This window comes from Oncorhynchus kisutch, linkage group LG2 (assembly GCF_002021735.2).
Source record: "Oncorhynchus kisutch isolate 150728-3 linkage group LG2, Okis_V2, whole genome shotgun sequence".
Classification (NCBI taxonomy): domain Eukaryota; kingdom Metazoa; phylum Chordata; class Actinopteri; order Salmoniformes; family Salmonidae; genus Oncorhynchus; species Oncorhynchus kisutch.
Window position 1 is genome coordinate 23244438 of NC_034175.2, and position 72089 is coordinate 23316526.

Here is a 72089-nt window from a genome sequence, read left to right on the forward strand (position 1 = left end):
TTGATTGTGATTGGCTACAATGTTTTCAGGAGAGACGGGATTGAAGGAAGAGGAGGGGGTGTGATGATTTACATTAAAGAACATATCCGATGTAAACAAATTGAGTGGTCATGTGATAATGAACTAGAATGTATTGGCCTGAACGTTACACTGTCTCCTCAAATGTCTTTTACCCTTATTGGAATGTATAGGCCACCTTCCACCAAAAGTGTGTTTTTTGATCAGTTTAATAACATGCTTAGGGAATGTGACTTTGGGAAAGAGGTCATCTTAATGGGAGATTTTAACATGAATTATGAAGACAAGTTTTGTAGGAAAACCCTCAAACGGATCACTAATACCTTTGACCTTGCACAGCTAGTTAAAGGGCCAACCAGGATGACTTGTTGCTCTAAAACACAGATTGATTTGGTGTTCAGTAATAAACCAGAGAGAGTGACTAAATCATTCAATATGGTTACTGGGCTATCTGATCATAATCTGACACTTATAGCCAGAAAGCTGTCTAAGAGCAGGTTTAACCTCTCTACTGTTAGAAAGCTGGATCAACTAAGAATACCTAAGAGTGAATTAAGATATTTTGAAAACGCAATTAAGGGAATTAACTGGAATGATCTCGTCCTATACAGACGTGGAAGCTGATAGTCAGGGTTTTCTATCCACAATCCAGACTACAATAAATGGTTTCATAAAGAAAATCTAATCCAAACCTGGCCAAAAGAGCACTCTTCCTTGGCTAAATGGAGAAATCTGGAAATTGATGAAAGAATGAGATTTATGCACTAAAAATAGCCCTAAAAATCCAAATTAGAGCATGACAGACGTAGGTTTAAAAACTGCAAAAAGACTAGAAATCATGGTGAATAACAATCTAACACAGGATGCAGTCGAAATAGCAATAGCCTTCAATTCCTACTTTATTGACTGTCAGGGTACTGACACAGAACCCCTCCACTGGTTTATTGGGCTCAGCGCTAGTAAATGATGCTCAACCGGTCTTCATCATAAGGGAGGTTTCTGAGTCAAAGGTGAACAAGGTGATTAGCTTACTAAAGAACTCTAAAGCCAAAGATGTGTTTGGGCTGGACTCTACCTTTCTTAAAAACTACAAAGAGTCACTCATTGGTCCCATTACTAAGGTCACCAACACATCAATTGGTCTCGCGGTGTTTCCAAGGGTATGGAAGTCAGCAATAATAACAGCCATCTTTAAATCAGGCGACCCTGCTGACGTGAGTAACTACAGGCCCATTAGTATACTACCTGTGGTGTCAAAGGTTATTGAAAAGTGTGTAGCAGAACAACTGTTTGCCCACCTCAACAGCCCCTTCACATTACACTCCATGCAGTTTGGCTTCAGAGCGAAACACTCCACAGAAACGGCCAACTGCTTTCTTCTGGAAAATGTGAAGTCCAAGATGGACAAAGGGGGCGTTGTTGGGGCTGTGTTTCTGGACCTAAGGAAGGCTTTTGATACTGTTAACCATGAGATTCTCACCACAAAATTGTCCAAGTTCAACTTTTCCCCTGATGCCTTGAGATGGATGAAATCATACCTTGAAGGCAGAACTCAGTGTGTCAGAGTGAGCAATGAGCTGTGGCCCACTCTTAGCTATGATGTGGGCGTGCCCCAAGGGCCAATACTGGGGCCCCTCCTGTTCAGCCTGTACATTAATGATCTGCCTTCTGTATGTACTGGGTCTGAAGTTCAAATGTATGCAGATGATACAGTAATATATGTGAATGGAAAGAGCAAACAAGCTGCACAAGAACTCACTACTGTAATGGTCCAGGTTACAAAGTGGCTCAGTGACTTGTGTTTGCATCTCAATGTGAAAAAAAACTGTTAGCATGTTCTTCACAAAGAGGGCAACAGATGCTACTGAGCCAGATGTCTGTGTCAGGGGAGAAGTTCCAGGTGGTATCTGATTTTAAGTACCTTGGCATCATACTTGATTCCAACCTCTCTTTTAAAAAGCATGTGAAAAAGGTAATTCAAATAACCAAATTCAACCTAGCTAATTTCCGATTTATACGAAATTGTTTGACTAGAGGTAGCAAAACTGTACTTCAAATCTATGATACTCCCCCACTTAACATACTGCTTGACTAGTTGGGCCCAAGCTTGCTGTACAACATTAAAACCTATTCAGTCTGTCTACAAACAGGCTCTCAAAGTGCTTGATAGGAAGCCCAATAGCCATCATCACTGTTACATCCTCAGAAAGCATGAGCTCCTCTGAGTTGGGAAAATCTTGTGCAATACAACGACGCATGTCTTGTATTCAAGATCCTAAATGGCCTGGCTCCCCCTCCACTCAGTATTTTTGTTAAACAGAAAGCCCAAACATATGGCAGCAGATCCACAAGGTCTGCCATGAGGTGACTGTATAGTTCACCTAAGGAAAAGCACCTTTAGTAAATCCGTTTTCTCTGTGAGAGCTTCCCATGTCTGGAATACACTGCCATCAGACACACATAACTGCACCACATATCACACTTTCACAAAATGCTTGAAGACATGGCTAAAGGTCAATCAGATTTGTGAATATGGTCTCCAGCTGTGTGTCGCCGCTTTCCATGTCTGTAGTTACAGCGGCAACACTGCTGCTTTTATGAATTTTGTCTTGCTGCTTTTTGTTCTATGTTGCTCTGTCTGTATGCTACGTCTTGCTTGTCCTGTTTGCTCTGTCTGTATGCTATGTCTTGCTTGTCTGATGTTGCTATTGTCTATATTGTAATTGTTTTTAATAACCTGCCCGGGGACTGCGGTTGAAAATTAGCCGGCTGGCTAAAACTGGCACTTTTACTGAAACGTTGATTAATGTGCACTGACCCTGTAAAAATCAAATAAACTCAAACACCTTCAGTACATCCCGTCATAGATTCTACAAGAGCCTGGAATTCTATTGGAGGGATGCGACACCATTCTTCAACAAAGATTTCTATAATTTTGTGTTTTGGTGATGGTAGTGTAGAGCACAGTCTCAGGTGCCGCGACAGAATCTCCCATAAGTGTTCAATTGGGTTGAGAACGGGTGACAGCCGGCCATGACATATGGGTTACATAGTGTTCATGTTCTTCAAACCATTCAGTGACCACTTGTGCACGGGGGCATTGTCATCCTATGGCGGGATAGCCATGGTAGCCAAAATAATGCCCAGAATAATGGCGTGCCAAATATTTCTATACACGACCTTAAGAATGATGGGATGTTAATTGCTTAATAAAAATCAGGAACCACACCTGTGTGTAAGCACCAGCTTTCGATATACTTCGTATCCTTTATATTTACTCAAGTGTTTCCATTATTTTGGCAGTTATCTGTACATTGATGAAGTACACTAGTGCCATCTACTGGTAGTATAACTGAACAGCATGAGATTGATAAATGCTCATATGAACCTATAAAAAAGAAATTTGGCATAGACATATACAAGATTGAGGCTTAGAAATTGGTCTCAAAACAATTTATTCATACAAAAATCTAACTTATATCCTTTGATAAATATGTACAAAAACTCTGCATTCCTGCAACCATAGAGATCAATCTATGCCTCCAACAACAATTAAGAGGGTATTCCCTGACCATTTCACTAGTCCATATCCATGAATTGTAATAGGAAAACCAAAGTTCACATTACTGTCCGATGGAGACCGACTGGTGATTGTATAACAGGCCACAGAACTGTCTGGTTGATGATGCGTTTCCTGTTCAAAGAGGTTTACCTTTCTCATCACTTCCTCTTAGCTTCAAACCTGTAGGTGGCAGAGGTATTGACCGTCTCTTTGCTCACCTTCACCTTCTCGTTCTTATCCTGGACAGAGAGGAGACACCATAGAGATGGTAATACTGTTGAACATTCTACGGTTTAGTGTGTCATCGTATTCTGTGGGAGGCACACACAAGCACAACGAGGATCAAAGAAACCTCCTTTATAGTTAACAAGCAGGCTGTTCTTTCTAGAAGTAGATGCACCCTTTGGGACAGTGGATAGAATCAGATGAATTAGAACAGAACCCAATTGAAAAGCCTAGAATTAAGCACAACTTGTCCACCAGAGGGGGGAAATGTACCTTTGGCTTTGCTAACATGTGACACGCCTAGAAAAAACCCATCAATACAATTATCATGGGGAAATCCATGTCTTCCCCAACCACCGTCTTAAGCATTCCGACTCATTAAGCTTCTATGGCTTGTAGTCATCCCCTACTCACGTGTAGGTCTTTGCAGGTCTGGATCTTCTGACCAATGACAAACATCTTCTTCTCCCGGTCAATCCGCTGGGACAAGATATTATACTGGTGCTTCCTGTCTGGCCAACTTCTGCAGAGAGGAAAACAAACAAAAACATCAATACATGTAACAGAGAAATACACTGTAGAGAGTTGAATAACCACACATCATCATTTATGCTAACAAAGGCCTTAAATGAAAGACTGGAATGGTCTAAAATGTGCAAACTCTACCCACCCCGGTGCCCTGGGTGAGCTAAAATGAGCTACAAATATACCCATTGCTGAGGAACAGTGTGGCTGTCAGGCTATACAGGGACAGTCCTGACTGACCTTTATACTGAGAGGCTCCACGGCGCCCTGGATGGTCTTGCTCTCCGGCGTATGGAGGGTGGGCCAGTTGTACACTCTGTCCACCAGCTCAGGGGCTGTATCCAGATGGCTGGCCAGGTCAAAGTCTGCTACTGTAGTGGAACACAAAACCAGGAGAAATCAGGGCTCTGTCAGTTTCAGATGGTCTTTAGAAAAAAAGTCTTCAGTTAAAAGATTCACCCATTTTGAACGTTCTATCATATTTGTGCATCTCTGAGCGATATTTTATCGATTCCCGGGGTCATTTCATGTTTTCATGTGTATCTGAGCTATTTGCCATTCAAGCAGGCAGAGATACAGCCGCTGGATCAGACATTTTTCCTTTAACTATTCATAATGAGTCTCAGATTGAGAGTGCTGATCTAGGATCAGTTTTGCTTTTTACATTGTAATGAATTACATTATATTACAAGGACAGGGGGACCTGATCCTAGATCGTCTCTCCTATTCTTAGACGCTTTATGAATATGGGCCCTAATTCCTTGGTGTACAAGAATGTCTGTATGTATGACAAAAGTGGGAGTTAATGGCCTTCTGTATGACATATCCAATGCAATACTACAAAATAACACTGCGCAGTGTGTATATACTTTGGTGTTTGTATTAATGTATTCCTCTACCTTTTTGCTTCGAGCCCACGTAGAAGGCGTGCCCGTTTGCCGTCAGCATCCAGGAGATGGAGTTCCGATTTCAACCTCTCAATTTTCTGAAGGCAATTCAAAACACTTAAGCCTGCACTTTCACCACTGTATACCACCATTGACAACTTCAGTGACTGAACTGAGTGAGTAGAAGAAAGCAACAGTCTGCACGTTGCACCCCACAGGATAAATTGGTGTTCAATTGCTTTTCATAGGCTCTTAAAAAGGTGCCGACTGGCATACATTCCCCTCACAATTTCACACTGTACATATTCACAGCCCATTCATTTATCTATTCATACAGCTAAAAGGAAATGAGGTCATTCAAGAACATAAGGAACCGTTTATTCCAGTTTACAGGGCACCACAGTGAGCTCTTACCTTGCCCTCAGCCACTCTCTTCATCTCCACGTATCTGATATCCTGCGTCCTCATCAACTTCCTCTGTTCCTCTGTATTCTCCTCCTCTGTTCCTTTAGCCTTATTCGACGCATGCACTCCGTCCTTTCAAAACACAAGAGGACCAGAGATGAGAGGGGATTTTATTATCAGACTGCAGAAATGGCACAACCATTAATATATCATGTTTTGGATGAAAGCAAAGCTGACATATGGACATGGTAAAACATGAAATGATCATATATAGGCTAGCTATTGTATTAGCCCGAGTGTCAGGCTGTTTGTGCCATCATGCCAACTGATTATTACGCTTGACAATGAGCAATAGAGTTGGCAAGTGCACAAAAAGATCTGGGAACCTGGCTACTCTTGTATAACCTGGTCCCAGACCTGTGCGGTCTTACTCCACTGTGTTTAGCTTGACAATGACCAGAGGAGTTGACAAGACAGCACAGACCTGGGACCAGACCAACATGATGACTTACCTTAAGCTGAGAGCTGACCATCTTGAAATAGAACTCATAAGGGTTCTTGTCCAAGGCTTTTTTTACGCAAAGCAGCAAGGGTGTTCGGTTTCTTGTGGTAGTCACTGAAAATGTCCAAACAAATGGGTATAAGATCAGCAACCAAATCAAATCTGTACATGGACCACACATAGTTAGCTGTGTAGCACATGTGACAGTTCAGCAAAGGTGAATAAGGGGTGGGTATAATTTGTGGGAACGTTCCATCAGGAATCTGTTCCAAAAACTTAGTAAATAACAAAGTTGCCAACAAGCAACACATATAAAGTAGTATAGCGGCCGAATAAGATACCGAGTAAGGAGCGGGCTATTTCATTATTTTTTTCACTCACCACGTTTATACCGAAAAATGTCTGTCCACACTCTGGTAGCCTATGGACAAACATTAAGAATAAACTACGTGGTGAGTTGATGCCTATTCGGCAGCTAGTTAGCTAGATGAATTGATCGTGCTACTTTGTACGCGTTGTTTGTTAGCAACCTTGTACTTTACGAAGTTTTTGGAACAGATTCCAGTTGGAACGTTCCACAAATTATACCCACCCGTGAATAAGTGTTAATAGAATATCCATGAATTAGATTGACTTACTCTACACGAAGTTTGTAATCCTTCTTCTTTTCAAGATGTCCCAGATGTTTTCGAAAACCAGGCTGTGGCACAAAATGAAACAGATAAATTAGTTAACGTTAGTTATTACAGTAGGCAACAGGAACCAAATGCACAATGCCGTTAGCAACATAATGCTACATGTCAACAACCACCAATCACACCAGCTGAACAAACAACAATAACATTGATTCCTGGAAAATTTTAATTTTCAAAGTAAAAAAAAAAAAAAAATCTATCAACAAAGCCAAGATGCAAATGCCACATTAGTAAAACACGCGGGTATACAGGAAGCGCTACCTCACTTCTCACTTAAGAAGATTCGTTAGTTCTTCTCTCCGCCGGCTACCATATGTTTGTTTAACCTTTATTTAACCAGGCAAGTCAGTTAAGAACACATTCTTATTTTCAATGACGGCCTGGGAACAGTGGGTTAACTGCCTGTTCAGGGGCAGAACGACAGATTTGTACCTTGTCAGCTCGGGGGTTTGAACTCACAACCTTCCGGTTACTAGACCAACACTGTAACCACTAGGCTACCCTGCCGCCCCATATGGAGCACAAATCAAACCATGATGATATCATGGTGAGCTCTCTTGATGTTATGGTGGGTGAAATTAGTGATGACGAAATATTAATATATGTTTAGAATGTCCTTATTCATATCAACAAAATACACAACATCAAACTTTTGTTGACATTATCAGATGTGGTTGTTGCAATATTCGCAATTAAACAGCAGGTGACAATGTTGCACACATTTTGACAATTACCCAGGCACTCCTGCCCTGATGTTGAAGGTACTATGTGATAGGTATTTGGGTATGGTGATGAGTCAGGCTCCTGTAAGTGTCACCTTTCTGGTGCTGAATGTCCTAACAGAGAAGATATAACGGACCCCTTGGTCCTAAGGCCTACATTCTAGAATTCAGCAGAATATGCACACTACACTGAGGGGCTTAAAATATATACAGTATTATAATGCTATTATGTGTGTACATTGTTATTAATGTCAATTTTCAGGGTGAATTTAAAAAGCCCAGTAAATCCTTAAAGTTTTATTGTGTTGAAAGTTTTACATAAAATGTTTTACTGTGGCTTTAAAATATAAACTTTGGCAATCTTTCTTCAAACAGACCAAGGCAGATGCCAATATCCTGCTACAGAGACACTAAGCACACATCACCACGTTAGCTTTATATGGACTTTTTAAGCATCCAACACTGGGATTGTCCTGTCTGGTCTGTTCTGTCTCATGCTGCACAATGCCAGGCTTGGAACAAGGAAGAGATCCATAACAAACCCAGATCACTGCACTAGTCAGTTTATATGTCTTGGCCGCAGTTTTGATGCTCCAAATTACTTTGGTCACTGTAATGAAGGCCTGCCTTTGCCAAAGAAGTTGTTTAACACTAACATATAATATGTTTGTGTTTTTCCAACATGAGTTCTTTATGTTTCCTGCTGGCGACCAGACCCCCATTATGGTTCATATCCAAGTCAATGGTTTCAAATAACCTCAGTGATAAACATCAGTGACAAATGCCTTTGTTGATGGACACCTGAGTGGATCTGTCTCCTCTCATTTTTACTCTCACATTCCTCTGTTTATGATGTGGGAAACATGGGAAAATAGGTAATATACAGTACCAGTCAAAAGTTTGGCCACACCTACTCATTCAAGCGTTTTTCTTTATTTTTACTATTCCTACATTGTGGAATAATAGTACTGACATCTTTGCACACTCTTGGCATTCTCTCAACCAATCATGAGGAATGCTTTTCCAACACTCTTGAAGGAGATCCCACATATGATGAGCACTTGTTGGCTGCCTTTCCTTCACTCTGTGGTCCAACTCATCCCAAACAATCTCAATTGGGTTGAGGTCGGGTGATTGTGTAGGCCAGGTAATCTGATGCAGCACCATCATTCTCCTTCTTGGTCAGGTAGTCCTTACACATCCTGGAGGTGTGTTGGGTCATTGTCCTGTTGAAAAACAAATGATAATCCCACTAAACTAAACCAGATGGGATGGCATATCGCTGCAGAATGCTGTGGTAGCCATGCTGGTTAAGTGTGCCTTGAATTCTAAATAAATCACTGACAGTGTCACCAGCAAAGCACCCCCCACACCATTGCACCTCCTCCTCCATGCATCACGGTGGGAACCACACATGCGGAGGTCATCCATTCACCTACTCTGCGTCTCACAAAGACACAGCGGTTGGAACCAAAAATCTCAAATTTGAACTCATCAGACCAAAGGACAGATTTCCACCAGTCTAATGTCGATTGCTCGTGTCTCTTGGCTCAAACAAGTCTCTTCTTGATAGTTGTATTTTAGTAATGAATTATTTGCAGAAATTCAACCATTAAGGCCTGATTTACACAGTCTCCTCTGAACAGTTGATTTTGAGATGTGTCTGTTACTTGAACTCTGTGAAGCATTTATTTGGGCTGCAATCTGAGGTGCATTTAACTCTAATGAACTTATCTTCTGCAGCAGAGGTAACTCTGGGTCTTCCTTTCCTGTGGTGGTCCTTTTCCGGATTGACTGACTTTCATGTCTTAAAGTAATGATCGACTGTCATTTTTCTTTGCTTATTTGAGCTGTTCCTGCTGTAATATGGACTTGGTCTTTTACCAAATAGGGATATCTTCTGTATATTACCCCTACCTTGTCACAACACCAGTGATTGGCTCAAAAGAAATTCCACAAATTAACGTTTAAGGCACACCTGTTAATTAAAATGCATTCCAGGTGACTACCTCATGAAGCCGGTTGAGAGAATGCCAAGAGTGTGCAAAGCTGTCATCAAGACAAAGGGTGACTACTTGAAGAATCTCAAACATAAAATATATTTTGATTTGTTTAACACTTATTTGGTTACTACATGACTCCATATGTGTTATTTGATTGTTTTGATGTCTTCACTATTATTCTTCAATGTAGAAAATAGTACAAATAAAGAAAAACCCTTGAATGAGTAGGTTTGTCCAAACTTTTGACTACTTTATGTCAAAACATGTGGGGCCACAGTGCATGAACCAGAATCATGTCGGAAATTACACACTCCCCATCTCTCTAGCACAAAAATAGTTATTTTTCATACATTCCATATACTGTCACGTGCAACGAAAGCATGCTCTTCTCCTCAGTGACATGGTTTCATGACCACAGCATTCCATGGAGAGGATAAGGGGGTCACAACACCTCCTTGGGGAACACCGCTCTCTCTCGCTCCACTTCCTGATACAGTAATCCAAGGAGAGACCAGGCAAAGCCACAGTTTCCCCAGGTCCCTAATCCCTAATCTCACGTAAACTCTCGCTTTGGGAATGTTGTGGAAAAAGCTCAAGAAGGAAGAGGGATATTGCACTATTCCACAAACCATTTTTTTTCTGGGTTGCACTCTCTGTGCTCTATCCCCAATGACCACAGAAAATGTGTTTAATATGTGTAAGATTTGCCCAGGGAGCAGAATATTCTGCGGGTGATGAAGAAACCTCTGAATTGGTTCAGTGTTTCCACATTATGTCACCCACTTGTTTTTCATTTTCATCTCTAATGACCCTACTGTTAGGGGCCCGCCTCGGGGCCGCTGTGATATACTAGCCCACTAACATGAGTCTAATTACCAAAACACAGACAGCACTTCAGGATTTACGGGTTAAATAATGTCTGCGTAGATTCTGACTAATCAGCACTTATTGTAAGGGGTAAATAGTAGAATGAAGATTGTGAGTCATAACAAGTCGATCCTAGAGTGGGAGGATAAGAGCATTCGCCAAGGGTCAGGGATTTTGGAATACACTTATGGTGGCAGATCTATGTCCTGTTTGGTTTTTAATATGACCCTGTAAACATAACAGCAGTGACATAAGCATGCTAGACAGTGGCTGAGTTCAGGACTCTGGTCCTGTTTCCGCTGACCCTGACCATTGCAGGAACTTTTTTACAGCAGGCCGACCCCGTCAGTTAGGTCATTGAAAGGAGTTCCTTAGTGTGGTTCCAGATCTGTTTGTGCTGTCTTGCGGGCTCCTATGGTCATTGGCGTGACAATGGCCATAGAATTTGGCAAACAACCCAAACAGATCTGGGACCAGGTTAGGAGTTTAACATTTTTGTCCCCCAACCAAGACCACAGTATTTTCCCAGTGCAATTACATTAAGTTTCTACGAGGAGACCCAGCCTCTAAGACATAATACTGCGAGACGTAGCATTCTTCCTGTCTTTTCTGCCCTTCTCCCCCTCTGTTCCTCGAGAGCCAGCAACAGAGAGTGCACCCCTGGACGTGATTCCCTCTCCGACCGCAAAATTCCTATAAAACGTAAATCGTCTACAATTAACTGTTAAGTCTGCTGCTGAATTGCTCTGCTTGAGGTTGTGGTCTATGTTAGTGGATTACCTGTTTTATTATGGAGCCTCAGAGTGAGGTAGAGTGGGTGGTGGATGTTGTAAGTCTCCAAAATATGTCTGCAATCCTGAGGTTAAGACAGTTCATCTCAGGCTTGCTGTGAGCTCTAGGCCTGGGGTTCACTTATTGTCTTCTAGGTATGCATAGCCCTACATTTAATTTTTGGACAAGCAACCAATTGGATATTGCGTTTGGACAAGCAACCACCACTTCTTAGACGTGGTCAAATACATGTGGTCTTAGACGTGGTGTATAGATAGCTACTCTAGCCTATGGTGACCCATTATGGCTAACTCGCTTGGCAGATGCGACAACACCCTTCAGAAATGAACATTTTATTTTTCGTGACGTTTTATTTGGCACATTACATGACAGTCACCTGGCTAAACTCATAACAGGTCATACCAGGTCGGCATTTCGAACCGCATCCAAATCTGATTCTAAATTGAATCTAAGACTCTAAATCTACATCAAAGGTCAAAATGTGTCCTGACAGTACTGGACTCTGGTGGAAAATTGGCACTCGTGTTATTTTTGCTGTGACGGTTCTCAACCCGACACCCCCCACACACACAAACACGACAGGCTGGGTGCAGAGCGGGGTCAGCCGCAAAGCAACATCCCTGGAGCAGTTTGGGGGATAATACCTTGCTCAAGGGCACAATGGCGGTACAATTGGTGGTACCTGAGATAAATGCCAGACTCCGATTACCAACTTACTCCATATTTTCCCCATCAGCACTGGCAACCCCCCCCCCCCTCCCCGCCATCAGGAAATGTATCATACTTATATCTCTAGTCATAGGGCTTCAATTAACCTCTGTGCTTGTTTTCCAAAATTGAGACAGAGAGTTGTTCTCTGTTGGGGTATAATATGGATCTCAACATCTCTAGGAAGAAGATCACTTTTTCCCTGTGTGAATAGAGCGGCTTCTATTCTCTAATTTGTTGTGCAGGACTGATGTGTTAAATAAGATTTTATAATTAGGGGAATGAGGTGTTGAGAGGTCCTGACAGTATCAGGCACCACACTCTTCCAATTGTCTTGCCTTTGAACCGTGGAGACTGAGGAGTCTCACATGTCGTAGGAAACGTGAAGAATCCTTGTTTGTCAACCCTCATCCCTTTAAGAAATGAGACACAATAGTTCTCTCCATAACGTTTTGCAACCCATGACGCAGGTTGCAAAATATGAATAGGATTTCTGATATGGTTTACATCACATGCGTGTCTTCTTTACCACATTAAATATATTACACTGAATCTAACAGTAACATAATCAAATCTAATCTAATCTAATCAAATCAAATCAAATTGTATTAGTCACATGCGCTGAATACAACAGGTGTAGACTTTACAGTGAAATGCTTACGAGCCCCTAACCGACAGCAGTTCCAAAACATATGGATAAGAATAAGAGATAACAGTAACAAGTAATTAAAGAGGAGCAGTAAAAAATAACAACATATACAGGGGGGTGCCGGTACAGAGTCAATGTGCAGGGCACCGGTTAGTTGAGGTAGTATGTACGTGTAGCTAGTGTTAATTAAAGTGACTATGCATAGATTACAACAGTGAGTGGCAGTGGTGTGGAGAGGGGAGGAAGGGGGGGCAATGTGAATAGTCTGGGTTGACATTTGACTAGATGTTCGGAAGTCTTATGGGTTGGGAGGTAGAAGCTGTTTAGAAGCCCCTTGGACCTAGACTTGGCGCTCCGGTACCGCTTGCCATGTGGTAGCAGAGAGAACAGTCTATGACTAGGGTGGCTGGGTTCTTTGACAATTTTCATTGCCTTTCTCTGACACCACCTGGTATAGAGGTCCTGGATGGCAGGAAGCCTGGCCCAAGTGATGTACTGGGCCATTCACACTACCCTCTGTAGTGCCTTGCGGTCGGAGGCCTGAGCAGTTGCCATACCAGGCAGTGATGCAACCAGTATCATGCTCGATGGTGCAGCTGTTGAACCTTTTGCGGATCTGAGGACCCATGCCAAATCTTTTCAGTCACCTGAGCGGGAATATGTTTTGTCGTTCCCGCTTCGCAACTGTCATGGTGTGCTTGGACCATGTTAGTTGGTTGGTGATGTGGACACCAAGGAACTTGAAGCTCTCAACCTGCTCCACTGCAGCCCCGTCGATGAGAATGGGGACATGCTCAGTCCTCTTTTTCCTGTAGTCCACAATCATACACACTCTTGCTTCAATGTCAAGACCAAATCCACCCAGTTACTTTTCCCAACTAACAATCTTGTTCTCCATTTATGTACTTTGATGATTGCGAGGCAGCACTCAACCCTTTCTTTTAAAAGTTGCTTTTAAGAATAATCAAAGCAGTGCTCCAAACTATTTCCTTATTCCTTTTTTTATTATTATTTGAAAACATAGATTTATTTTATCACGTCCATCTTTTTCTTGTCCTCAGTGAACTGGTACTGTTGGCACCCAGTTGGCACTCATGCCTAGTTATGTAAAGGGGGTTTGGGCTGAGTGCAGAACCACATGAAATGGTGATCTGCTAGCACTAGCCTAGGCACTTGTCTCCGTGTAGTCTAAATAAAATGTGACGATCAAAACACGCCTGTTCAGACCAGAACAATACCATGGCGTAGGGGGATGCATGTGTCAACATCATGTTCTATAACACTTGGATTAACCTCTCCACTGTTCTAGGGAGTGTATAGAAAAAGCTTCTAGACGTGCTGATCTTAGGATCAGGTACCTTCATGTCCTTATAATCGTATTCATTATTATCTAAAAGGCCAAACTGATCCTAGAGCAGCACTTCTACTCAGGTGAGTATTTAAGGTGAGTATTTCATTTCTAACCCAAGGACATAATGTACAGCTGTTGACATTTATATCGAGAACGCTCCCTCTTGTTGACTCATATCGTCAAGATGAGACAAATGAGAAAAGAGGAGAACAGAAGACGAAGCGAAACAGGAAGTGAGATAATTACCCATATTGTGGCAAAGTGCGCCAGATAGATCATGCCTGAGTTAAGAGAAAGAACAGCTGTGCAGTTTTGGGAAAATAAGAGAAAGTACTGATACTGGTCACAAAAATACATCCACACATATAGGTTTCAGTTTAACACGTGTAAAATCTATCAATAAATTTACAACAACAGAAAACGTAATGAAAGAATGACCAAAGGATATGAAAGCAATACCAATCCCAGAGGGCCTATTATGCACTTGTTGACAACATTGGATGAACTCTACGCTATGGCAATTCAAGTCCATAACACCAACACAATACAGCAGTAGGCTTATTGTCCATATTGTTGTGCAAGTTTGATTGTCAGTGTTGTGCATAACCCAGGCCTACCTGTTGTCTGTTATCCCCACCTATCTGTCATGTATGTCTAGCAAAATAATGATATCAGCTCAAGCCTAGATTTCAATCAAATCACCATTTACATGAAGTTTTTTTTGGGAGAACTTGCATCTGTGTAAGGTGTGAATATATTTTGTTATCAGCAAAAACAACTTTATCACTGTCAATCAACTCCTTTGCTCAATAGTTGCCTAAAATACATATGTATGCAAATGTAGGCAAATCCATCAACACTACATGTCTATTCATGTAGTGTCAGGTGACATTAGAGCAAACAGTCTGGAGTTCAAATTTGATGTAAACTAGGCCTATGCTGGGGGAGTAGGCCCCACTGAAGAAGGGCTACTATAATATGGCCTACATAATGGATGGGCAACCTGGATGCGGGTGGGGGCCACAAAACATCTACATTTATCAGGAGGGGCAGCAGCGGCTCTGTGTACCCACATTTAATATATCTGAGTGAGAGTGACAAAGCAGATCAATGGAGGTCCCGGTCAGCAATTCAACCGTTATTAATACACGTTTGGATAGCTGTCTAGACTATGGGCTACTTGAGTGACTGTCAGTGACTGACATAACAATAGAAAAAGGAATTGCACCTTGTTTATTCTACTATTCTTACTCTCCCCGATTTATTTTGGGGGTCCGCCATTTCCCATCCCTGGCCCACAGTACATGACCAAAACGCAGCACAGTCCGAAGGTTCGAAGTCAGAAGGAGGAGATTTTTCTCCAATATCGGGGCGGGGTCTTGTGACTCAACACTAACTTCCTCATAGACAGTAGAGCCGGTGAACTCTGTCACTCTTCAGCATTGTACAGTTAGAGGTCTGAGTAGGCTGTAGTGGAAAAGGAACGGGAAAAGTTGTACAGTATAATAATCTGCCCACTGGAGTAGCGACCGGTATACCGGCTGCAATTCTCATCATTTGAATGTCTGGTGACACAGCGCGAGAGGTGGGCTTCGATTGTCAAGTCGCAAAGGTGCATTCAACAGCAGATATAACGTCGGGTAAGCGCAATCACCCATTCTACCTTCAAGAATGAATTGCAAACTTTTCGCCATCCTATCGCCACTATTCTTGGGTAGACCTACGTAAAATCTAGAGTAGGCCTACACACGTTTCTTATTCTTTGGTTTTCATCAATGAATCCATGTGCATTCTTTCTTTTTAATCATTCGTTTGTGCTATTTTGAATCCCATTCATTACGCATTTTAGCCGGGCGTCAGTAATGTAGGCCTAATGTGCATTTATTGAAGTAAATACTTTTTAATTTTAATTTTTCAGTTTTGAACTTTTAATTTGCAAGGTGAGGCTAATGAAAATAAATTCAGCAGTGCTCCGGGCATATGAATGAATGAATGAATGAATGATAGATACAGTAATGCGTATAATCCATGTCAGGACAGGAAGAAAGGATCATCAGACAATTTAGAAATAGCCTACTTTGTAGCAGTTTTGTTCATATTATACTACTGGCATTAAGTAACCTGAGAACAACTGGAAATTGAGACTAGACTATACTTAAATGTTAGCTTTCTGCTGGGCAATGCAACAAAGGGAGTTATAAAGTAATGCCATAACAGCATGTACGCTTTTGTTTTCACGTGTCAAGCATAAGAGCCTCATAGAATGGGATCTTTTGACTAATGATCTGTCAATTTCAATATGAAATTTCTACTTTTCACATTTCTAAAGCAACAACCGGTCAATAGCTCCCACCTAAACGACTACAAGCATCTCCTTTTATAAGTATAGTAGGAAATGTGACCTAGTAGTGCATGTGGTGCACTATGTAGGGAATAGGGTGCCATTTGAGACGGAGCCATGGAATACTTATCACCACTATTCCCTCTGTTTTCACTGGCTTTCGTGCTACCTGTTGAACCTTGAGGCTGTCATCAAGACTAGCATGCCTGGGGCATCCTAGCACTGATACAGGTAGGTAGCTGAGTAGTTCCCTCCTCATTGACTCGGTGGTCAGCTGAGCAGTTCTCAGTGGCACGAGGAAATGGGATTTGGCCATGTGTTTGGGATGGGTATGTCGCTGTGTTTTGAGTTATGTTCATTTTCATAGTTGCATAGTACTGTAAATGCTAGCCATATTTAGGGTTGAACTTTCCCCAAATTCCCTGGTTTTTCCTGAAATCCTGGTTAGAAAACATCTGGAATCAGTATGGAATAAGCAGGAAAACCTGGGAATTTTGCATCCCTAGTCATGTTGCTGTCTCATCTGTTGCCGTTTCACACATGTTACATTGGGCGAGAAAGGGAAGATAAATCATACCCATAAAATAGCTGTGTTACCACGCTTACTGTGGGTTCCAGACCGACTAGGTAAGGCGCCTGCCTGTGCAGTTGGTTCTCCCTTCCATGCTTCCTGCCTCCTGCCCCACCTGGGACATCTTTAGAGATCCCTGTTTTTCTACACTCAAAAGACTACAATAGCCACAAGGCTGTTGACAACCAAAGCAACCATTATTGCAGTTGTTTAGCAGTTAACACACTTCTTGTAGTTTGTTTCAAGTAATAATTTTATTTTCAATTTCTACTTCAAGTGGAGCACACTGTTAATAACATATAAAATAATGTCATTCAAATAAGTTGACTCACAAACATAAGTATACCTGGATGCGTATGTATCAACTTTAAAATAGGGTGTGCTTTGTTTGGGCTAATGGCTAGGTTCCAAGATGGTGTAGCAGTCGGACGTCTGTTTTGTCTTGTCCCGTGTATATATCGTTTTCTTCGTATGTATTTTTATTCTCAATATCCATCTACGGATTGAAAGAGGTTGGTGACTCTAATTCCATCGGCGGCATCATTTAGGTTGGCCCCTAGGTATACTTAGGGACCAACCTAAGTTTGGCTATGAACCGAGCGTGAACCAGCAAAGTTCCCCCATTGGTTGTTGCGTCACCTCGCCTTAGCTGAGGAACGCACCCTTAACCTCTCTCACTAAAGTGTCAGAGGTCTGACAAACTACAGTGTTCTTTAAAGGAGCTCCTCTTCTGGGTGTGATGGTACAGTATAACAGATGCCCAATCTAATTTATAAATCTGCACCATTCCAATTACACTATATATACAAAAGTATGTGGACACCACTTCAAATGAGTGGATTTGGCTATTTCAGCCACACCCATTGCTGACAGGTGTATAAAATCAAGCACACAGCCATGCAATCTCCATAGACAAACATTGGCAGTAGAATGGCCTTACTGTAGAGCTCATTGACTTTCAATGTGGCGCTGTCATAGAATGCCCCCTTTCCAACAAGTCAGTTGGTCAAATTTCTGCCCTGCTAGTGCAGCCCCGGTCAACTGTAAGTGCTGTTATTGTGAAGTGGAAACGTCTAGGTGCAACAACGGCTCTTCTGCGATGTGGTAAGCCATACAAGCTCACAGAACGGGACCACCGAGTGCTGAAGCGCTTAATGCATAAGAATCTCCTGTCCTCAGTTGTAACACTCACTACAGAGTTCCACACTGCCTCTGGGAGCAAAGCCAGCACAATAACTGTTCGTCGGGAGCTTCATGAAATGGGTTTCCATGGTCGAGCAGCCTCACACTAGCCTAAGATCACCATGCGCAATGCCAAGCGTCAGCTGGAGTGGTGTAAAGCTCGCCGCCATTGGACTCAGGAGCTGTGTAAACGCGTTCTCTGGAGTGATGAATCACACTTCACCATCTACCAGAAGTACGCTACCTGTCCCAATGCAGATGTTTACTGTAAAGTTAAGTGGGAGAGGAGTAATGGTCTGCGGCTGTTTTTCATGGTTCGGGCTTGGCTGCTTAGTTCCAATGAAGGGAAATCTTAAGGCTACAGTATACAACGGCATTCTAGATGATTCTGTACTTCCAACTATGTGGCAACAGTTTGGGGAAGGCCCTTTCCGGTTTCAGCATGACAATGCCTCCGTTCACAAAGCGAGGTCCATACAGAAATGGTTTGTTGAGATTGGTGTGGAAAAACTTGACTGGCCTGCACAGAGCCCTGACCTATACCCATCAAACACCTTTGGGATGAATTGGAATGCTGATTGCGAGCCAGGCCTCATCGCCCAACATCAATGCCCAACCTCACTAATGATCTTAAGGTTGAATGGAAGCAAGTCCCCCCCCAGCAATGTTCCAAATGCTAGTGGAAAGCCTTCCCAGAAGAGTGGAGGTTGTAATAGCAGCAAAAGGGGGGCCAGCTCCATATTAATGCCCATGGTTTTGGAATGAGATGTTTGAATAGCATGTGTCCACATACCTTTTGGTATTGTAGTGTATGTCTTCATAAATGATTTTAAATACGACAATAAGCTTGATTCATAAACAAGGATGGAAGTAAGTGTCTTACCACTAAATCTTACGCAAAAACCTTAGATTTAATAGATCAAATACAAAGCTTGTTTCATAAACATGGATAGAAATAATAGTACTCATTGATCTATATTAAATTACATTTGATTTATGAAATTAGATTGGATGGGAATTGGATTACTTTCGACATTGATGCTCTTCGTTTTTCCGTAGCATCACATTGTCACTTATGAAAGTCAGAAGGTCAAAGATCATACCCCCAAAGGCATGCTTACCTCTCAACGTTACCAATATGGGGATATGATCTTTGACCCCCCTCTAGGGCCTTATTAATTCAGTGCTGCGGAGAACACGGACGGAATCACAGAATCAAGACATTAAAACGCAACTCAACAATATTAAAGCATTTATTGAACATAGGATATCAACTAAGTGTATTGAATGGACGTATTAGAAAATGCGTTAATATGCCAAAGATTATCATAAGACCTGAACAAAATGCATCAGTAATTAATATTCTCCCGTGAACTTTCTGAAGCGGCAACGGCACAGGAATCCCCTTATCTGAATTTGCGCATTTGTCTACCACTTTGTGTAGCCATTAGCCATGATGCTAATGTAAGACAACCTCTTCTGGTAGATGGAAAGGTTCCCAAAAACCTTCTCAATTAAATGTTAACTACAAAGTAGCCTATGCCTACCTGGCAGAATGATGATTGTTTGTATCAATCCAGTGGCCATTTTGTTTTGCGAAATCCACAACCGCATCATGAGCGTTACAGTAACATCACTAACCAAATGGTCTCAGGATGGTGCACAGTTAAATTAAAGGGTAACTACACCCACAGTGTCTTTAGATTTTTCCAGACCTCAAAACTGGTCTCCTGATGTGGTTTAAGCATGGGTGTGGACTTAGAACAACCAAACCTGAAAAAGCAGGGAAAAACAGAAACATGGGGGGGGGGGGGCGGGGGGGCACCTAAGAATTTGTGGTGGAAAACTAACAGAATCAGGCATAAGATTTGACTGATTTGTAACTCCAAAATAACACTACATGATTTACCATTCATTTCTCTTGGGCACCAAAACCAAAACAAACTGCAAATGCATCCAACAAGTTTGTAGTCACAAGCTTGATGTAATCATTGCATGCTAGGAAAATGGGACCAAAAACAAAACCTTTGACTACTTTATTTATAAGAATCTTTAGTAATGATTGCAAGTTCGTCTCTTTTTACTGACTCAGATCTTTTCGACTCCTTCAGTCAAAAGAACATATTTTGACTCATTTTTGTTAAGGTGATTGGCACCATTATCGTTCGCGAACTGCAGCACCCCAACGATTCGTTCTCGAGTTCGAATTTGTTGCGCAAAGGCTGTGTGTATGTTTTGGTTCTGCAAATCTGTGTCCATCATAACATTCCATAATAAATTAATTGCATACATTTTTCCACCATGTGATCAATTATCAGTTCTATAAATGTATTACTTTCTTTGTGTGTATTTCACCCCCCTTTTCTCCCCTATTTTGTCATATCCAATTACGATCTCGTCTCATCACTGCAGCTCCCCAACAGGCTCGGGAGAGGCAAAGGTCGAGTCATGCGTCCTCCGTAACATGACCTGCCAAACCGCACTTCTTAACATGCGCCCGCTTAACCCGGAAGCCAGCTGCACCAATGTGTCGGAGGAAACACCGTTCAACTGATGACCGAAGTCAGCCTGCAGGCGCCCAGCCCGCCACAAGGAGTTGCTAGAGCGCGATGAGCCAAGTAAAGTCCCCCCCCCCCCCTCCCCTAACCCAGACGACGCTGGGTCAATTGTGCGCCACCCCATGGGACTCTCGGTCACGACAGCCTGGGATCGAACCCGGTCTGTCGCGACACTCAGGAGGCCCATGTATTTTCTTCTTTATGCGACAATCTTTTTCCCTGCGCACATATATGACAGACAGCTGTTGGTCGGAGCACGGCCACTGAGTCGAAGGAGTGCGTATTAAGTCATTCAAAAATAAGGAATTGTTTGCGAACTGCACATCACTAATCAATGTCAGTGTCAATCATTTTGATTTAAAAAAGGATTACTTGTTAAACAAAATCTCTTTCTTTGAGCTATTTTATCCGTGTAAAATAAACCATTTTTTTGCATACAATATAGCTCATTATTTGAATGATTTATTTTAGAAATATATTGCTCATCTTTATCAAGGGTGTCAATCATTTCTGACCCTATATGGACAGTGGTAGTTCAGCTCAAAGCCATGTACCGCTGTCAACTTTGAAATAAAACCGCTCTTCCTCTCACTTGTACACCACAACTGGGGTGGCAGGTAGCCTAGTGGTTAGAGTGTTGGGCCAGTAACCGAAAGGTTGCTGGATCGAATCCCTGAGGTAAACATCTGTCGTTCTGCCCCTGAACAAGGCAGTTAATCCACTGTTCCCCGGTAGGCCGTGATTATAAATAAGAATTTGTTCTTGACTGACATGTCTAGTTAAATAAAGGTTGAGTAAAAAATAAACTCAACTTCCTCCTATGAAGAGCTGTGTGATCTGTAGTGTCCTGCTGTGCCAACAAGGCCAGTCTGTTGGTTTTACAGTCACTTTTTATTTTCAGAGGGCAATAAAAGCCAACATCCTTTATGCAATATGTAGTGTCTGGCATTCCTGCCTTGACCCAGCTTATGGAGTATATCATGTGTTTTGCCTCTCTCGCTCTTCTTTTCTCTCTATGGCATTTTAAGCGACCACGGTCACATTCTTTGGAGGTCTCTGTGTTTTGCTGAAGGTTAGTAGTGCTTTGTTTTGGAGTGGTGTCATGTTTAAACTTCAGTGGGACCATAATGACTTGTAATCAAATGTATTGGTCACATACACATATTTTGCAGACGTTATTGCGGGTGTAGTGAATTGCTAGTGGATGGGTTTGGGGGCTGACTGTTTCTAGCCCATAGTACAATGATGACGGACAACCCACAGTCAAGTGCTTGCAGGTCGCTAAAGACTACAATGTTGAATTGTTTCTCCAACTCTGTTGAGGAAGGTTCCAGTCGTTGTTACTTTTTGCGGTCTGCTTGCTGTCTATTTGCTGACTCTCAAACACTCTAAGGGGAATTGTTATTGTGGTCTGTGAGATATTGGTTAAGCTACCGAGGCAATAAGAAAACAACTAGTTTTACAGAGAAAAAAAAACATCATAAAGGTATTGAGCACACAAGTGGTCCTGAAATGGACATGTCAAGCATTACCTACAAAGCAGGCTTTTCTTTCTGTATCCTATATCCTCAACCCCCATTTCCCTCTTCCTCCTGCCTTCCTCTGGTAGCCAGACTAGCCACTAACCAGGCACCCTTCAATTGAGTGTGGGGCTGCGTGGCAGGCAGCTGGAGTGTGTTTGGCCTGTCTGTGAATGGGGGGGTGACCTCATGTTTCCTGCGTGAGTGGGGGTGGGTGTCCAGGTGCTGCAGTGTTATTGTGAGGGGGCACGGCTTCCTCCAGCGGCTGCTTTGTTGGTAAATGACTGAAATACGATCCTGAGAGTTTGACCCTCTGCGGGAGGCAGCGTAGGTGCACCCTGTTCTGCTGTCTCTTCTCCTCTCTTGTCTCTCTCTCTCTGCTATAAAGGTTATTTATGTCATATGTCGTTTTCTTCCATATGTTGTTGTTCACTTCTCCCCTCACCTCTTTCTATCATAAATGTTTATTTTGTCCCTCCTATGAATGACATCAAGTAATCCTTCATCTCTACCCGATCTTGTCAATGCATGTTGTTAAAGAGTTTGGCTATTCCAATAACATTTTGTGAGAAAGCCCTGTCCACTCTCCTAGCTGCGGTTGGAACTGCATGACGTCAGCTCCAGCTCCATAGTTCTCGTGACGAAGCAGATGTTTAGGTGCACGATTCCTGTCGGGTCATCACCCCCCCCCAGTCATGTATCCGGCTCTTGTGAGTCAGCCATGACTGGTTCCCTGGCCGCGCCCAGGCCTCTCCGGTAGGAGGATGTTGTCTACTGCAAGACTATGAGAAGTATAGCTATTGAGATATTGAAAGGCGTGTAATCATAATTAGTCCCCTCCTTCCACAAAACAATCATGTGACATAGCAAGATTTGATCCTGTATTTTAAGCCTCATCCAAAAATAAGAATTAGACAAATGAAAGCAATTGGCTGAGGATGATGCTGGACCATCTGACCCACAAACAAAAAAATCCGGGCATATCACATGACTGCGCAAAACACATGGCCCTAGTCATGACGTGAGATTCGCTGTCTAGATAGTATCAACACCTTCCCTCGTGATTTAATGTTATCCTGTTCGAAATTGTTCATCATTTTAATGGCACGTCTATAGTGTGGTAACCTGCCATCTCAGTTGAACTGTTGTGAAACAACGTGAGGACAGTGTTCAGTCTGGCTTAGGCAGTCTGATGGTTGATTTCATCTTCTGGCATGCATGACAATCCCCCTCGCCTAAACTTGCAACACTGTTAGATAATGTGCCCTAGAACACTGGCAGGGCACACCACAGTGCCTAGTCAGTTATAAACATCACTCTCATTCCCCATTTTCCAATAAATGGAGGCCATGAATATACCTGTATTTATATATTTTTCCTACAGCAAACATGCCTCCAAAACCAACAAGCAAAGTCACATCAAGCCGTAAATCATTAGGATGGGCCTATATGATTAACAGAGGCACTTGGGGGGGGTAATGTCATCCAATAATCTATACAGCGTGGTAGGGTGTGTAATTTTGTCTTGCAACACACCTGAGAGAGACACCATGTGTACAGGCCTCTTTGCAACTGTTTACTCTGCAGCCCTATGTCCTCCATTGACGTGGGAGTGTATATGTTACACAGATATATTCCCCATGCAGTAACTTAAACGTCCCTTTCGTAGCTGTCCCCTGTTACTTTGTCAACTCCCAAAAGCATTTATTTCGAGGACCGTGACCTGCCAGAAACCTACTGGCTGACAACAATGAAATGAATAACAATGAGGAGGAAGGGTGACGTTTTAGCGAGAAATCCATTGATCAATCAAACGCATCAGCCCAAACCTTTTTCTGTTTGCTTTCTTCTAATGGTAGTAATACATGGGTTATGTATAGCGTCTTTCAAGACCCAAGACGCTTCTGCTCCGTGAACTTAAAGGCGGCTGCCAAAAAACCCACATCTGTGGGACAGACTGTCCTGAAGGATCACCCGCCCGTGATAAGCATGTTGTTTCTCTTGTCGTTTTTCAGTAATCATATTCTCTGCTAGATTTACACCTATGTGACAGAAGTCATTGTTCATCTGGAGTGTCATGGATTTTTGTCTTCTCCTTTTTTGGGTTGCTCTCACTCACCAAGCACATGGCCTAATTGGCCATCACTTTGAGGCATTGTGGCTTGCTCTGATCCCCACCACAGAGTGATTCTCAACAGCCCTGAACAAGGCCCAGCACTGTTGCTAATGCTAACGATACAACCAGAGAGCATTAGAGGGCCTGACATCTTTCCACCACAGCATGCTCACAAGGCTTTCTCATAACAGTGATGTCCTGGCGTAGCAATCCTTGTTTGTTCCAACATGCCATCAACACCACTGCAGTGGCTTTGTCTTTTATATGGCTCGGCTACCCACCTCGCCCCAGCACTCGCGCGCTCACACACTGAGCTAAGTGCCAAGGCCGGTGTATTAGGCTTGATTGCCTCCCACCACAAATTAAACCAAATGACTGTGACATCGCCACAGATGTGGAATAATCGGAGGTGTGTTTGTGTGTGCGTGCATTTCCTTGAATTTGTGTGTGTGTTTGGATGTATGTGGAGTGGACCCCTTTTTGTTCAGATACTGAACCCTGTACCATAAGTTGTTACTCGTCTTTTCTGAAGACGCTGTGTGAAGTGTGTACGTGCGCAAATTCCTCAACCCAAGTTATGGATTGGCTCACCCTAGCCGACCCTGGACGGACCCGTCTTGCATGGATGTTACTTGTACAGATTAGATATGTGTTTTCTCCTCTGTTAAATTCATATGGCTATTTTGTTTATTTGGAGCACAGCTGCGAGTGAGTGTGTTCCCCTCTCTGAGTAAACACAGGCAAATCTCTGCTCCGCCTGATGGAACTGGTGGGCCATCAAGAATGTGACTCCTTATCCGGGTATCTTCAGTAGCCGCCTCTCTCCTTTTCTCCCGCGCTCCCTCTTTTCTCTTCCCATCTCCGTCGTCGAATAGACAGTGGAGTTCTCTCTCCAGAGGAGGCAGGCTTAGACTAGGCCAGACCGACCTGCCACATTCACACATTCCGATAAAGGTGTGAGTGCATGTCACTCCGTGGACCATAAATCCAAGTGGATATGATAAGTTGCCCAAGTCCAACATAAACATAGGGGAGTGTTTACTTGGCAGCACCATGGGTACATGATGGCGCTAATGTGCAAGAGTCAAAGGCAGAGTAGGAGGGGGGAGGTTGTTCCCATCACAATGCCTTGTACTTGCAGGAGCCATAAATGGGAGAAAGTGTCCTTGGCTTGGATATAAAAGAACACCAGCTCCTGGTTGATGAGGAGAGGAAGACGGAGGTGATTTACGACAGGACGAGCAATGGCGAGCCACTGCCAGGGATGTTGAATGAAGGGCTGCAGAGAGGAGATGGAGAGAGGAGTGGCCCAAGAGGAACACCGTTAATGCTCGAAGGAACATCTGTCAGTGGCCTGTCACAGCTTGGCTTAAGTCCCTACTGTTTAGATGGCGTTCAGTCCATACTAATGCTATTTACTCTCGCTTGTAATGAATGGCTTGTGTTAGGCACTAGGCCGGAGATATTCCACTCCCTTTTTTTCTGCATGTTAAAGGTAGACTCAGTAATATGGTGTAGATGCAGAAAATAAACAGCGTAGTGGGTACATTTCTGCAAGTCTTGCATCTCTCATCTCTATCTGCAGTGCTGCACATGGTGATGTAATTTAGCGGCGTCTACCTTTTTAATTCAACAGAGCGGAAGAGAACATTGTAATTTTATCAGACACACTTGATTAAACTGTTTACCTTTTACTTTTAAGGTCTTTTGTCAAACAGTCGGCTCTATGAGATCATCTCGCAGAACCAAAGGGTGGATTAAGCCCAGGATGTTTGTGGATAGTTGAATATACACTGTAAAAAAACAAAAAAATAGTTTCAACTAATTATTATTAAGTAACAGCCTTTTTTACTTTACTGAACTTTTCTATTAGTGTTAGCTGAATTTAACCTTTTTAGTTGGCCCAAATTTGGCACCAATTTGAGAAGTCAGACAAAAATTCTGTCAACATTAAATGTGTTTGCTCAACTTGTCTCGTGTTCATTCACCTATTATTTTGGGCATCTTAACTTAAAAAAATGTTTTAAAAGTCTGTGGAACCAGTTACTTAATAATAATTCTATTTAACAAAAATATAAACGCAACATGCAACAATTTCAAACATTTTCCTGTGTTTCAGCTCATATTAGGAAATCAATCAATTGAAATAAATAAATTAGGTCCTAATCTATTGATTTCACCATCCATGCACGTTGCCATCTCCATTCAGACTAATTTAACGGGGGTTGCCAGATTACCTCTCTACTCTCCACTGAGACGGAGTCAAAGCTACACATTCTCAACGCATTTCCCCCATTCCTCTCGAGCAACGTCTGGCAAACATTATTAGTTGTTTGGTCTCTACTTTTTGATATACTTTAGCAATTTTTGCACTTCAAGTTGAGTAGGAGACCTAGGCATCAAACATAACCACATCCAAGGCAAGTGCAAAGGAAATGAAATCAATGAGTAGAACGGGAGAGCGCCAGACTGCTTGGAAAGCAGTACAGCATAGGGCCAATGACACCAACACCATGACTAAACCCCGAAAATATTTCACCCCCCCCCCCCTTGGCTGCCCTCATCCCCCCCCCCCCCCCCCCCCCCCCTTGGCTGCCCTCATTCCCCCCCCCCCCCCCCCCCCCTGCCTGCTTCCTTGAAGAAGCTGGTAGATGGAAACCCGTATTCAAATTTTGTGATCGCCGAAAACAGTGGCACAAAACTGGTTGAATCAACGTGGTTTCCACATTTCAACCCCCCAGAACATCCATGTGATGTCGTTGAATCGACATGGACAAGTGATTGAATTTTGAAAAAAGTCATCAACGTACGGGCGTTTCATCTTCTTTCACCCATTTAAAAAATAATAATATCTAAATCCAATGACAAGTTTACAACTCAACCAAATGTAAAATCAAAGCTAGACGTTGAACTGACATCTGTGCCCAGTGGCACTATGATGTTAGAGGGCTTTCGGTCTTCTTATGTCTGCATATAGATGATAAGGATCATAGGTCAGACCACGTCATACTTCTCTGTTGAACGCAGAGATAATTTGTGTATGCTGTATATGTGTGGTCCTACACGTTCTTGTGTTTTGTGTGTGTGTGTGTGGGTGGGTGCCAGCTTTTTAACCTTTACAGTGTAGCCAGATTGAATGGTGTTTACTGTAGAGTGCCGTGGTGTGCCCTTTTATGTCACCATCTGTGGTTGACTGTGATGCTGTGCAAGCTAGCATCCCACTAATCAGGGCTGTGCAGTAGATCTCGTTAATTTACACCTTGTGTGACAAACATGTACTTTTAGTTGATCGATGGAGACGCCAGGTTTAGTCAGAGCAGTGGCTAAACCTGGAGCCTTTGCCTACACACTACAGGTTTAGTCAGAATTGTGACTAAACCTGGAGCCTTTGCCTACACACTACAGGTTTAGTCACAGCCGTGACTAAACCTGGAGCCTTTGCCTACACACTACAGGTTTAGTCAGAGCCGTGACTAAACCTGGAGCCTTTGTCTACACACTACAGGTTTAGTCAGAGCCGTGACTAAACCTGGAGCCTTTGCCTACACACTACAGGTTTAGTCAGAGCCGTGACTAAACCTGGTGCCTTTACCTACACACTACAGGTTTAGTCAGAGCCGTGACTAAACCTGGTGCCTTTGCCTACACACTACAGGTTTAGTCAGAGCCGTGACTAAACCTGGTGTCTTTGCCTACACACTACAGGTTTAGTCAGAGCCGTGACTAAACCTGGTGCCTTTGCCTACACACTACAGGTTTAGTCAGAGCCGTGACTAAACCTGGAGCCTTTGCCTACACACTACAGGTTTAGTCAGAGCCGTGACTAAACCTGGAGCCTTTGCCTACACACTACAGGTTTAGTCAGAGCTGTGACTAAACCTGGTGCCTTTGCCTACACACTCAGTCTGTCTGCCAGGTTTCTGTCTTTTACCGTTTCACTGCTAAAGTCATTTTCCTGTTCTTACTAGTGTTGCACGGTATACCGAAACTTCGGGACTTTTTCGTACTAGAACATGAAAAACGGTTCGGTACTAGAACTTGTTACTTTCGGGTACTTGTGTGAAATCTCACGTCGTCTACTGATTGGGAGAGGATCAAGTCTGTCCTACGGCGCAGCCGATGTCCCCTCATAGCGCGAGCGCACCGTTCCTGCTCCACTACTCATTGCTAGCTCTAGCCTGTCCTGAGGAACCACTGCACTTACTGGGAGTCTTGGCTACATCGTGTTAGCGCCACACTTAGGCTGCCCAGAAGTTAACACACTTGAATAATGCAACATTGCATGTAGAAATGTTGAAACTGTTAATTACTGTTCCCAAAACAAGTTCATTACAGGCTAGAACACTTTACAATGAAAGATATCGGTAGCTTCCAGCTTTGTAGGCTAACTTTCCTTGCTAGCTCACAGCTGACGCTAACATCAATACACTACCGTAGTACCTCAAAACATAACGAAATAATAAAAACATATTGTTGAAATCCAAAGCTGATAGTCACCAAAAACTTTATTCATTCCCTTCGTCTCCCCTGACTCGCATATCTCCCAGTCAAGATCATCCTTTCCCCATCCTTGAACTGACTGTGTGTGAATAAGCACTCACCTTTGTAAAATAACATACTGCTTCTTCTATGAAAATGTTGTTTATCAGTATAATAAACTCCGTCCCAAATGGAAAGGAAACTGTTTTTCATCTGTAGCCCCATGAAATCAGTCAATACAAGCTCAATAACACAATGCATGCACACACTTCTATTGAATATTCATTCACCGGTATTGTGAATAGGCCTAGGTTACATCTTGATTTACCCTGTTCATCAGTAGATTTACCATACGAATAAATCAATACCGTAGTTGGATTGGTAAAAAGAAAGTCAAATTGATTGTATGAATGATTCATTATAATGCCTACATTTCGAAATTCAAACATTTTCTTCAAATGTAATGACATTGAAGTAAAAAGATCTGTCTGGATCAAGTGCTATTCTGTGACGTTAGGTAATACGTCTTGTTTTTTGCCGTTGTATCGCTTTGGTATCAAATATTGTCATGTTATCGCGTATCGTGATACCAACCTGGTACTGGTATCGAAGTAAAAATTCTGGTATCATGTCAACACTACTTCCTACTCTTTTTAATCTGTTCTTAAGTCCTAGTCTTGAGGTTTCACCTATACTGTTTCCTATAGCCTACCGTCTCCTAAAGAAGAGACATGTATAGGACCAGAGTAAAAGAGGGAGTTGAGAAAGAGCGGTGGAGATTGTGGATGATAGATTGAGAGAGATTAGACATGTCTGATTGGGACTCAACGTAATTCAACTCCACTATCTGTGTTTACCGAAACACCTGTGCTTGCTTACGGTGTCTCTTTATTTAACCAAAGTGCTGGGTGGACTTTGCAGTTTATCACTTTGCAGTGAATTAGGCGGAGAAGACGAATAGTGTTTTGCATGGCTGCATGATAAAGAGATCCCATGTGACACAGCGAGATAAGGGAGCGTGACGGATTGTGGCTCTCCTCTGGTAAAGTCGAAACTGGATTTCTTAGATTGGGCTCTCCTTCAAGCGCTATTGAACACTACAATAGTCAAGTCCAAGAAAAACTCCCTGCCCATTCGCACCAAGGTATATCGGCTATTTTTGATAATGATTATGATAATTAAGAGGTGTCTACTGAGCATCTACTTATAACAACCTGCCACTCCCCAAATATCTTCTATGACAAGGAAGCAATGACCTGCCCTTGACCTGGCTACTACTAGTTCTGACTCCTTTTCATCAGCAGTGGAGGGAGAAGAAGTGTGCGACCAGAGTGAATGAGCATGGAGAATGTGCCTGCATTGCAAAGTCCAGCAGATAGTGCACCTTTATAGAATAAGGAGTTTCATCTCTGGGCCCATGAGCTACCATCTTTCATGCACAACTATGAACGTGGTCCAGGTTCTCAGGTTGGAGAAGGGCAGAGAGATGGAGAGGTAAGGGGAAGGGTAGCGGAGGGGCACGGAGTGGAGTCCTTGGCATGGCAGCTTGATTTATGGACACCTTTGAAGTGTGCTCATTCCAGCCGGTGTGTGTGTGTGAGCCGGGGCGTTCTCCTCACGGTACGGAGAGGGGGAAATATGACCCAAGGGTGGCTGACCCCAACTGGCTGCACCACTCACATATGCACTTCCTGATTTTGTGGCAATTCATCAGCATGCATTTGGCCTCCGACGCTAAAATGAGCAACGCAGTCTTCTCTCAACAGACACGTGACATTATCTTCTCTCGGGTCCTATGTGAAGGTCAAAGAAAATGAGAGAAGGAGGGGGGGGGGGGGAGAGAGAGAGAAAGGAGGTGGTCCTTTTTGATGGGTCTGCTGGGGATCATAAAATTGGGTCAGGAGAGGTGTGTTTCAGCACAAGCCAGCAGTCTTTCCTCTTTCTTCCCTCATGCCGGACTCTGGAAGGATGTTTAGTAACTGTGTGGTTGTGTAAGTTTTGTATCATTATTCCCTAGTGGCCTAATGCTGAGATGTTTTTATTTTTTATCCCCCCCCCCCCATGGCCGGTGTGTAAAACTTGTCACTTTCCCTGTTATGACAGCTTCAGTGTTTGAATGAGCACAGCTGTCATTGGTCTCTTATACCAGTGAGGAGGGTAATTTGGCAGGATTATGCCTATTAAACCCTAGTGCTTCTTATCCCAGTCTAGTCCACTCTCTGTCTGGACTGGTTATCCACTCAGTGTGCTTTGATGACTGACCAGGATCTGCCCACTTTGTTTTTAGAGCTCATTTCCTAAATATATCAAGTTGTTTGATCATATCGGGTTCAATTATGAGTGGAAGAGTCGGAATTGTGAATATAAGCAATAATTACACTCAATGGGAAGTCCCCCAAAAAAGAGACTTTGTTTTCATCCTTGTTCCCTATATATGGTGCCCTACGTTTGACCAGAGCGTGAACTATAGAGAATAGGTTGCCATTTGGGACTCAGTTTAAACAAACTGCTGGTGTGTGTATACAGCTGCTCGCCGTGTCTGGTCTTCCTGCACAAGTCACCCATTGTCCCCCGATTTTGTATTTTTGTCTTTGAGCCCTCGATCTTCCCATTTAGCTTTTCAGTGTAAAGAAGTTGTGTGTGTGTGTGTGTGTGTGTGTGTGTGTGTGAACTTTTGCATGTGCTGTATATGTTTGTATGTGTACACAGTGGCCTGTGTGTGTTTCTTTGTCTAGTTGCTTGTCTCTGTGTCAGGCGTGTTTATACAGTACATGTCTGTTTTTCTTTGTGACCGTGTGTGCATGCCTGTGTCGGTGTGTTTGTGTGCACATATAGTACTCGTGTGTACTGGGTTGGGATCTCTGAGATATCCCAGAGCTCTCTGTTTGGGGGGACAGGAAGGAGCAACTGGCCCCCGCGTTGTCGTTGACCCCATGCTAGTCATAGGGGTCGCCGTCCAGCAGGAAAGGAACCCACTTCTGGCGCCTCCTACAAATTCCGGAATTAAAGAAATGGTCATTACGTTTTTATGAGTGGAAAATGTACATTTGAGATGGGGGGGGGGGGGGGGGGGGGGTACTCTCGACATACATAGAAATGCCTGCCTGTCGCTCCACCATTATCACACCCAGTTATTAGGTCTATTATTCTATTTTTTACTGCAGATATTTAGTACGCTGCTTTTAATATGCTTCTGTTACACTGGCCCTTACTGTACTGACATGGATTGACCTGATCTTCAGGTTCTGGAGGCTTTTGGCCAACTTTTCCAGCGTTGCATCAGTTTTGTATATTAATTTTATTTTGGGCACCTCGGATCCAGCTGCCAGCTCCTCCGCCAAAGACATAATGTGGTTTTATCGGGGCAAAAGTAATGAAGTCAGCCCACAAGTCATGTACAGTATCCCCTGAGAGTGCAAAAATGTATCATGCGCTACATTGAGTGAGAGAGTCAACATATTTCGCATTGCCACAGCATCACCTCCAGAACGCTGGTTGCTGCCCTCAGTGAACTCCGGGAGGACAAGAAGCAAGGGAACACTTCACTGCCAAACGTTTTATGGTGCCAGGGAATGAGGGCACTGTTTACACGTCTCCAAGGAGACCTTACTCTGTGAAGAAAAAAAGGGCCTCTGCATATTACTGGAAATGACTTATAACGGTGATTCATCCCAGTCGTTTCCCATTTGGCAGGTTCCCTCAGCATTTTCTGGACATACGTGATGTTTTTTCCCCACAAATAAACCCATCTTTTCAAGGTTATGGAGCGAGAGAGAGAAAGGGATGGTTTTTGGTGACCGCAATTTACTCTTTTGAGTTGCAGAGAACATAGCTAGGGTAGATGAGGTCAACTTTAGTACTCATTACAAGTGTACTTACTACTCTCACCCCCAGGTGGTATATACTGTACTCGATACCATCTACTGCATCTTGCCTATGCCGTTCTGTACCATCACTCACTCATTCATATGTCTTTATGTACATATTCTTTATCCCTTTACACTTGTGTTTGTGTATAAGGTAGCAGTTGTGGAATTGTTAGGTTAGATTACTCGTTGGTTACTACTGCATTGTCGGAACTAGAAGCACAAGCATTTCGCTACACTCGCATTAACATCTGCTAACCATGTGTATGTGACAAATAAATAAAATTTGATTTGATTTACTAGGACCGATATGCAACACTTCCAATAGGACATATGCCTATACCTGCAACCTATATCTGCAAGCCACAAAGCCTCCAGATAGTCCCTATGTAGGTTTGAAATGGAGAGAGCGAGAAATAGGGAAAGAGACCATTGCCACATTGACCAAAAATCTGGCATCTTAACCCAAGGATCAGGTGCCACCATAGCAATCATGAGTGGCCATGTGTGTTTGTGGAATAATTGCTTGCAGTTGTGGCGAGCAGCAATTGTGCGTCGCCATCAAAGGGTGCTCAAATTGCTGACTGTGCGGGCTCTGAAACTCTACACCAGCTCCTTGATGCCCTCGCTAACTGTGCTGAGTCGGCAGAATCAGGCGACCCCCTGGGAATGGCCAGTTTACAGGAGCCATTTTGGCTCTGTGCCGCATGGTCTAGCCTTGGTTTTTGGTCCCTGTGGGTTGGAAATGGACCTATAAGAGGCGGCGGGGGTGTTAGGGCCTGAGGGGATGATGTCAACACAACTTGCTGATGTATTCATGAACATTGTGCTTACTCTTGTCATGATAAATGGTCTGTGCAGCATTTGTCTAGCCAACTTTGTGTCAAAGGTTAAGGGAACAACACAGATTACCATTTTGGTAAGCAAATATAGAATGTGAAGTGTCATTCAGGTCAGATCCCTAGAAACCAGGAAGGATGGAATTTGCATTGTCCTCCATTACAGACGAAAGGAAATCCACTGCTCTGGAAAGGAAGGATAAGAGGCAGCATGGATCTTTCACCACTGTCTCTGCATGATGGACCGGGCTCTGAAAAATGCCTTTGTTCTGCATATCAAGTTACCGGTGTCCTATCTCAGCCATTTTGAATTTTAAAAAACCATGTATTTCACCTTTTATTTAACCAGGTAGGCAAGTTGAGAACAAGTTCTCATTTACAATTGCGTCCTGGCCAAGATAAAGTAAAGCAGTTTGACACATACAACAACACAGAGTTACACATGGAGTAAAACAAACACAGTCAATAATACAGTAGAAAAATACGTCTATATACAATGTGAGCAAATGAGGTGAGATAAGGGAGGTAAAGGCAAAAGGCCATGGTGGCAAAGTAAATACAATATAGCAAGTAAAACACTGGAATGGTAGATTTGCAGTGGAAGAATGTGCAAAATAGAAATAATGGGGTGCAAAGGAGCTAAATAAATAAATACAGTAGAGGAAGAGGTAGTTGTTTGGGCTAAATTATAGATGGGCTATGTACAGGTGCAGTAATCTGGGAGCTGCTCTGACAGCTGGTGCTTAAAGCTAGTGAGGGAGATAAGTGATTCCAGTGTCAGAGATTTTTGGAGTTCGTTCCAGTCATTGGCAGCAGAGAACTGAAAGGACAGGCGGCCAAAGGAGGAATTGGTTTTGGGGGTGACCAGAGATATACCTGCTGGAGCGCGTGCTACAGGTGGGTGCTGCTATGGTGACCAGCGAGCTGAGATAAGGGGGACTTTACCTAGCAGGGTCTTGTAGATGACCTAGAGCCAGTAGGTTTGGCGACAAGTATGAAGCGAGGGCCAGCCAACGAGAGCGTACAGGTCGCAGTGGTGGGTAGTATATGGGGCTTTGGTGACAAAATGAATGGCACTGTGATAGACTGCATCCAATTTATTGAGTAGGGTATTGGAGGCTATTTTGTAAATGACATCACCGAAGTCGGATCGGTAGGATGGTCAGTTTTACGAGGGTATGTTTGGCAGCATGATTGAAGGATGCTTTGTTGCGAAATAGGAAGCCGATTCTAGATTTAACTTTGGATTGGAGATGTTTGATGTGAGTCTGGAAGGAGAGTTTACAGTCTAACCAGACACCTAGGTATTTGTAGTTGTCCACATATTGTAAGTCAGAACCATCCAGAGTAGTGATGCTGGACGGGCGGGCAGGTGCAGGCAGCGATCGGTTGAAAAGCATGTGTTTAGTTTTACTTGTATTTAAAAGCAATTGGAGGCCACGGAAGGAGAGTTGTATGGCATTGAAGCTCGCCTGGAGGGTTGTTAATTTTACGGCTGCTGTCCCTGTACAGGGACCAAATCAGCGGAAATTTCAGAGCGCCAACTAATAGTACTCGATACAACTCAAACTTTCATTAAAACACACATGCAGGGTACTCAATTAAAGCTACACTCGTTGTGAATATAGCCAACATGTCAGATTTGTAAAATGCTTTTCGGCGACAGCATGAGAAGCTATTATCTGATAGCATGCAACCCCCAAAATAACCAAATGGGACGCAAACAGATAATTAGCGTAGCCGGCGCTACACAAAACGCAGAAATAAAATATAAAACATTCATTACCTTTGACGAGCTTCTTTGTTGGCACTCCTATATGTCCCATAAACATCACAATTGGGTCTTTTTTTCAATTAAATCCGTCCATGTATACCCAAAATGTCCATTTATGAAGCCCGTCTGATCCAGGAAAAAGCACCTTTTCTAAAACGCAACAGCGTTTTTTAAAATTAAAAAGGTTGCCTATAAACTTTGACAAAACACTTCAAACTACCTTTGTAAACCAACTTTAGGTATTACTAAACGTTAATAATCGATCAAATTGATCACGGGGCGATCTGTATTCGATAGCAGCAAGTCTTGAAATCATCGTCCATATTCTCCCTTTCATAACTTCCTTCGGTGGACCCCAAGACAGGAAGTGCCTATTCGTCATCCCACCAAGGATAAACTACAACTGAATTGCCAGTACTGGCGACATCGTGTGGAAGCTGTAGGCATTGTAAACAGGGCTCTATCTATTTTCCCTTGCCATAGACAATTCAGAGACTGGCGGATGGATATTTTTTGTGTGTTTTTGGTTGAACAGTTTTCCTTGCGATTTTGTCTCCTAAACAGGTTCTGTTATAGCCACAGACATGATTTAACCAGTTTGAGACTTCAGAGTGTTTTCTATCCACACATACTAATTATATGTATTTACTATATTCCTTGCATGAGTAGCAGGACGTTGAAATCTTGCACGATTTTTAACAAAAAGCTGAAAAAAATTTGCAGCCTCCCTAACTTAACATAGTGTCCAAAGAAGGGCCAGAAGTATACAGAATGGTGTCGTCTGCGTAGAGGTGGATCAGAGACTCACCAGCAGCAAGAGCGACCTCATTGATGTATACAGAGAAGAGTCGGCCCAAGAATTGAACCCTGTGGCACCCCCATAGACTGCCAGAGGCCCGGACAACAGGCCCTCTAATTTGACACACTGAACTCTATCAGAGAAGTAGTTGGTGAACCAGGCGAGGCATTCATTTGAGAAACCAATGCTATCGAGTCTGCCGATGAGGATGTGGTGATTGACAGAGTCGAAAGCCTTGGCCTGGTCAATGAATACGTCTGCACAGTATTGTTTCTTATCGATGGCGGTTAAGATATCGTTTTCGGACCTTGAGCATGGCTGAGGTGCACCCATGACCAGCTCTGAAACCAGATTGCATAGCGGAGAAGGTCCGGTGGGATTCAAAATGGTCGGTAATCTGTTTGTTGACTTGGCTTTTGAAGACCTCAGAAAGGCAGGGTAGGATAGATATAGGTCTGTAGCAGTTTGGGTCAAGAGTGCCCCCCCTCTTTTGAAGAGGGGGATGATCGCAGCTGCTTTCCAATCTTTGGGAATCTCAGATGACACAAAAGAGAGCCTTGAAACCAGTCCTACTTCAGCAGGGGTCCAACATTTTCTAGCTACTTTTAAATTACGAAGCATGTCGCAAGCAGCTCATTAATTCTTTCCTAGCTTTCAAATAGGCAGCATTTTGTCATTTCACATTCTGGGTTTCTCCATTTTATTTTTCCTGGTTTGGGATTTTGTTCAGTTATTCACTCAAAATTACAAGTATTCATAGAACATCCAATGTCATTGTTTTCTCTAAGTCCATGTTCATGCTTAAATTGCATCAGAAGAAAATTTGAGGGCTGAAAAACAAACAATGAGATTTTTTGTGTAATACCCCTTTACTTGTGCATTTTGTGAAAGAGGAATGTGCTGGTCTAGGGATGTTTTTACTGCTGCATATATCCAGTGGTGGGAAAAGTACCCAATTGTCATACTTGAAAAAAAGTGATGATACCTTAAATGACTCAAGTATCAGTAAAATACTACTTGAGTAGAAGTCTAAAAGTATTTGGTTTTCAATATACTTCAGTATCAAAAGTATAAGTAATTTCATACGTTCATACCAGACATCACAATTGTCGTGGTTGAATATTTTTTTATATATTTTTTTACGGATCGCCTGGGGCACACTTCAATACTCAGATAATTTACAAACAAAGCATTTGGGTTTAGTGAGTCCGCCAGATCAAAGGCAGTTGAGATGTGTGTGAATTGGACCAGTTTCCTGTCCTGTTAAGCATTCAAAATGTAACAAGTACTTTTGGGTGACAAGGATAATGTATGGAATAAAAAGTACATTTTCTTTAGGAATGTAGTGAAGTAAAAGTAGTCCAATGTAAATGGTAAAGTATATAGTTACCCCAAAAATGAACTTAAGTAGTACTGTATTTTTACTTAAGTACTTTACACCATTGCATATATCACGACAGAGTTTTTAAATCAAAGTCCCACCCGATTTTATAGAAATAATCATGATATTATTCTGCCAGGTAAGCCTACTTTGCAGTTAACATTTTAATTGAGAATGTTTTGGGGTAAGTGTTTTTCTATCCAGAAGACACTTCTCATTATCACAAACTGCTTACAAGAAGTGAATAAGAGACAAACGTGCGCAGCACACAGACATACAGAGGCAATATTGATGGAACTTAATTTGCAGATATTATGTTACGTTTGTTTTTTTTAAGCCAATTCTGGCTAACTAGGAGTGGGATCATGCCAATGTGGATTTGATTGGTTAGAGCTTGAGGTGTCTGATACTTGTGAGATTTGTTTCAGACAGTTTGCGCTGGAGCACTTTCAGAATTGTTTTGCGAGGTAATGATAGGTGGGCTGCGAGCTACCAGCGTTCGACCTGTTGGAGACGCCTGTACTACAACATAACATGTGTGACTGAACCCATTTCTATGACTGCATCACTCCCCTTCAAATGAGAAAATCACAATTTCCGTACCAATATCCAAGTGTCAATAAAGCGCCACAGTTCAAGAATATCTGACAGATTGTGTTTTTTGTTTCTGGCTCCAGACATAACAGCCTTGTGTCTGGTGACTGGGGAGGCTGTTGTGACTGGGGAGGTTGTTGTGTCTGGCTGTAGGTACAAACGAGGGGAGCGGGGAGGGAGGTCGAGATGTAAAACACCGGCAGAGATGAAATTGTCACCACGCCAGTGAAGATATTGCATAGGAGGACTCCCTCTGTTTCCCCTTCTGAAGATCTGTGCAAACACCATCCTCCCCGGAGACCAGCTAGGCTGACCTGCTGCTGAATCACTCTGAAAGGGATCCAGAGTGTATTGACCCACTGTAACTAAATATTCTGGTCGTACCGCTCTAGTAGCAACATTCTCCATTTAGGTGGGAGAAATGCAATACTTTTTCCAAGGATCAAGCGAGGGCGGCGTGTTTTTTGTTCTGTTGCAAGCATTAATAAAATTTGACACACAAAAAAACTACAGCCTTCGACAGACATTCAAGCAATCCCATGGTATCTTCACGTCCGCATTTACACCTTGCTCCAATGACGCCTCAGAGGATGATATTGAGCCAAACCCCTCCCCTCACTCTGCCAGTGTCTGTAGGGTTCTGCTTTCAAAGAGATGAGATGTCCTGGCCTATCCCCTGGATTGGAGTGCAGATGATGACAGGCAGCCCAGCCAGGGGGAGGACAGGACAGTGACGAGAATGATGGGATGGCCATGTTTGGTAATAAATCTTCACGGTGCTACTGGTCAGTCGGAAACGTAGGAGCAAGGCCACTCCTGGGAATCAGGGTCATTTTGGCTTCTGAACAGTACTCACCCCACTCCATATAACACACTCCCTACCAATGTCCACTAGGGCCCTAACTGAGAACTACACGCTTGCTCCTTTTTTCAGACATTTCTCTCTCGCCTTAGTGTTTAAGTATATTCTCTTGTTTAACTTCATACTCTTTCTTTTTTTAGCATGACTAGCGTTTTATCCTTTGGTTGAAAATGATCTCTATATAGCCTTTTCTCTCAGCTCTTTAGTCTCTGCATTCCTTCACTTCCTGTATTCCCCTTGCAATGCTGACAGTCTTGTCATTATCTTTCCATCAACTAGTTTTTCCCCACTCAGGTCTAGGCTGATATCTCCCCCGCTTGCTACCTGTCTTTGTCACTTACTGTACCTCTCGCTCTCTCTCCGTTTTTGCCTCTGCCCTCTTCACATTTACCGGCGAATACCAGCGCTGCAGAGAAAGTAAAGGCAGACCTTCCTGCATTCTCCAGTCAGTGACTGTCCAAAACCTCCTTTGGCATGCTGGCGTTGACTGCATACTTCCCCCGAATCTAAACCAGATGTGAAATTGTAATGTATGGCAGCGTTTTTTTTTCTCTTTCTCTTCAAAGGAAGACAAATGTGGTCCAAAAATGTAGTCTTTTGACCATCCACACAGTGATATATAAAAATACATCCAGATACATTTTCCAGAATCTAAAGCTGTCCTTCATGGTTGGTTGAAAAAGCACCGTAGGATTTAGAATACATTTTCTGTTATTGCTTGGTGTTGGGGGAGCGTTATGGTAAGCTTGGATAGACAGTTCGCAGAGGGGGGAGGGGATATATGAAAGTTGCATTTCGGACTTTACTTCTGAGAGTAGCTATTCATTCTTTCCTCACAATGAGCGTGTCCTCTCTTGGCAAGTAAGAATGTGCTTTTATCACAATGTACTTTTTTTGGCATTTACAGAAGTCCGTAATAGGCCTACAGCAATTACTGATGAGGGCTGCGTTACCTCCTTTCCTGTGGTTTACTGACATTCTCCATAAGATGCTTTAAATCACCATGAAACTCCTGTTCAATGTTAAGCCCCATTTTTTTCCCCTCCCCTTCGGGGCCAGTAAGCATGTATCCGTGCGCAAAGTAAACCCTGCTAACGTTCTAGCGGAGGTTTGTGTCCCACATAAGCCTGTCTTTTCCCAGGTTTCCTCTGCCTCTCTTCAAATCTCTAAATCACATCTCTCCTCTACACCTGCTCGCTCATTAAAAGCTAAGAGAAGAGACAAATTACAAAGGCCCTGCCACAGGTAGTCATTTGGCCTCCTTTATGTTTACGACACTCCCCCTCATCGGAGCCCTCGGTGTCCTCCCACCACCACACCAGGCTGTGTTTAAATGCTCAGGGACAATGACCGGTTAGGCCTCCTGTGTCTGGTCCTCTGCCCAGCCCTCTTTTGGTGAAGTCAAACCCTCCCGCATGGGAACAGTGTACCCCTTTCTCGCTACTGAGCTAAACAAAGCTGAGCTGTACTGGGTCTGCCTGTTTACGCTTCCAGCGTAGTTGCTGAAACCATGTGGGAAGGACAATATGAGAAGAAGAAGAAAATATCTGAGCCAGCACAGTATGGCTTGAGTCTGCTTGATAGTATGAAACATTGTCAGCCGAGACAAAGCATCTCGGTGGTGTTATTTTAGGGATCACGGAGAATAGCGATGGCCACAGCAGTAGTGTTTTAATGGGGCCTACTGATTGTAGCCTTATGAAATGTGTGAGAAATAAGGATGTTGGTGGGTGGGCCAGGTTGTTCTCGTCTGAAAGTGGGGGAGAAAAGATGTAGAAGTGGCAACGCTCCGATCTGTGGCTCCATTCCGAGGCTGGAAGCGCAAACAGCGGCGGCCACAGATTGCGCAATGGCTATGCAAGCATCCCGACCCGTGGAAGCTATGGAGTGCTGGGGTGGAGTTGGCCTGTTCCAACCACACTTAAGGAAATGTTGGTTTGACGAAGGTTTGACCTACCGAAACGCATCAGTTTAAGATATTGTTCCATTGAACTTGCCACCTCAATAAAGGCATTTTAATCATGAAGAGTGAGTGCCTTTGTCCTCGTTTTTTTGATGTTGGGTACTATTGGAAAGCATCTAGCTAGGTTCTGTGTCATCCCCATGTGGATCGTCATTCTTCAGTTAGAAGCCGAAAGCATCTTTGTGGTCTGTGTCTGTACATTGGGTTGTTATAGTGACTGTTTGTAAGCCTGGCGTTATCTCGTTTTCATGAGCAATTTCCCTCTGCTTCCTCTGACTTCATTGGCTCACCCCTTCCTCATAGTTACTGTAGTGTCTTTATCTGATACTGTGAATGCCAGCAAGAGCAGTTCACAACTAAAAAGTACAAACAGATGTTGCACATGATGTGTCCCCCTAGTTTGACTTTGTGTTGTCTCATCGTGCCTCTATTCTCTCTTGTCAACCGACTTGCATAGGCCGAGTTACTGTCTCCAGAAAGTATTCACACCCCTTGACTTATTCCACATTTTGTTGTTACAGCCTAAATAAAAAATTGATTAAATAGTATTTTTTTCTCTCGCCAATTTACACACAATACGCCATAATGACAAAGTGAAAACCTGTTTTTAGATTATTATTTTTTGCACATTTTTGGAAAAGGAAATACATGATCTAATTTGTGTTAGTATTTACACCGCTGAATCAAGAGTTTTGTAGATGCACCTTTGGGTAAGACTCTAAAAGCTTTCCACACCTGGATTGTGCAACATTTCCCCAATTTAAAAAAAAAAGTGAATTCTTCAAGCTCTGTCAAATTTGTTGTTGATCATGGCTAGATAACTATTTTTAGGTCTTGCCATAGATTTTCAAGTAGATTTAAGTCAAAACTGTAACTCGGACACTCAAGAACATGTATTGTCTTGGTAAGCAACTCCAGTGTAGATTTGGCCTTGTGCATTGTGAATTAATCTCCCAGGGGAATTCATATCCCAGTGTCTGGTGGAAAGCAGACGGAATCAGGTTTTCGTCTAGGATTTTGCCTGTGTTTAGCTCCATTCCGTTTATTCTGAAAGTCCCCAGTCCTTAATGGTTACAAACATACCCATGCCATGATGCAGCCAACACTATAGTAAAAAATAGGGAGAGTGGTACTCTCTAATGTGTCCTGAATACAAAATGTTAATTGCTTTGCCACATTTTTTGCAGTATTACTTTAGTGCCTTATTGCAAACAGGATGCATGTTTTGGAATATATATATATAATTATATAATTATTTTAATGTACAGGCTTTCTTCTTTTCACTGTCAATTAGGTTAGGTTTGTGGTGTAACTACAATGTTGATCCATCCTCGGTTTTTTCCTACCATAGCCATTGATCTGTAACTGTTTTAAAGTCACCATTGGCCTCATGGTGAAATCTCTGAGCTGTTTCCTTCCTCTCCGACAACTGAGTTAGGAAAGACACCTGTATCGTTGTTGTGATCGGGCATATTGATACACCATCCAAAGTGTAATAATTTTACCATGCTCAAACGGATATTCAAAGTTAGCTTTTAATTTTAACCATCTACCAATGGGTGGCTTTCTTTGCGAGGCATTGGAAAACCTCCCTGGTCTTTGTGGTTTGAATATGTGTTTTTAAAATTCACTGCTCAACTGAGGGACCGTACAATTATTTGTATGTGTGGGATACAGAGATGAGGTAGCCATTCAAAAATCTTGTTAAACACTATTATTGCACACAGAGTGAGTCCATGCATCTTATTATGTGACTTAAGCATTTTTACCCCTGAACTTATTTAGCTTTGCCATAACGGGGGTTGAATACTTATTGACTCAAGACATTTCCGTTTTTTATGAATAAAAACAAAATCCGACTAACACAACACAATGTGGAAAAGGTAATGGGATGTGAATACTTTCTGAAGGCACCACTTATCTAGCACGACTAACAGTAGCTAGATCATTCTGTCCCCAAAAGCCTAAATAGGCAGTTGAACCTGACAGCCCGTTGATGTCCTGATGTTAACCGAAGTGGCCAGGCAAATGTCCAGCCATCTTGGCCTCATAGTTTTCTCTATGGAGAGTGTAGTCTTGAGAATGATCAAGTGTTTAAATCCCAAAGGACTCTGACCTTGCCTTGCATTCCAGTTTATGATTCAAGGGATTGTAATGACAGTCTAGAACAAACAGGTTCTGGACCATTTAAAATATTGTTGTGTAATTCACGCCATTTGACATTTAGCGTTTTTCACCAAATCGAAATTCTTATCTGGCTGACACGGCATGATGCATTGAGTAAATAAGACCGGGGAGAGGTTCCCCGTTTTGGCGAAGTTCTGAAATGGCCATATTGCAATTGGGCTGTGACACAAATGAACTTTTCTCGATATGCTCAACCGGGCCTTAAATGATATAGTGAAGTGTCCAGTGCTGTATTTTCTACCCGTCTCAAAGCCAGCCAAGGAGCTTTACTCTGTCTGGAAGACATCCAGACGGTAGAACTGAGGAACACAATGTGGTGGTATGTGTTTATCCAAACCCAACGTTTCACTTTTCCTCTGCTCTGATTTATGACGTGCCATAGGTTTCAGATCCCACGCCAAGATTGGATTTCCCTCTAAATGTCACCCTCTTCTTTGCTCTTACTATCTATTCCATTTGGTTTCTTCTTAATTTCTCCTCACTCTGTCTTTGCCTTTTTGTCTCTGTCCCTCTAATATTCCCCATTCTAGCCAATTTAGCTAATGCAACAATTGTCATGTTTTAATTTAAAAAAAATACTAAGCAGGTTAATATTAACTGATACACTACATGACCAAAATGATGCGGACACCCCTTCAAATTAGTGGATTTGATAAATTCAGCATGGCCGAGCAGCCGCACACAAGCCTAAGATCACCATGCGCAATGCCAAGCGTCGGCTGGAGTGGTGTAAAGCTTGCCGCCATTGTACTCTGGAGCAGTGGAAATGCATTCTCTGGAGTCCTCTGGCAGTCCGCTTCATCATCTGGCAGTCCGACGGACAAATCTTGGTTTGGTGAATACCAGGAGAACGCTGCCTGCCCGAATGCGTAGTGCCAACTAAAGTTTGGTGAAGGAGGAATACTTGTCTGGTGGTTCGGGCTAGTCCCCTTAGTTCCAGTGAAGGGAAATCTTAACCCTACACCATACAACTTATATAAATTTCTGTGCTTCCAACTTTGTGGCAACAGTTTGGGGAACAGTCCTGTTTCAGCATGACCCTGTGTAAATAATTAGGTCCATACAGAGATGGTTTGTCGACATCGGTGTGGAAGAACTTGACTGGCCTGCACAGAGCCCTGACCTCAAACCCCATCGAACACCTTTGGGATGAGCTGGAACGCCAACTGCGAGCCAGACCTTATAGCCCGATCTCACTAGTGCTCTTGTGGCTCTTCAAGCAAGTCCCCACAGCAATGTTTCAACATCTAGTGGAATCTCTTCCCAGAAGAGTGGAGGCTGTTATAGTAGCAAAGGGGGGACCAACTCCATATTAATGCTCATGATTTTAGCATTAGATGTTTGACGAGCGTCCACATACTTTTGGTAATGTATGTGTATGTGCATTGATGTTTTTATATACATAAATGGTTAGTTCAATGTGTGTAAACTATATTCTGTTGGGCTGCAATAGGAAGCCATCTTTGTTTCCCCTCTACTCTTCCATGTCTTTGAGATGTTGTGATATAGGAGAACTATTGGATAGACTCAGACGAACTGAGGAGTGGTCATAGACTGTACGGAAGTACTCCGTGCGCATCAGACTTGCCTGACCTACTGCAGAGCGCTGAGTGGTTAGAGAGGTAATATCCCTAAGGAAACCATTGGTTAGCTCATGTCTAACACGCAACCGCTCCCCATATTCTGGTAGTCTATCCTTTTTCTTTTCTCACACTTTAAGATGTCCATTTAAGGCCATTCATGTCCTTTTCTTCGTATATGTCCTTTTCTTAGTATAAGAACAACAACAACCAGTCTCAGTAAAATATAAGTGGCATTTTGAAACCGGGAGCACACATTCTTGTCGAAGTTAAAACGGTTGTAGTCGGTAATAATAGCAAGGTTTTGTTGACCTTGTTTGAGTCTCCTTTCCACACTTTGGAAAGGAGACTGAAAGATACAGCAGCATTGATTGTGGTTGACGTCCGTGTGTGTGTGTGTGTGTGTGTGTGTGTGTGTGTGTGTGTGTGTGTGTGTGTGTGTGTGTGTGTGTGTGTGTGTGTGTGTGTGTGTGTGTGTGTGTGTGTGAGGACTGTGTCATGGGTGTGTGTGTGTTTGTGCTTAATCATAGAGTACACACAGACTAGCACGAGCATGAACTCTACACAGAACACCTGTTGGGCAAAGTACACAGGGCGACGTCGCTGTCTAGTACGTCAAGGGCTCTCCTTGCCATGTTTACATCTGCTCAGCTCCAGCAGCCTAACGCTTACTCACCGACACTCTGATCCACTACGGCAGACTAATTCTCAACACATGATTATAGATGAAATGTTGAGAAATGGCACAAGTAGAGTAGCTATAGAGTCAAATTTTTCAGCCCCTAAGACATGCATGTGGTTCCCATAAGAGGCACACATGTTAGTAGTGTGCACTCCGGCTATAGATAGGCCTGTAAATGAACTTGGTTTATTTGGTTGTCTTGTAAATATCACCCTTATATCCACACTTTGAAATCCTTTTTAGAATAACTTTCTCTGCTCATGCTCCTCATACCATTCTCCTTCACAACTTGTCTCGTCAATGGTATGCCAGTGTTTTTATAATTGTGAAACATTAGATGGTTATGTCATCATTTGCTTGTGTAGCATACTTAGTGGGACTCGCTACAGTCTCCTCGACAGCCGGGGACCGTCTCTCTCTCTCTCTCATCTGTTGATGTAAGCACACTGTCTACTGCTTTGTCTGGCAACTCTGACCGTAGCCAAACAGACGTTTTACAAGCAGATACTCTCATTGGGCGTTGGGACAGGGGAAGAGTGCTAGGGACTGTTCCCAGCGCGGAGTGCAATGGATGGTTTGTTTTGGAGTGAACCGAAGCGCGAGCAAAGTTTGGGCAGGGGATTAGCGGGCTGTCAGTGAAACCGGACCAAGGACTTGGTTTGGTGTGAGGGAGCCCTAACTAACCCATCTCTGGCGCACATCCTGAGTCGGAGCCTGATCAAATGGCATATAGTGCTGACTGAGTTGTCAGCAATGAGTAAACAACTTGCATAGACCCATACAGATAAAACAATAGAGGCAGATTGCTTTATCTCTATGCATAGAGAGAACCCTAGCAATGAAATGTGATTCTATCTCTACGGATTAACCTCGCTCTGTTGGGTCTCCAATCAGCCCACCAATTTGTCTATCGGAGGGGGCGGGTGGGTGGGGGTTGTGATGACCAGACTAGACCGACCTTGGCGTCCTCTAGCTATCTCACCGGATGTTCTGGCCGAGAATGAGAGACTTCAACTCCAAACAACGGCCTAGAAAGAGTTAAGAAAGTCAAAGGAAAAGGCAGTTGTGAGAAGCCACTCTGTTTTACCTACACTATATAGCATTTGCAGCATCTGGATGTGTTTCCATTGAGCTAAATGTATTTCAGTTGCAAAAGGGAGTGTCTGTAGTATACCAGAATGTATTACCAGTGGAGTATAAGTAACCTTACTGTAAGATATGACAGCATAAGCATAATTGTTGTCCTTGGTGGGGGAGGTAGTGCTTTCCTAGGAGTCTCTGTCAGGGGACTCTCACTCACTACTCTAGTGTTTGGGAATGTTATGAGCAGAAAGTGGTTTTTCTTAGTCACTGCGCCCCCAAGCACAGAGAATATGGACTCCTTCCGGGAATCCGGGATACACTGTGAGAAATAGTCTAGATTGTAGTTCACTGAGTACCACTTCCACCCCCCCCCCCCCCCCCCCCCGTCGTCGTCGTCGTCGTCTGCGCAAACAGCAGCCCCCTCACCATCTTTTTAGGGGGTGGTGGTGATTGAAAGGGGGGTTGTCTTGCTTTGCTTTCTGGATTGAATCACTTGTGGAGCCCCAGGGTCGTACACTGACGTCATGCTCTCTCGCTGTGAGAGCCGGGTCCTGTGGCATCCGGAGTTCATTTATCCGTCAGGGCAGTCCGCTCGCCCCTCACGGATTGTTACTCTTGCGTTTCAATACTACAAGACGTAAAGTCAAAACAACCCGTTCTGTCCTACCATAATATGTATTTATGTATCGGGCTGTGGAATATCGACAAGTGTAAAGTTCCCATCCGGAGTTTGGAGCCCTTTGGAGCCACTGGCTGCTACCTAATCTTAACTGATTGCTGGCAGGCGGGTTATTGTAGCTCAACCCCTCGTCTCCCGAGGGGCCTTAAATAGACTTGTGGTTTGGATGTTGGGCCAAAGCTGCCTGGATGGGCCATGCAAGGGGGAAACAAGTGGGCTCCAGAATGCCCTGGATGATCCATTCCAGGTACCCGAAAGCTTGTATCCTCGGTTGTTTAGACATCTCCGATGTAATATTGGTCCAGCCTTCACAGAACTAGTGCTTACATCAAACATAAGTGCTTTCTGGCCATACTTTGAACGACTTGTTTGCAAGCTACTGATACCAAAGAACAGGGAAAGGCAATTAACAGATCCTCCATTTTATTTTATATGAAGGATGATGTCAGAACACAGGCTAACCTCTACTTTCAGTACCGTATGAGTATGCACATGTTTGGAAAGCGAGGCTAGCGCATACCTGGTGTGGCTGATGTGTTTTTGGTTTGATGGCGCAGGCTACTACATCTTAGACTTGTGTCATATGTATAGACAAGCCATTGGCATGAAGATAGCTAGCATTTACTTTGGCACGCTGAAGAAAGTATTGAACCGCGGGGCTGCGAGATCAAATTCCATCCAATCAACTGCGTTCGGGTTAATCCAAGGTGGTTGTCAGTGATGCGAGCCCCAAGTTGAATGACTATGAAGTGAATAATGCCTGAGTCTCTCAGGTCCTCGGGGGATAGGTATCAGTTGCCTCATTGGTTGTAGAGATGTGGTAGGCTTGTTATGTGAACAAGAGGCAGCAAGAATCCCCAACAGTAACGCTCCCTAATTTATGGTTCTGTTTATTGAAGGAGGAGGAGAGGGGGTTGAAAGTGCCTTTCCAAAATGGGCAAAGGGGTGTCATTTCAGAGAACACATCAGTGGGTTATTTATGAACATTAGGAGCAGGTGAATACATTTTTATCTCGACTCACCCGACCCATGTAACAGCCTTTGTCTCGGGGCAATTCCACATCAACAGAATGGTGGTTATTTTCAAATGTATGTCAAACAAAAACCAACGATTGCAAAGATCAACAAATCTTACAACTCTATGCACAAGGACTACTTTTAACAATTTCCACAAACATTTACTTGAACAGTGGAATTGCCCCCCACCGAGATCTGAAACAGTTTAGGTCTGATGTTGTCTTTGATCCAGTATTGTGTGTGTGTGTGTGTGTGTGTGTGTGTGTGCGTGTGTGTGTGTGAACACAGGCAGCACTAGACCTCTAAAGTCTTGATTCATTATTTTATCAGACATTATTATTATTTCTGGGCGGCTGTAAATGGATACCCGGCTGCTTGCTTTGCCAGAGTGCTGTATCACTTACCACAGGGCTTTCCTTCAGCGACGCTGTAGTGTTTTGGCAACCAGATACCATTGCCATAATGCGCAAAAATTTTGTGTACTTCAGCTAAGATCTAGTATGCCATTAAACTGCTGTTCCTGTAAAAACAAAGTATATATATAACATTACAGTATATGTTAGGGAATATACACTACACTACCAATAGTATGTGGATACCTGCTCGTCGAACATCTCATTCCAAAATCATGGGCATTAATATGGAGTTGTTCCCACCGTTTGTTGCTATTAAGTTGGAAGCACCGAATAATCTAGAATGCCATTGTATGCGGTAGCATTAAGATGTCCCTTCACTGGAACTAAGGGGCCTAGACCGAACCATGAAAAACAGCCCCAGACCATTATTCCTCCTCCACCAACCTTTACATTTGGCACTATGCATGGAGTCGGTAGTGTTCTCCTGGCATCTGCCAAACCCGATTCGTTCGTCGGACTGACAGATGGTGAAGCATGATTTATCACTCCAGAGTACACATTTCCACTGCGCCAAAGTCCAATGGCGGCGAGCTTTACAACACTCCAGCTGACGCTTGGCATTGCGCATGGTGATTTTGGGCTTGTGTGCGGCTGCTCGGCTATGGAAATTTCAAGCTCCCGACAAACAGTTATTGTATTGACGTTGCTTCGGGAGTGAGTGTTGCAACCGAGTGAAGCTAGGCGCTTCAGCACTCGGCACTGAGCTTGTGTTGGCCTACCACTTTGTGGTTGAGCCGTTGTTGCTCCTAGACGTTTCCATTTCACAATAACAGCAATTACAGTTGACCGAGGCAGCTCTAGCAGGGCAGAAATTTGACAAACTGACTTGTTGGAAAGATGTCATCCTATGACGGTGCCACGTTGAAAGTCACTGAGCTCTTCAGTAAGGACATTCTATTTATTTTACACCCCGTTTCTCCCCAATTACAGTCTTGTCTCATCGTTACAACCCACCCCCCCACCCCCCCCCCACCCCCCCCAGCGGTCTCGGGAGAGGCGAAGGTAGAGTCCTGCATCATCCAAAACATGACTTGTCAAACCGCGCTTCTCAACACACATCCGCTTAACCCGGAAACCAGCCGCACCAATGTGTCGGAGGAAACTCTGTTCAACTGATGACCGAAGTCAGCCCGGCCTGCCACAAGGAGCCAAGTAAAGTCCCCCTGGCCAAACCCTCCCCTAACCCGGACGACACTGGGCCAATTGTGCGCCGCCCTATGGGACTCCCGGTCACAGCCTGGGATCGAACCTGGGTCTGTAGTGCCTTTGACCGCTGCACCACTCAGGAGGCCCAGTAAGGCCATTCCACTGCCAATGTTTGTCTATGGAGATTGCATGTCTGTATGCATATGTATCGATTATATACACCTGTCAGCAACGGGTGTGTCTGAAATAGTTGCATCCACTCATTTGAAAGGGTGTCCATATTTTGTGGGTGGGCGGGCAGGCCGGCCTATCCTGGATTTGTGTTTTCACAAGAGTCAACTGTGATGAGTTTGACATGAGGGTAGTCGGTCTTCACCGCTGTCTCAGTTGGTGGTCCACACAGATCTCCATCTCTTCCCAACATAAATGTATGCATTTACCATGTCATCCCTTTAATCTCACAGACCGTAGATTCAGAGAGGTTGATAGTGTTACGGAGGAGTGCAAGCAAAGCCCAGAGTGATGGCTCTGTGCAACTCCGTTGTCTGTTTCTGTGTGTGCATCTCACTATCATCACACAGCAAAAAAAGTTCATAGCCGCTTTGAACTGCCTCTCATGTATGTCTCCCTCCATCTCCTGTTCCCTCTGTCTCCTCTTTCTCTCCCTATTGAGTGTTAAGGTTTAGTTCAACTTCAATGCAGTTAAAGGTGAATGGTAGAAAGTGAAACGAATGGCAAACAGCCAGAAAAATGCTTCCAAATGACACGTTTAACAAACAAAAACAATACAGGTGTTAACGTTAAGTTCACTGATGGGTACGGTCTCTCCTTTCTCCAACTCCTTCTCTCCACCCTGCATGTCCCCCTCTCCCCGCCTCCTTGCCGCTCGCCTTCCCTAGCACTAGGGGTTCATTTGAAAGGCTCATGTTCATGCCGATCCTGCTTTTCTGTTGCAGGGATGGAACAAGTCACAATGAGCGACCGGTTCGATTGCGACAACTGCAAGGAGTCCCTGTACGGACGCAAGTACATCCAGGCAGACGGGGGAGAGGGGGACAACCCCTACTGCATCCCCTGTTACGACAGCCTGTTCGCCAACACCTGCGACGAGTGCAAGGAGCTAATCGGCCATGACGCCAGGGTAAGACTTTCATTTTGGCTCCACTAGTGGGTCATGTTCATGAGGGCATGCAATTCTAGTTGAGTCATTTTAACACTGCAAACTGTTGTTACATGGTAATGAGTGGTAGTTAGGGGTCGTATCTCGATAATTATGCATTCTGTATGCTAAATGAGGCAGCTGTCTTTCATGGTCTGAATGTGGCAGGGCAAGGTCTAGGCAAATTTAACATGCCATTACAGAGGTTTTCCAACCAAGCTCAACTAGCCAGCCTTGCTATGTCAGACCATGAAATGTTGTGTGAGGAAAATGTCTCCTTGTTTCCCACAATGAATGCAGTTTTAATATTTCCTTAATGGAAAACACAAACACGTGAGGTTGATAATTTGCTACAGTAAGAAGAGGGAATGGATGCGGTGGGATAAGCATTGAGGGCGCGTGCTTGGCTAGCATACACACACACACACAGGAGGCCAATGAGTTATCATCGACACCCTCAAAAGCAGCGAACACACAGTAAAGCCTGTGTTTGTCTTCGACCACACAAACTGTTGCTCTTCCCTGTCTGGAACTCACACACACACACACACTCACACATTCGCTCTCCCATCTCTCCTCTTTCCCGTCGCCTCTCTTACCCATCACCTCTCCCCTATTCCCTCTGTTCATAACCAGAAACCCCAGTGTTAGTTTGAGTTCTACTGTACACTCCTTTCCAGGAAGTCCTAGGAATTTGTCTATAAATTGTATTGGATGGAAGAAGAGAATTGTACTTTATTGTCAATCTTGCGACGGTAACCAGTGCAGTTTAGGGGTTAAGTGGCTTGCTCAATGGCACAACGGTTGTGGATGGTAGCTTTGATTCTGATCTCGACTGTTGCCCTTGTTGTATCTCCAGGAGCTGTTCTACGAGGACCGGCACTACCACGAGCACTGTTTCCGTTGTTTCCGCTGTGACCGCTCGCTGGCGGACGAGCCCTTCACCAGCCAGGACGAGGCCCTGCTGTGCAACGACTGCTACTGCAACGAGTTCTCGTCCAAGTGTGTGGCCTGTGACAAGACTGTCATGCCAGGTACTGGGGGAGGCATGGAAACACTCTGCATGTAACACTGGAGGCTGGTGGAGGGAGAAATTGCTCATTGTGGGTGTAATGGAATGGAACTTTTCCTTTAATTCCTTTCCAGCCATTACAACGAGCCCGTCCTCCAATTTTTAAAGTGACACCAGCCTCCAGTGACATGAACACACTCACTCCTAGCATATATATTTAACATCGGCTACACTACGCGACACAAGACTAACCATGATCTCCCCCACATCCTTGGAAATGTAGTCCTTGCGTCACCCTGTTCATAATTTCTGCAACTGAGTGTTTAAGATGGTCTGAATATATAAGCTACTGAACATGAAAAGCACATAGGCTTTGTTGTAAAATTTGCACTTAGCCAGAGAAAGAGAGAGCAAATGTCAGAGAGACAAAGAAAGAGTTAGCGAGTCAGCGTGGCCGGGACAGAATGTGACCGAGTAATTGCCCGTTTTCCTTACTTGCTGTCTCTGAGCCAAATCCCAGTGCCTTGGAGAGCAGCCAGGTATCTGACGATAACGAGATAAGCCCGTAAACTATTTCAGCACCGCTGTATCTATCAGCCAAAACGAAAAGTCGTAAAACAGCAAGTGATTCCAGGAAGAGTGTGGTGGAAGGTGGTCTTTTGTTGTTGTTGTTGTTGTGGTTACTTTTCTTTTAGTTTAGACAAAAATTCCCATTACTGTATTCAGTATGCATTGATGGTGTTGGATATCCGGGAACCCTCGTTCAGTAATGATGGCAAAGACAAACCTATCATGTTCCCTGGAAAATAATGACATGTTTTAGTGCCAACCAGATTGGGTATAGTGTATTATTCTTTGGTCTCACTTTATTTGGACAAATCATTTTTCTTTAATGAATCGGACGAGAGGGATTTACTCCAAACACCCAAACAGGCCCTCATCCCCGTCATTCGCAGGAGAAAGAGACGGAGGTTTCGCAGAAGGATATCGGGGTGCCTTGTGAGGATCCGGGCAACGAGTGGCTAATCTGCCTTTGCCATCGGTACTATTGGCCAACGTACAATCGCTGGATAATAAAGTGGACGATCTAAAAGCACATATATCCTACCAACGGGACATTAAAAACTGTAGTATCTTATGTTTCACCAAGTCGTGGCTGAACGAATACACTGTATCGGCAGGATAGAACAGCAGCCTCTGGGAAGACCAGGCGTGACGGTCTATGTATATTTGTAAAAACTTGTCATACTCTAGCCACCCTAGTCATAGACTGTTCTCTCTGCTACCGCACGGCAAGCGGTACCAGAGCGCCAAGTCTAGTTCCAAGAGGCTTCTAAACAGATTCTACTCCCAAGCCATAAGACTCCTGAACATCTAATCAAATGGCTACCCAGACTATTTGCAATGCCCCCCCCCCCTTACACTGCTGCTACTCTGTTATTTATGCATAGTCACTTTAATAACTCTACCTACATGTACATACTGTTGAAGTCGGAAGTTTACATGCATTTAGGTTGGAGTCATTAAAACTCCTATTTCAACCATTCCACACATTTCTTGTTAACAAACTATAGTTTTGGCAAGTCGGTTAGGACATCTACTTTGTGCATGACACAAGTAATTTTTCCAACAATTGCTTACAGACATATTATTTCACTTATAATTCACTGTATCATAATTCCAGTGGGTCAGAAGTTTACATACACTAAGTTGACTGCCTTTAAACAGCTTGGAAAATGTCAGAAAATGATGTCATGGCTTTAGAAGTTTCTGATAGGCTAATGGACATAATTTGAGTCAATTGGAGATGTACCTGTGGCTGTATTTCAAGGCCTACCTTGAAACTCAGTGCCTCTTTGTTTGACATCAAGATTGTAGACCTCCACAAGTCTGGTTCATCCTTGGGAGAAATTTCCAAACGACTGAAGGTACCACGTTCATTTGTACAAACAATAGTACGTACGCAAGTATAAACATCATGGGCCCACCAGCCGTCATACCGCTCAGGAAGGAGACGCGTTCTGTCTCCTAGAGATGAACGTACTTTGGTGCAAAAAGTGAACGGAACACCAGAAAAGGACCTTGTGAAGATGCTGGAGGAAACGGGTACAAAAGTATTTCTATCCACATTAAAAACGAGTCCTATATCGACATAACCTGAAAGGTTGCTCAGCAAGGAAGTAGCCACTAATCCAAAACCGGGTCTTCCAAATGGACAAGGACCCCAAGCATACTACTAAAGTTGTGGCAAAATGGCTTAAGGACAACAAAGTCAAGGTATTGGAGTGGCCATCACAAAGCCCTGACATCAATCCCATAGAAAAGGTGTGTGCGAGCAAGGAGGTCAGGAGGAATGGGCCAAAATTCACCCATCTTATTGTGGGAAGCTTGTGGAAGGCTATCCAGAATTATTACGAGTGAAAAAACTGAAAAACTGAGTTTTTAAATGTATTTGGCTAAGGTGTATGTAAACTTCCAACTTCAACTGTATTACCTTGATTAACCGGTGCCCTCGCACATTGACTCTGTACAGGTACCCCCTGTATATAACTTCGCTATTGTCATTTTACTGCTGCTCTTTAAGTCTTTAAGCATTTCACTGTAAGGTCTACATCTTTTGTATTTGACGCATGTGACATACTATTTATTTGGATAGTCCAATACCAGTCAAAAGTTGGACACACCTACTCATTCAAGGGTTTTTCTTTATTTGTACTATTTTCTACTTTGTAGAATAATAGTGAAGACATCAACACTATGAAATAACACATATGGAATCATGTAGTAACCAAAAGAAGTGTTAACCAAATCAAAATATATTTTATATACTTCAAAGTAGCCACCCTATGCCTTGATAACAGCTTTGCACACTCTTGGTATTCTCTCAACCGGCTTCATGAGGTAGTCACCTGGAATGCATTTCAATTAACAGGTGTGCCTTGTTAAAAGTTAATTTGTGTTGTGACAAGGTAGGGTTGGTATACAGAAGATAGCCCTATCTGGTAAAAGACCAAGTCCATATTATTGCACGAACAGCTCAAATAAGCAAAGAGAAATTACAGTCCATCATTACGTTAAGACATGAAGGTCGGTCAACCCAGAAAATTAAGACCTTTTTTCACATGCAGTCACAAACACCATCAAGCGCCATGATACCTGGCTCTCATGAGGACCGCCACAGGAAGGGAAGACCCAGAGTTGCCTCTGCTGCAGAGGAAAAGTTCGTTAGAGTTTCCAGTCTCAGAAATTGCAGCCCATATAAATGCTTCACAGAGTTCAAGTAAAAGACACAACTCAACATCAACTGTTCAGAGGAGACTGTGTGAATCCGCCTTCGTGGTCAAATTGCTGCAAAGAAGCCACTACACTACTAAAGGACACCAATAAGAAGAAGAGACTTGCTTAAGAAATGGACATTAGACTGGTGGAAGTATGTCCTTTTGGTCTCATAAATCCGAATTTGAGATTTTTGGTTCCAACCGCCGTGTCTTTTGTGAGACGCAGAGTAAATGTACGGATGATCTCCAGATGTGTGGTTCCCACCATGACGCATGGGGTTGGAGGTGTGATGGTGCTTTGCTGGTGACACTGTCAGTGATTTAATTAGAATTCAAGGCAAATTTAACCAGCATGGCTACCACAGCATTCTGCAGTGATACGCCATCCCATCTGGTTTGCGCTTAGTGGGACTATTATTTGTTTTTCCACAGGACAATGACCAAACACACCTCCAGGCTGTGTAAGGGCTATTTGACTAAGATGTAGTGCTGCATCAGATGACCTGGCCTCCACAATCACCCGACCTCAAACTAATCGAGAGAGTTTGGGATGACTTGGACCGCAAAGTGATATAAAAGCAGCCAATAAGTGCTCAGCATATGTGGGAACCCCTTTAAGACTGTTGGAAAAGCGTTCCATATATTTTGATTTGGTTAACACTTTTTTGGTTACTACATGATTCTATATGTGTTATTTCATAGTTTTGATGTCTTCACTATTATTGTACAATGTAGAAAATAGTACAAATAAATAAAAACCCTTGAATGAGTAGGTGTGTCCAAACTTTTGACTGGTACTGTAGATGTACAGATACTTTGTTGATGGTCATACTATCTTTAGCATCTAGGGTTAGAATAATGGTTAGGCTAAAGGTTAGTGTTAGTGGGTAGTTTGTTGAAATGTTGTTGACAGTTATTGAACATCTACTGAACATATACACACCATGTATTGTACTTGGGAGTTGGGAATATCCAAATAAAGTGTTACCTATTATTCTGATGATGTGCGGTCAGTAGTGGCTTCTTGTCTAGGGTGGAGTTTTGCCCTGTTGGCTTCACTTGGTAAAGCTCAGGTGTCATTTTCCTTAGAACTCCAAACCAAACTTAAATCACCTCAAGAATACCCCCTAAGCCATTTTGAATGGAATCCTCAGAAGTCACTTAGATGGATCTGATAGAACAAGACCTGGGTTCAAATACTATTTGAAATCTGTCAAATACTTTAAGCATTTGCTTTAGCCTGCCTGGAATACCAGGTGGGTGGGGTTTGCACATTTCTGACTTTTCGATTGGTTCCATTGCAACAGGCAAGTTCACTCAAGCACATCTTTAAGTATGTGACATTGTTTCAGAAAGTATTTGAACCCAGGTCTGGATTGAGCCACAGTAATGTCGGTTTCTAGGAATATTCAGCCAGGCGGGGAAGTGTTGTGCACTCTTGACAGGGCCTTTTCTTTTTGTTCTCACTCAATTTTCCCTTCAACAAAATATTTCTTCAACAGTGGGACATTCTGTTGCTATTATCGCTGTCAACTGCCATGCATCTTCTGACTTGGACTTTCTCTTTAGTTTTTTTAATGCTTTTTACTTCAATATGGTCCTGTTGATCAATATTGATAAATACTTCTTTCTCACTTCATTTTTCTCTCTGATCTCTCTATCTCTACACTCCCAGGCACGAGGAAGTTGGAGTATGGTGGCTCCACATGGCACGAGGGCTGTTTTATCTGCCACAGCTGTGAGCAGCCCATCGGCTCTAAGTCTTTCATCCCAGACAAGGATGAACACTACTGTGTGTCCTGCTATGAGGATAAGTTCGCCCCGCGCTGCACCCGCTGCAAAAAGGTCTGTGTGGAAATTTTCCCCAAATTCCCTCTTTTTGTTCGGCAGAATTATATCCCTGCTTATTCCTTATTTCCTGATTCTGGGAACCTAAGGAGTTGTGGCAAAAGCCTTAACAGAGGGTATCCATTTGGTATTTTTTTTTAAATTTTTATCACATCTTTTGAGTGTGTTCCATTCTATCATTTTGACTTGTGGTCTTTGACTAGCTAGGATGACCTTTGACCCTCTCTTCCCTCCAGGCCCTGGCTAAAGGGGGTGTGACATATCGGGATGAGCCATGGCACAAGGAGTGCTTTGTGTGTACGGGCTGCAAGGTGCAGCTGGCAGGGCAGCACTTCACCTCGCGCGAAGACAACCCCTACTGCCTCAAGTGCTTCGGCAGCCTATACTCTAAGAAGTGTGAGGCCTGCAGCAAGCCTATCACAGGTAGGGTCAAAAGTCATCCACAGCTATTATGACCCAGGACCATGGGACAGTTGAGAAAGGCTGCTATAGACATGTATTTTTTTCTGAGGATGCAGGTTTACTGAGTAACTGTTGGCCATGTTCCAGGCTGCCTACATAGCAGTCATGCACCAAATCTCAAAAAGGATGGATAGCATGGCGTTCAATCATTGGTTATTTTTACTCGTGGCTACTGCATTGCAGAATATCTGGAACGTGGCCATTGATTACACATGTTTATGTATGGGAGGAGACCTCAGTGGCTACTTGTTGGTTGTTAAATAACTATTTAAATGTCTAAAATAACACCTTCCTGTCTTGTCTAGGTTTTGGCGGAGGGAAGTACATCTCGTTTGAGGAGCGCCAGTGGCACCAGCCCTGCTTCACCTGCACAGAGTGCTCTGTCTCTCTGGTGGGGGCAGGCTTCTTCCCCAATGGAGACCAGATCCTGTGTCGCGACTGCAACACCAATAGCAATCTATAGACTACACACACACACCGTATCACCCCTCTCCTCACACACGCCCGCCTAGTTCAACCCCAGGGCCCCCCTCATCACTGCCAAGGTTGTTAACACAGACCCACAGACTGCCTCTCAGGTCATACACACAGACACACACACACATACACACACACACACACCTTGCTCACTAGACCACATCTCAATCCCTCATCCTCCCCCTGTGTTTTCTGCTGCTTGCTGTCAAATACCAGAGCTAAGCATCAGGCTACTGAAGCAAAGACACAGACAAAAATCAGCTAGACTAAAGTTGATCTAACTTGGCAGAGTTTTCATGACCAAATAGACCTATATTTCCTTCACCTGTATGTATGGGGTGACTTTTTGGTCGGATTATGTTTGGTTTAACAGAGGGAAAAGTATTGTCTTTGGACAGAACTGAACCGTTCTGAACAATTTTTAAATGATTAGTGGTGTCATTTGATGGATTGCCAATGGTCTACTAACCAAAAGAGTGATGTACCAAAGAAATGTAATATCTGCCATCAAATAATTAACTGGGGGGGGGTCGTCATGGATCCATGTTCATGTTCTGTATTAGAGGCTGGAGCATTTTAATATGTGAGGATAACACTGACCAACATGCAAATAGTCCATCGAACATAGTTCGAAATCATACTATTTTGATGTAGTTGCTATCTAGCCTGGAGAGGGGAGATCCACTCCAAGGCTTTCCTTCTCCACAGTAAGTCGTGACTATGTGAAAAAAAAGGGTTATGTGCCTTTAAAAGAAATGGCCTACTTTATATGGTATGTATTATCAAACCAAAGAGAAATGCTTCCAGCTATGCAAACTTGCTAGATTTTTGTATGAACGTATCACCGCTAATCAATGAAAGCGGCACTTTGTAAAGCAGCTACAGAACACTGATATTTACTACATTGTAAATATGTTATGCAAGTAAAGTATGTTCGAGTGATTCAATGCTGATAATTGCAGTTTTGTGCATATGACTGTTCTCCTATGTCAATTAGGTTTCAAAGCAGTATTTGCTGTCATGCTTTAGTTGTTACTTACCCTATAGACATATCATGATTATTTGAAGAGAATAATATGTTGCGGTCATTTGTTTATGCAGTTGTCAAACACTGCTCCAGAAAGTGAATGTCTTTATAGTATACTAAAGAATATGTCCAAGAGATGGAGGGGGGGAAAAAATATAGATATTGAGAGAACGTGAAAAGAAAGATGGCTTGGTGGTGCTGGAGAAAACCAATGAAGTCAGTTAAGGCATAAGTGAAATGCTGTCATGTATTTACACTATGGCTAAAATATTCCCCTCGTTCCCATAGTCTGTGAACATACAATCGCAACTCAAGCATTTATATATGGAGCAACACCTAAACCACTCTGCCTTTTTATAACGACTATTGTTTACTTTTTTCCATGTTGACACTTATCTATGATATTTTTCATTAAGCATATTTCCTTTTTTTTGCCTTTTTGTATTTAATCTTTCTGTTACTATCGCTGTTGTTTGATAATGAATGGGCTAGTCCCGAAGAAGCTGAGCTGCATTTCATCAACTAAGTGGTATGCATGTCTTTGTCATTACCAGACATGGGTTCAAATCCTTTCAAATCATTTCAAATACTTTATCTGGGCTTGATTGAGTTTGCCTGGCCCAATGGAACCAATGGAATAGTGGCAAAACTGCAAACCTCATCCATTTGCACTTCAGGCAGTCTAAGGCAAATGCTACAAGTATTTGGGACATTTCAAATAGTATTTGAACCCAAATCTGGTCATTACTTGTTTGCCTAAAAATGTATATTGATTATTGCTGTTGAGATTTTCACTTGTAGAAAAAAAATCAAAAAAAAATCTTGATTTCATTATTTTGAGCTTTGATGCTGGCAAGTCAGAGTTGGCAAATGTGCTTTTTATGATTCTAAAAAAGATGGAGAAACACACCTGTGTGATGGAAGAGTTGATTCAAATCAGTTGAAAATGTATACTGTTAAATTTATATGACCTGTTTTATAAAATGTTATTAAAGAAATCTTAATTGAAACTTAGTAACTTTCATTTAAAATTTAAAAAAGTTTAGTCGGAAACCAGATGTTTAAGACTTAGTTATAGTGAAACACCTCAAAGTTATATTTTGGTCTTTTAGTAGTGAATCTAGCTCTTTATGCTCTTAGCGGTTCAACTCTACCATCTCAAGACAGGTATTCGGTATGAAATACACTCCCTTTCTACATGAGTTGGTGGTGCCACCACAAAGCTTAATATAAAACCAGGGGACAGCAATGGTCTTGGTAAGTGGAGTGTGCCAAATATATTGCATGATGCTTCCTTGACTAGACTACTGACGTTACACAAAAAATGAATATTTATGATCAATTCCAGCCACCCACAACTTCTCACCTGAATGCATTTTTTTATCTTTATTTGAAGGGGTTGGGTAAAGGCTGAAATTGGGATTGAGAGTTTCCCTAATGTGTGGGTTGATGTTGTGCTAGTGATCTTGTACTGTATACAGTAAGTCATTCAGTTCGGCACTTGTTTGTGCAACTAGCTTTAGACAGTCAATGTATGTAATTCAAATTATATTTTTCTGGCAGTATAGTACATGTCCAGATTCCTACTTCTTTGTTGGCCGAGGTTCAGTGTAACCCAACCACTGGAAGCCTCTAAGCCTGATTCCGTATATAACACAAGGGTGTAGTAACTACACATCTTTGCTATGACAGTGTGTGTGTATGTATGTGTGTTTATGCTGAGTAGGCCATTTCATCGCCTTGATAAAGCCCACAGGCCAATAACAAACAGACCGCCAAATACTCTCTCCTGTGGGCATTGGTTCAATGTCTCTCTCTCCCTCCCGCCTTTCAGATTTTTTCACCAAAAAAGGAAATGGAAAACTTCGCTCATGGGAGGAGAGGAGGACTGGAGGGAGGGAGTGAAAGAGGGAGGATGAGCACATCTGGAGCTGCTCCATGGTAACTTTCACTCAGGGCCAGTTGCACACACATGGTCCCTCAGATTTATGGGAAGATGATTCGGGTAGTGAGGTGAGGGCTGATCGGAGGGGTCAGAGCAAGCCCATATGACTGAGCCATCTCAGAAACAGACATGGGATGAAGTTGTTTATATCAAATCAAATCAAATGTATTTATATAGCCCTTCGTACATCAGCTGATATCTCAAAGTGCTGTACAGAAACCCAGCCTAAAACCCCAAACAGCAAGCAATGCAGGTGTAGAAGCACGGTGGCTAGGAAAAACTCCCTAGAAAGGCCAATACCTAGGAAGAAACCTAGAGAGGAACCAGGCTATGTGGGGTGGCCAGTCCTCTTCTGGCTGTGCCGGGTGGAGATTATAACAGAACATGGCCAAGATGTTCAAATGTTCATAAATGACCAGCATGGTCGAATAATAATAAGGCAGAACAGTTGAAACTGGAGCAGCAGCACAGTCAGGTGGAAGTTGAAACTGGAGCAGCAGCATGGCCAGGTGGACTGGGGACAGCAAGGAGTCATCATGTCAGGTAGTCCTGGGGCATGGTCCTAGGGCTCAGGTCCTCCGAGAGAGAGAAAGAAAGAGAGAAGGAGAGAATTAGAGAACGCACACTTAGATTCACACAGGACACCGAATAGGACAGGAGAAGTACTCCAGATATAACAAACTGACCCCAGCCCCCCGACACATAAACTACTGCAGCATAAATACTGGAGGCTGAGACAGGAGGGGTCAGGAGACACTGTAGAAGCTGACCTTAAACATGGTATAGGCTACACAAGACTCTCGGGCTCTAAGAAGTTAGACTATATTTGTATTGACTGAAAGTGGCAGGGATGTAATTTTTTTTTTAAACGCAATCTAGCAGGGAATTTAAAAAAAGATTCAGAGTAGTGTGGTATTAGTATATTGTATGCCTTTTTCTATAGTGATGACCTTATCCACATCGATGGGACTGCAGTGGAGAAGTTCCTCGGCGTACACATCCCTGACAATCTGAAATGGTCCACCCACACAGACAGTTGTGAAGAAGGCGCAACAGCGCCTCTTCAACCTCAGGAGGCTGAAGAAATTCAGCTTGTCTCCTAAGACCCTTACATTCTTTTACAGATGCACAATTGAGAGCATCCTGTCATCAAGGACAGCAACCACCCGAGCCACTGCCTGTTCACCCCGCTATCATCCAGAAGGCGAGGTCAGTAGAGGTGCATCAAAGCTGGGACCGAGAGACTGAAAAACAGCTTACGTCTTAAGGCCGTCAGACTGTTAAATAGCCATCACTAGCTGGCTACCACCCGGTTACCCAACCCTGCACCTTAGAGGCTGCTGTCCTATGTACATAGACCTGGAATCACTGGTCACTTTAATAATGGAACACTAGTTTAACACTAATAATGTTTACACACTGTTTTAGTCATTTCATATGTATATACTGTATTCTACTGTATTTTAGTCAATGCCACTCCGATATTGCTCATCCTAATATTTATATATTTCTTTATTCCATTCTTTTACTTTAGATTTGTGTGTTGTTGTTGTGAATTGTTAGACCAATACACTTTGATTTGATATGTCGGCTCATTTGGAAATGACCTTCACATTTCTATCGCGATATCTGTAATACTTCAGCGGAACAGATTGAATAGAGCCCTTAGTGGCCCAAGAATACACACTGTCTGTTGAGTCTCGTGCAATGTCTCTCAAGCTAAAACATGCAATCTCTAAATTCCATGTCACAAGTGCTATAAGAGAAACCATCAAATGTATCCCACACTGGGCCTCAAGTTGAAGTAGGGCTGAATTTAGGTCAGTGTCCGGATCCTAACTTGAGATAGTTGTGGACAAAAATAAAATCTAAATAAATCCCAAAACAGACAGTAAAATAGACTATTGCCATTTAGCAACCACCCAGATGCTTTCAAACAACCTTGGCCTTCCTAATATTGTCTACAGTTGTTTTTAGATAGTTCACAGTAGCTGACAGATGCCAAACCTGACACAATTCAGGTTTGGCATCTGTATACTGTAAAGGCTAAGCTCCCCACCTGCGACTTGAAAATGCAATCCTCTGGCAAACAATCGCCATCTTTCTTTACCGCACCTATTACCAACATGTTCAATTAGGAAGGTTTTCTTGGAAATAGAATTGTGGAATTGAATCACAATGAATGTCTGGTATCTAGCCACAACTGGCAAATGAGAGAATACCACATACTCTCAAGGTTTCTACCACAAACAGGAATTGGGAAGAGCACAAAAACACATCTCTTATCTGTCTCTCCCTTCCATTGAATTTGTTTGCAATCCCTTTCTCAGTTCCAAGCTGAATCATCCTTGCCCAGTAAACAACTCTGGACAAACATCAAATAATGCAGAGAGTTGATGTTGCATAGGCATGATAAACTACAGTATGGGCTTTCACTTGGCTCTACCTTTATTTAACTAGGCAAGTCAGTTAAGAACAAATCCTTATTTTCAATGACAGCCTAACTGCCTGTTCAGGGGCAGAACAACAGATTTGTCAGCTCAGGGATTTGAACTTGTAACCTTTCAGTCCAACACTCTAACCACTAGGCTACCCTGCCGCCCAAGGTTTATTTTCTTAATTAAAAATGTCCATTAGAAAATGGCTTCACAAGTCTATTCTCACACGCATCCACGCTACTCAGAAGTCCTTAGTTTCTGACAAAAGACGTTAGCTACAGTATCTGACTTAACATACACAGTTTGACTGACCGACAAGCAAACAGGACAACCATGAGTGGAAAGGAAATAGTAACTAATGCATATTTAGGCTGTGAGGCCAGCAAGAATAACAAAGTAGTCATGACATTACTTTAGTTTCTCACTCAAACATACTGACAAGCTTTGTCATTCAAGACTGCCTGACAATGTGTTTATTTCTAATCTTTAATTTCCACTGATGTGGAGAAAGGAATGACAGTTAAGAAAATAATGTGATGCCTCTGACTCAATGTCCAGAATATTTCTCCCAAAATATTTTATTTTAACAAACTAGATTTTTTGGGTGGGGGTACTAAACTAACATATGGAATGTATTTAATATGGTCATTTAGCTATGAGTGTCATGCGGAACGGAACAGGTGAACCCAAGAGCAGACTCAGATGGGGAGACTGGGAGGGGGTAACCAAGGTATTTATTGAAACACGGGGGGGGGAGATTGAGCACAGGCCAGGGGAAGCTCAGGCGGGTTGCCAGAAACCAGGTGCGGAGGCTGAGGCTGGAGTGAGAGGGGTTGGGACAGGGTAAGCAGGTCTGGAGGGGAATCCAAGGGAAGGTAGAGTGGGGAATCCAGGACAGAGTAGAGGAGGACTGTCGAGAAGTCGAACTGGAGACAGGGACCAGAGTCAGAGCGGGCAGAACTGTAGCAGAGAGGAAAACAGCGTCAGGCAAGGGAAACCAGGAACAAACGGCTAGAAACATGGACTGACTGGACAAAGATTATAATCTGGCAGTGTGGAAGTGGCAGGACTGTGTATTTGTAGAGGTCTTGATTATGGAACAGGTTGCAGCTGGTGGGGATCTGCTCTGTCTCTGCCCACACAATCACACACGCACAGAGGGAGAGGGAGAAAGCACTGGGGGAGTGGCGGCAGGTCAAGGAGACACCAGATGACCACTAGAGGGTGTGGCAGGAGCAGATGAGTTCTTATTTTAGGGCCCCTTTATGTGTAATTTTTTTTACATGTATTTGATAAATATTGAATTAGGCCTTTACTAATACAGCCCAGAGAAACGCATTGAATAACACATTCATAAATGGCAAAAAAGACAGTCAAAAAATAAATCACAAGAAACAAGGTTTGGAAGTGTTTGTCCTACTGTATATCTAAGAGATATAGTAAAAATCAGGAAATGTTTTTTTACTTATTCATTTTTTTCACATTCACCCCTTTTTTGGCTCGGCACAAAATGCCTTCATACTTTCATTCATTTTTTTTTTTACCGGTACCGGTTAACTTCAGATGAGTCCTGTGACACTTGTGGGGGTCATAGAGCAGAACGGAGAACACCATCGTGTTTGTGAGAATATCTCCTTTCCACATTAGTGCTTAGGTCAAACCGTTCGGACGCTACAGACGTTTTCGTGAGAAACGTCTCCTGGTCTGACAAACACTGCTCTAGCTCTGTCACCTTTCACCGCAGGTGCGGAAGTGCGTCACAGGTGGATGCGGTGGATTGAGATGCATACAATGCAAAAACATACAATGCACCGGTGCGTCAATCGACTCTAGGGGGTTTACACAAAGACAGTCTATTGCTCCTCATCTCCAGCTAATGCACGTCTGGTGCACATGTGAGTTTCATCCCACTAATAATTATGCTCATCGCACTTCCAGCACGTGGCACAAAATCCTTTCCCCGACAATAAAGGGCATAACGGGTTATTATAAAGTCCATAAAAGTAGGAGGGAGGCCTGATTTGACACTAGTTCCAGTGATCCTCAGGCCTTACAGGAAGTGGGGTCCATAAAGCCAGCTGTATAGGGTGATAACAGGCTCCATGTTGTTTCCACATGGCCATTCTCATTATACTAGACCTAGAGGATCAAGACTGCCGGTTACCGGGCCAGTTAACAGAGGCAGAAAAACCAAATGACTGGTTGAATAGTGTAATAATAATAGTTTATTATTAGTTTATAAATATGCATTTGTAAATACAAATACAGAGTGAAACTTCATACTATACTTGTAGTGTTTCAACCACGGAAATGGAATGAGTATTTGAGGAGATCCCCCCCCCCCCATTTGGATTTGTTGTAAGTGTAACACTAGGGTAACGCAATTGTCGTTATTCATAAGCAGAAAACATTAACCTACTAAGAAACCTGTCAAAGAATAATAGTTCTGACTCATAGACATGTTATCTCACTCTCATGATGAATCATCCACTAGGTGGACACATTTGAGATTCTGAGAGCAGTTCTCCAACAGCAAATTGAATGAAACAGCTTTTTCTTTTACAAGCTGCTGCATTGTTGAAACAGGTGGTTTCATGGAAGACTGATAAAAAAACAGAAAGTAGGAACCAAAGCGTGTTATACTCAAGAGGAGGGGAGGGGACATAATTAAAGTCACACAGGAATTACACAAGATCAGCATCTACACAGCAGCCATTCTTTGCATATGATTTTGGCTCATTTGAAGGGAGACATTTTCAGAGATGAAAATCACACCATTCGCAATTAACACTGGAATTGGAGAAGTAGTATTCTGGTAGACAGTCGCAAGTCAGGCATGACGCATAAACCAGTCTTGTCAAGACATTTAGTTTATTTAGTCTGTTCCGAGAATTCACACATACACCAATATTTCTTTACCCAAGCAGACAGAAGCCTGATTGCTGTAATGCCATTAGCCTGTAGCCATCAGTCTTGTTAGCTACAAAACTGCTAAGCCAAAAACGTATATTCTAACTTCTGTTCTATTTGACAGAAGACTGTGAGATCATTGGCTGTTTGAGGCAGTACTAATGATCAAAGGACAGTGGTTAAGTGTTTGGCTTGTGCACCTTTAAGGCCTACACATTGACACTGTTAACAAGAGTCCATGTGGGGGAAAGTATGGGATCATGGCCAGTTGCTAAAATCAAAAACGGAGGACAATCATAAACTACTGTCTTCTCATTGCTGATGGACCAGTTGGTCAATAGTGAAGTCTGTTGATGCCTACAGTACCCATATGGCTGTCCTAATATGGACACCGTACCAGTGTCAATTTCTCCTGTGATACTCTGACTGACGATGACGTAATCTGAAAACCTCAATCTGTCCAGCCACTCAAACAGCTGCCTTTCTCTCAGTAGTAACTCCTCGCTTTGCCCTGTGTGAAGTCTGCACAATGTCTAGACAAGCACACCTAAAGATTAGTCACTGAGATGGTGTTACTAAATGTGTCTGTAATGTGCCCTGAAACAAACCATAAAAATTGAGGCCATAAACTATGCCATGGCTCCTCCTGATGCTGGGCCTAGGGGAAGGGCCATGGAATGTGATGAGATGACACCATCACCATCTGATCTGACACACTTGTGTCCCCCGGCAGCACTGAGGCCACCTGCCATTCCTGATCCAGAAACAGACAGAGCTATGAGAACAAATGGGATGGGCCATTTCACCCAAGCATTTGAGTCAGCAAATGCTCACACAAGTAGTAAATGTCATGATGTCATCAACTACTTGTTTAGATACCAGTAAACAAGATAACATCAGTGTTAACAACTTTTTATTATGTTTTAATTTAACTAGGCAAGCCAGTTAAGAACAAATTCTTATTTACAATGACAGCCTACCAGGGAACAGTGGAGTTAACTGCCTTGTTCAGGGGCAGAACAAGATATTTTTTTACCTTGTCAGCTCAGGGAGTCGATCCAGCAACCTTTTGGTTACTGGCCCAATGCTCTAACCACTAGACTACCTGCCATGTTAATACCAATGCAAGAATAACTTTGCAATAAAAGCATTATAACCTGTATTGGTTCAACTGAGATGTGGAATATTAAAGCGAAAAGCTGAGCACACATGAGAGAAACTTTGTTTGATTGCCAAAAGATGACTTGAAGAAAACCTCAAAGCTGTCTCCTTATGATAAGTCAGGATTTGTTAGTGATCATTTTTGGCATGAGGGTCTGCTATACAAATTGATGGAAAGTGGTGTTGGGGGGAAAACATTCAACATGATAAAATCCATGTAGACAAACAAGAAGTGTGTGGTTAAAATGGGCAAAAAACACACATTTCTTCCCACAGGGCCATGGGGTGAGACAAGGATGCAGCATAAGCCCCACCCTCTTCAACATATATATCAACAAATTGGCAAGGTCACTAGAACAGTCTGCAGCACCCAGCCTAATCCTGCTAGAATCTGAAGTCAAATGTCTACTGTTTGCTGATGATCTGGTGCTTCAGTCCAAAACCAAAGATGGCCTACAGCAGCACCTACAGTTGAAGTTGGAAGTTTACATACACTTAGGTTGGAGTCATTAAAACTCATTTTTCAACAACTCCACTGTCACGTCCTGACCATAGAGAGTCCTTATTTTCTATGGTGGAGTAGGTCAGGGTGTGACTGGGGGTTTATTATTTCTATGTGGGTGTTCTAGTTTTCATGTTTCTATGTTGGTGATTTGTATGATTCCCAATTAGAGGCATAAATATGGGGATCATATTTAAGTAGTGTTTGTTCCCACCTGTGTTTGTGGGATATTTTATTTTGAGTAGTTGTATGTCAGCACACCATTGTCGGCACGTTTCATTATTAGTTTATTATTTTTTGCTAAGTTTCACTGTTAATAAATTATGTGGAACTCAACATTCGCTGCGCCTTGGTCCGTTTCTACAAACGATCGTGACATCCACAAATATCTTGTTAACTAACTATAGTTTTGGCAAGTCGGTTAGGACATTTACTTTGTGCATGACACAAGTAATTTTTCCCAATTTATTTTACAGATTACTTCACTTAGAATTCACTGTATCACAATTCCAGTGGGTCAGATGTGTACATACACTAAATTGACTGTGCCTTTAAACAGCTTGGGAAATTCCAGAAAATTATGTCATGGCTTTATAAGATTCTGATAGGCTAATTGACATAATTTGAGTCAATTGGAGGTGTACCTGTGGATGTATATCAAGGCCTACCTTCTAACTCAGTGCCTCTTTGCTTGACTTCATGGGAAAATCAAAAGAAATCAGCCAAGACCTCAGAAAGAAATTGTAGACCTCCACAACCTGGTTCATCCTTGGGAGCAATTTCCAAACAACTGAAGGTACCACATTCATATGTACAAACAATAGTACTGTCACGACTTCCACCGAAGTCGTTTCCCCTCCTTGTTCGGGCGGTGTTCGGCGGTCGGCATCACCTGTCTTCTAGCCATCGTCGATCCACTTTTCATTTTCCATTTGTTTTGTCTTGTTTTCCTACACACTTGGTTTCCATTTCCCTCATTAAGCATTGTGTGTACCCCCCATGTCCTTGTGTGGAATTGTTTGTTTGTAAGTGTTTGTGCATTATGTTACTGGAGCTCGTCAGGTTTTGTACCCATGTAGGTTCTTTTTTTATTGCCGTTGGTTTTGAAATTAAACTGCTCCAGCAAATTACCTATTTCTGCTCTCCTGCACCTGACTTCACTGACACCAGTTCCGCGTTCTGTCTCCTAGAGATGAACGTACTTTGGTGCAAAAAGTGCAAATCAATCCGAGAACAACAGCAAAGGACCTTGTGAAGATGCTGGAGGAACAAAAGTATCCTAATCCGCTCAGCAAGGAAGAAGCCACTGCTCCAAAACCGCCATAAAAAAGCCAGACTACGGTTTGCAACTGCACATGGAGACAAATATTGTACTTTTTGGAGAAATGTCCTCTGGTCTGATGAAACAAAAATAGAACTGTTTGGCCATAATGACCATCGTTATGTTTGGAGGAAAAAGGGGGAGGGTTACAAGCCGAAGAACACCATCCCAACCGTGAAGCATGGGGGTGGCAGCATCATATCATTGGGGTGCTTTGCTGCAGGAGGGACTGGTGCACTGGATATATTGATGCAGCATCTCAAGACATTAGTCAGGAAGTTAAAACTTGGTTGCAAATGGGTCTTCCAAAAATGGACAATGACCCCAAGCAAAGTTGTGGCAAAATGGCTTAAAATGGCTTAAGGACAACAAAGTCAAGGTATTGGAGTGGTCATCACAAAGCCCTGACCTCAATCCTATAGAACATTTGTGGGCAGAACTGATAAAGCGTGTGCAAGAAAGGAGGCTTACAAACCTGACTCAGTTACACTAGCTCTGTCAGGAGGAATGGGCCAAAATTCATCCAAATTATTGTGGGAAGCTTGTGGAAGGCTACCCGAAACATTTGACCCAAGTTAAACAACTTCAAGGCAATGCTACCAAATACTAATTGAGTATATGTAAACTTCTGAACCACTGGGAATGTGATGAAAGAAATAAAAGCTGATCAGTCTCCCTACTATGATTCTGACATTTCACATTCTTAAAATAAAGTGGTGATCCTAACTGACCTACGACAGGGATTTATTACTAGGATTAAATGTCAGGAATTGTGAAAACTGAGTTTAAATGAATTTTGCTAAGGTGTATGTAAACTTCCGACTTCAACCGTAGATCTTCTGCACAGATTCTGTCAGACCTGGGCTCTGACAGTAAATTTCCAAATAAGGTCCAGTTGCCAGGACCACAAATATAAATTCCATCTAGACACCGTTGCCCTAGAGCACACACAAAACTATACATATCTCGGCCTAAACATCAGCACCACAGGTAACTTCCACAAAGCTGTGAACGAGCTGAGAGACAAGGAAAGAAGGGCCTTCTATGCCATCAAAAGGAACATAACATTCAACATACCAATGAGGATCTGGCTAAAAATACTTGAATCAGTTAAAGAACTTTATGACTCACCAAACAATAATTCACAAAATGGGACAAACACCAAATTGAGACTCTGCATGCAGAATTCTGCAAAAATATCCTCTGTGTACAATATAAAACACCAAATAATGCATGCAGAGCAGAATTAGGCCGATATCCGCTAATGATCAAAATCCAGAAATGAGCCATTAAATTTTACAACCGCCTAAAAGGAAGTGATTCCCAAACCTTCCATAACAAAGCCATCACCTACAGAGAGATTAACCTAGAGAAGAGTCCCCTAAGCAAGCTGGTACTGGGGACTCTGTTCACAAACACAAACAGACCCCACAGAGCCCCAGGACAGCAACACAATTAGACCCAACCAAATCATGAGAAAACAAAAATACAATTATTTGACACATTGGAAAGAATTAACAATTAACAATAAAACTGAACTAGAATGCCATTTGGCCATAAACAGAGAGTACACCGTGGCAGAATACCTGACCACTGTGAGTGACACAAACTTAAGGAAAGCTTTGACTATGTTCAGACTCAGTGAGCATAGCCTTGCTATTGAGAAAGGCCGCCGTAGGCAGACCTGGCTCTCAAGAGAAGACAGGCTATGTGCACGATGCCCACACAATTAGGTGGAAACTGCACTTCCTACCCTCCTGCCAAATGTATGACAATATTAGAGACACATATTTTCCTCAGATTACACAGATACACAAAGAATTTGAAAACAAACCCAATTTTGGTAAACTCCCATATCCTTTTTATGCCTCTGTTTTAGTTTGGTCAGGGCGTGAGTTGGGGTGGGCATTCAATATTTTTGTGCTATGTTTTGTATTTCTGCTTTTGGCCTGGTATGGTTCACAATCAGAGGCAGCAGTCAATCGTTGTCTCTGATTGAGAACCATACTTAGGGAGCCTGTGTTCCCACTATGATTTGTGGGTAGTTGTTTTCTGTTTTGTGTATTCACCTGACAGAACTGTTTAGTTTCTTCCTTTCACTTTGTTATTTTGTTTCGTGTGTTCAGTCTAATAAATAATTAACATGGACACTTACCACGCTGCATATTGGTCCGATCCTTCCTACTCCTCCTCCTCAGATGGCGAAGAGATTTGTTACAGGACTACCTACCACAACCCGGACCAAGCAGCGTGGTAACCAGGAGCAGAGGGTCCTGGACTCATGGACATGGGAGGAGATTTTGGACGGTAAGGGACCCTGGGCACAGGCTGGGGAATATCGCCACCCCAGGGAAGAGCTGGAGGCAGCCAAAGCCGAGCGGCGGCATTATGAGGAGTTAGCCAGGAGAGCGGAGACAGCAGGTAAAGGGAGCCAGCGCTTTGAGGGAACACGGCTGGCAAGGAAGCCCGAGAGGCAGCCTCAAAAAGTTATTGGGGGGAGGCACACGGGGAGTGTGGCTAAGTCAGGTAGGAGACCTGAGCCAACTCCCCGTGCTTACCGTGGCGAGAGGTGGACCGGGCAGGCACCGTGTTATGCCGTGAGGCGCACGGTGTCCCCAGTGCGCAGGCATAGCCCAGTGCGCTACATCCCAGCCCCTGCTAGAGTGGGCATCGAGTCAGGAGCAATGAAGCCGGCTCAGCGCATCTGGTCTCCAGTGCCACTCCTCGGCCCGGGTTATATGGCACCTGCCCTACGCATGGTGTCTCCGCTTCGCCAGCACAGCCCAGTGCGGTCTGTTCCACCCCGCCGCACTTGCTGGGCTATGGGGAGTATCCAGCCAGGACAGGTTGTGCAGGCTCGGTGCTCGAGACCTCTAGTGCGCCTCCACGGTCCGGTCCATCCGATGCTTCCTCCACGCACCAGGCCTCCTGTGGCAGCCCCACGCACCAGGCTGTCTCTCCGTCTTCTCCCTCCAGAGTCTCCCTCCTGTCCAGCGCTTCCAG

General features: G+C 43.2%; 1 protein-coding gene and 1 pseudogene across 1 annotated transcript; one reads left to right on the top strand and one right to left on the bottom strand.

The window, feature by feature from the left end:
- Nucleotides 1-3466: 3466 nt before the first annotated feature.
- Nucleotides 3467-6854, bottom strand: LOC109903852 (probable U3 small nucleolar RNA-associated protein 11; annotated as a pseudogene).
- Nucleotides 6855-15279: 8425 nt separating this feature from the next.
- LOC109909908 (four and a half LIM domains protein 3-like) lies at nucleotides 15280-59819 on the top strand. Its single transcript, XM_020508995.2, has 6 exons — nucleotides 15280-15551; nucleotides 50503-50687; nucleotides 51565-51739; nucleotides 56671-56840; nucleotides 57080-57266; nucleotides 57611-59819. The coding sequence occupies exons 1-6, from the start codon at nucleotides 15473-15475 to the stop codon at nucleotides 57766-57768; spliced, it is 954 nt and encodes a 317-aa protein (XP_020364584.1). The 5' UTR covers nucleotides 15280-15472; the 3' UTR covers nucleotides 57769-59819.
- Nucleotides 59820-72089: the final 12270 nt, after the last annotated feature.

Excerpts from the sequence above, each read along its gene's own strand:
- LOC109909908 (XM_020508995.2), top strand. The coding sequence starts at position 15,473 with ATGTCTGGTGACACAGCGCGAGAGGTGGGCTTCGATTGTCAAGTCGCA. Across the intron at positions 50,688-51,564 it reads TAATCGGCCATGACGCCAGG|GAGCTGTTCTACGAGGACCG; the intron begins GTAAGACTTTCA and ends TTGTATCTCCAG. Across the intron at positions 57,267-57,610 it reads CTGCAGCAAGCCTATCACAG|GTTTTGGCGGAGGGAAGTAC; the intron begins GTAGGGTCAAAA and ends TGTCTTGTCTAG.